The following is a 72,089-nucleotide window of genomic DNA, read 5'->3' on the forward strand; positions in this document are numbered from 1 at the left end:
TTTTCTGGCTCTTTGTTTATTGTTCATCTACAAATGAAATAGAAGACTGGGATAATAATTTATGGTCTTAATTATTTGAGTAAGTTTCTGAGAATGGCTTATTAGTCCTATGTTAATTTGCATATTCATTTATTTTATTTATATAGTTCCCCATCCTTATATACATGACTCTGGACAGGTCACACATCTACCAACCCAATGACATTACTATGAGTCTTTTCTCCTAAGGAAGTCCATTTAGCAGGACCAAGAAGGGCATTCCCGGTGGTATCTCTCTCCCTATCCATGTGGAAATAAACTAGTCCCCACTCTAACATTCTTTTTCAAGGCACTGGTTTGCCAATGGGCTTATGGACCCAAAGAGTGATGGAATCCATCAAGTGGCTTATTTGATTATTGTCATCAGGGAGTGGATGGGATCTTGATTTTTATTGCTTTTATATTGGATTTTCATTTTTATAAGCCACCTGGAGTCACTGAGAATTAGTTGGGCAGCCATATAATTTTTTATTAAAATACTAAATATTTTTACTAAAATGTTTTTTTTTTAAATTATGGGAAAGCAGTTTAAAAAAGTATTCAGATTTACATCATTCTAGTATGTTTCATAAAGATCAATAATATACTCAAATTATCCAAGGCACAATGCCAATCTGATGATCTAGGCCAGATGCTCTCTCTCTCTCTTTCTCAGTCCTAGAAAGCAGGCAAACCACTTCCAAAAATGTTGCCAAGAAAACTGCTGGAACTTGTCCAAACAATTGCCAGGAGTCAAGACGGACTCAAAGGCTCCCTATCCCAAATACATACTATGATGAAATTTTATTTCTATAACTGAAAATGCATTTTAATATTTCTGGAAAATTGTCCAATGATTAAGCCTCTAAATAGTCAAAATAGTCAAAATAGTAAATAAACAACAATGAGCACTGTTATCCTGCTTTTTAAAGCCAAGTCACTTGGAAAAATCATACCAGCTTTCACTTCAGTAACTAGCATATTTTGAACTTCACAGAACACAATTAATATAATTGCTGTTTACTCAATAGAAAATAACAACTTCATTTTCTCATTTAGCAACATTAGAAATAATGCTTTCTTTATTTCATCTTTAGGTTAGCCAGCAACAATATATATAGCAAATGATCTTTAAAGATTTTCATTGCTTTTTAGATGAACACGTCATTATTAAGTGCTATTAACTTAAATGATTGTTTTATTCATATGTTCCTAGCAGCCATTCTTCAAAGTAAGAATATAACCCAATTCCCATATGCTTCATCCCAACAGATCTTTCGTGGAAAGTTTGTATATCTGGGGATTGTAGCCATTGAAAAGAAGACTTGTTCAATATATCCTGGAGATAGAGTAACAACATATGTCAGCAGAAACACTGATCTCCATGATGATTTCATCAACCTGACAAGACAGTATTGTAACATCATGATACAACTATCACTGCTTCATGTGTATGCCAATTGCCCCTTGCTAATCTATAATAATAATTTAGCCAGCAAAGTAAAGCAGAAATATATTGTGCTGCATGAAACAGAAAATATATAATATTTTATAACAGAACAAGTCCTTTATATTTTCCTCTTTATAGAAATTATTAGTTTCTGTTTTCATCTAAAAACAAATTATTTCTTTTCACATAAACACAAAATTCACCTGTTTAAAGTTTAAAGTTTTTAAGATTATGCTTGTATCTCTTATTAGATATTTATTTTTTCTTTTCTATAAATATTTCTATACTAAGTATGTTTAAAGGGGCCCCACAAAAATCAGGGACCTAATCTTATCAAACTTACTTTGACTTATTTCAGTATATCTCTTCAAATCTAGACACAAATCTATTCATCATGCTTTTAATAGGAAATACTTATATTACTGACTATGAAAAGATGCAAAAATTAAGTGATATATTCACAACCAGTTTGCACTATGTATACACAAGTGGTTCATTGTTGACATATGTAGTTGATTAAGTCATAAATGTTACAGCTTAGATATGCTGATCTATTACCCTGATCAGTAGTAAGCTTTCATTTCCTTTCTATCTTTGCCCCAGGATAAGCTCAACTATTCCCAAGAAGAAGCATTGATCAAGTACATTTGTCATGCAGGCAACTATAATAAGGTAATTTATCATGATCTGTCAAGTGTTTTATTCCAGAAAGACTGTTGCATTTTTATCCTTACTTAAAAATTTGCTGTCACTCCAATTGAAAAATTTGGTAGACATTTTGGACATGTTTAAAACCCATTCCAAACTGATAGTGGCAGATAATTAAGTTATCTGCTATCAAAGTCATTTTTGCTCACTAAAATTGTATGATTATAAAATTCTAGGCTGTTCATTGGTTTAATCACTTGTTCTCTTTTTTTACCCCTTTTAATAAGAAAAACTAAGTACAATTCATAATGATGAATTAAGGCTTTCTGATAAATTTAGTAAAATTATTTTGTTATTTTTAGAAGATCATAAATCAATTGTATCTATACAATCTTCTCAATAGGCTGTGTTCTGAATTACTGATACCAAATAAATTATTATTAAATTGTACTTGTTGCATACTTAAAAATTATTCAAGGTAAGTTTTTAGAGAAACAAAACTTAGAAAAGAATCGTCAGAGACAACAAGTTCATGGAAAGTATCATCAAGTCATTTATTCATTTTTTATTTCAGATATATAAATGATATTAAGAATAAAAGTATACTCTTGTCTCATGTCATATGATTACATGTCATTGCTTGATAATTGGTCTGCATTTATGTAATTGAAGTCATGTGAGAAAAACTTTTCTCAATTTTCTGCAAACAAACAAACTCAATTGGGTTTTACTTTACTTACCAACCATACACATTACTTACCAACCATATAGTTCACTTAACAACTAAGTTGATTCACTTAATGGGCATTGGAAATGTTGTCCAATCACATAATGACCCACTTTACAACTGTACCAAGTTACAATGAAAATTCTGTTCCCAATTGTGAGCATAAGTTCAACCAAGTTCCATATTTGTACATGGAAATCCATGAAGTAGACTAAGCAGAGAGATGCCACCTAGAATCATTGAGTGTCTATAAATGTGAATAATATAAAATATGGATCATTCCAAACCTAGGTATGCACTATCCCACTGAATCTTGCAAGTGTAATTAAGAAATTTTTAACTGTTTTCACTTTTTTTTAGAATTGTATTGATATTAAGCATGCATCTTCCTGTACTTTTTGTATTTATAAAACTGAACAATCACCAATGTGTTTGCCATACTTTTTTTTGGTTCTGAACAATATATAAATGTTGTTTGATCTTGCACTTGGCTCCCAATTAAGAGTAAGTAAGTCTTTAGTTCTTATCCATAAAATGAAATATAGTTCATTTGTTTAGAAGCTCACTCTGTCTGTCTGTCTGTCTGTCTGTCTATATCTATCATCCATACATCTATCCATTCTTACCTCTGAAGATGGTATTAGTCTCCCTCAGGTCCTCTGCCAGAGGCCAAAGAGTTTGAGGGTTCTGTGTAAGCTCTTAACTGTTCCTAGCACTGAACTCTTCTGAATAAAATGTGCTGATGTTATTCCTGAGTCATTCCACTCTACTATCTTAAAAGTCATAGTCCTAAATACTAATACCACCCCTGAGACCACTTTGGCTTTTACATATTTTCTCACGTTTTCCATTCAGGCACTGGTGTATCTCCAACTTCCTTCTTCCTGATGTTGCTGTCACTTGGGACCACTTATTTATCACCAGTGTCTTCCATTCCTTGTCAACTAACACAGTGTCTGCTATTGTTATTCTCCATGCCACCCTGAAAACAGCAAAGGATTGATCCTTGGTGCCTCTGCCAGCAAAAATGGATCTCAGGAGGGCCACGCCCAGAGTCCTTCGGGAGTGGGCGGCATACAAAACCAATAAACTCAAACCCAATAAACTCAAACTCACGTAGGAGCCTGTTTTCACTGGCAGAGCGCTCAGTCCACCACAGGCATCCTGACATGAATGACATTGACCTGGCCACGCCTACCCTAGCCATGCCCACCCTGGCTCTCCAAAGTCAAACACAATCCTGTTGTGGCCCTCAATAAAATGAAGTTTGACACCCTGGCCTAGGATATGCAATGTTCAGATATTTCTGTATACAATGCTAACTATTTGGTTGTGCCATTCAGTTATTTGGTTGTGCTGTTTCTCCCTGCATTTTGCACCTTGCCACTATTGTATATATTGGTTCACATAAACCAGTGCACAGTGAGAAAATGTCTCACATGGTTTCCTCAAATAATGGGTAATTAAGCGACAGGCATTGTTCTGGCAAAGAGTTCTATGTAAGTTAAGAATACTGTAATACATTTTTTTTCCCTAAAGGATCATCCTTTATATCTTGGCTATATTTATAGTTCAAAATAAAATTCATTCATGATATCTATTCCAAAATATACATATCTTAATATCCTAGAACCTTAAATAGTGCTCAAGTATAAATTATATATATATATATATATATATATATATATATATATATATATATATATATATATAATATATATATATATATATTAATGTTAAATAACATTTCTCAATGGGAAAAAAAATCTCAGTATTCAGGGAACAATAAAAACTTGTCAATGTGAAACTCTAAGGGTTTGACCTCTTCATCATAAACTAATAAATCAGGGTGCTTAAAACATCATAATGTCATCAAGATGAAATGCAAACACCCAGGATACACATATCTAAGTTAAGAAAAAAGTAGTTTTCAGAGAGACTACTTCCATATTGGGTTTATAGAATTATTGCAATTTTCCACTATCTTTCATTTTAATTATGCCTGACATTTTATCTATCACATAAGCTCACTAGAGAGAAAAAGAAAATAACCTCACTGTATAAAAGAGGAAAGAACAAATGCAATAGAAGGACACAAACGTAATTATATCACAGTCTTCTGAACTTTAAACCCCAATCAGTAACATAGTATTAAAACTGCTACAATTACTGTTAGGAATACACAAATAGTTTAATAGCCTATGAAAACTCACTAATGCAATCATAACTGTGAAGGTTTGATTTGAATAATTGATACTCGCTGTAGAATTAATATCTCCTGCAATATTATCCTTGGATCCTTGGTATCCAATGAAAGCTGTGACTTGTTTTTGAGATTAAATCATTATTTGTCAGTAAAAAATTCCCCATGAAAAATATCAGTATGGTACAGGAGAGTATTCACAATTTTAGAAAGCATGTTCTATTCAGTTTAAAGTTTTACTTTTAAATGGGTTGTCTTGTACATCTTTCCTAGAGTTGAAAATAGGGACGCAAAGTGTCCCTTTTTATGAGAAGAGGCAACAGTATTCTGTTTTTTCTCCATGTTTCACAGTGTCAGAATGGCAACAAAAACTGTTACTCTAAATTTATAATCCATCAAAACTCCAATCCCAAAACTATTTTTTTACTTCCCTTATAAGGGCACACTACTTTAAACATCTTTGAAATAAGACAAAACTATAAAAGACAAAAGTGTCTGTCATCTGTCACATCTTTTCAAGCCAAATGACCATCTGAATATATGCAATTGTTTGTAGTTTATAACAACTAATAATGCATGCAATAGCGTTTACAGATTATGAATAAATAGCAGAGCAAATTGTTATAAGAGTTATTTCCTAATTTGCTTAGAGTAGTGCTTTTAATTTCCATACCTGTAAAAGAATTAAATTTCAAGAAGCAAGAAAAGTTACTCTTCTTCTACATTTGCTTGCAACTTACTGTAGCTGTATAGGTTCTGCACCTTTTTTTTCAACAACCATGACTCTTTTCTTGTACACTGTCTAATCTCAGCCAATTACAGTTTCCATCAAAAAAAATTGTCATGCTGAATGAAACAATGGTCCAGTCATACCTGGTGATTTGTCACAGCTTAATAGAAATTTCAAAATATCACCGTTTCACTTGAGTTTCATCTATTAGAAAACATCTTGTGCTTTTGATTTGCCACATTGCACCAGATGATTCAGTCTCAGCCAAAATGGCAAGGCAAGATTTTTGTTCTGATTAATATTATCTAATGAACTAATTTGCAGAAGATTGACTTGATATTGAATGAAAAGGAAGGCAGCAATCACACCTCGGCTATACCTCATTGGTTATATTACTACCATTGTCTAAAGTTTACCTTTTGCAGTTAAATTTTAATTTAACTTTAATGTAAATTTAATCTTTCTGTTATTTTAGTTCTCATCCACTATCCAACCATGTTTCTCAAGAACTAACTTCATCCAGCTGACTTTTGGATTCAGTCCACATTTACCTATCTTCTATTTATTCTTGCTGGGACTTTGTGTTTTTTTGTGTCATATTCAAAAATATACCATGCCTAGTGTATTCTATTTACTTAACTTCATTTTAAATTCACTTTACTTTAATTTTAGTTCATTACATTTGTATTCCATCACAATCTAACAACTCTTGGAGATCTTGTATAGCATGTTTCTCCTGATACATTAAATTCTCACTTCTATATAACAATGCAGACAAAAGCATTATATTTATTTATTGCCAACAAACTTTCTTTCATTTCTTAAAACAAATAATATTTACTACCTAGTTTCTACTGTCATTTACTTCTCTTTTTTCTTTTTCAAGAACAAAACTTTCCTAACAAAATAATTCAATGCATTTTAGAACTATTTTCAAAGTTAATTATATAATTTAAACAACCTTATATTCATTAATACTTTAGAAATTTCATTTAAAATTGATATAAACTTTTTCATCCTATTTAAAAGTTCAATATTTCTAATCATTAAGCATTAACTTCTAGTTTATATTGTATAAATACCACTGTATTCAGTATCATCCCTATTTTCTATAATGTGTTATTCATATTCATAATATAATAAAACAATTTATGTGGGGACTTCTCTTTCTATATTTAGTAAATATTTATCAATATAAATTAGCTAATCTACTTCCTCCAGTATAATTAATTGTCTTCTGACTTCCTTTAGATTTCATTAGTTTTAAGATCCATAGTCCATATCCATGCTGTATTCATTCAGTTTTTAGCCTACATGGGGTTATGCAAATAAATAGTGCATGCACATTTACTTCTGCAACTAATATAAGCTTTTACATTTACCAATAAATATATTAAATAAGAAAGGGAACAATACAGGGGTGAAATCCTCCCAGTTCAGTCAAACTGGTAGGGATGATTGTCCTTGGTCCAGTAATAATTTAAAAAAAGCTTCCGAAGATTACATGGCATAACTGTGAACCACGCAATCGTCGGAAGCTTTTTTTCCACTTCTTAAAGCATTTTTTTCCTGCCAGTTCGGAAAATAGGCAGAAAAAATGCTTTAAAAAGAAGTGGGGAGTGCTGCGAAAGAGAGGGAGGAAGGGAGGGAAGAAGGAGAGGGATCACAAACCTGGCACTGGATGCAAGTTCAGAAGATACCTTGACAGAGCACAGAACACAGAGCAATCCAGGGCTGGAAGGGACCTGGAGGTCATCTAGTCCAACCTCCTGCTCCAGCAGGACATTGTTAAAGTGAGATTCTATCTTTTGATCCCCAAGTCACATAACTAAATAGCCACACCAACCCAATCACATGACCACCACCAAGCCACACCCACATAACCGGTAGGAAAAAAATTTAGATTTCACCACTGGAACAATACGTATTTATCTCATGTAATAGTATGAGGAATGAACTTGGGAAACAGGAGGAAGAGCCACATACTGAACAACCAGGTTGAAAAGGCATTTCTGTCCAGGAGGAGGGAAGAGAAACATTTCAAAAGAGACTCTACTAATTTTAGACAGTAAAAGGAAAAAAGCGAGTGATACTTTCAGACTTTTAAGATTCTATTAATGTAGGCTTATAATAGAGTTAGAAGTCCTGGTTCTGATTTCTGTTTACCTCATAGGGCTAACATCTCAATCCCTGTTCAATGTTGAACAATTCAATTCCTATTCTTTTTATTGAGATACATATTTTATTTCTATCATACACTATTCCTAGTGTATTCATCAACTAACCTTGAACTCCAAAGTTCTCAAAGGATGACATAATTCAAACACACATACATTAGTATAACCTTTCTTTATATTAATAAGTATAGAGTATACTGCATTTTAGAATTCATAGGTTGACTCAGTCAACAATATTCTTCTGAAGAGCAAAATTGTGGCCATCACATTACCTTATACAATATAAAGCCACATTGTATTTCTTGTGTTTTGTCACATCTTTTACCCTTTCAGTCATAATTCCACAAAATACTTACCTAAGCAATTTTCATAAATCAATTATCTCATAGTTTATGTATTTATTGTTAATATTTTTCATTTGTATAGAGGAGCACTGATATATTTTTAATAGGCATATACTTAAAAACAGTGGGATAAAAATCATTTTAAAATCATTTCATAAACATCTCACATCATACCATATTTTATCTCCAATTAAATTGTATACATTTTATTTATATGCCTATGATTTTCAATGTCTATACACTATTATTTTATCATTTTTGTACATACATTTTCTTTAATTACATTCTTCAGTATACCTCTTACATTCTCATATAAATGTCTAGCTAGTTTTATCGCAAATAAAATGCTAACATGAGTTTCTTGTCCACATAAACTTATTCATGTTTAACAACTACTATAATCACTTAACAAATTTTAGTCACATTTATGAAATTTATGCACATCTAACAAACTGGATTGAAGTCAAATGTACCATTTGTTTGCAAATGTGACACACCACTTTCAAATACATTTGACAATTTCATCTCACAATTTTCTCATTTCTTTTACCTTTATGATTCATATGTTGTATCCAGATTCAGAATAGAAAATGTATTAATGCCTTACATTTTTCAATAACTCTCCATTGGAGCATTTTCTACTGTAGACCACTAGATTTATCAGAATTTATTTTCATTGGTTGTTTTTTTGGGGGGTGGGGTTGTTATTTAGAAAGTTGTTAAGACCTCTTGATAGACCAGCACAAAACAATTACTTTATTCCTCAGTGGGCACCATTACTCCTATTATTACTATGAATTGGTTATTATACCACCACTTGGTGGTTGCAGAACTTATTTTAATTAAGGCTTTAGCAGCATGTATGTGGCATAATTATTTCTAATGAAGAATAAGAAGTAATCCAGACTGTAAATCACAAGCAACTATGCAAACAAGTTGTCACCGATATTAATTTCTGTTATTTATTTCCTTATTTCTATTTGTATTATTTACCTTTGCTGATTTGACAATAATCATAAGAAAAAGTGCCTTATACATCTTATAAATGTCTTGACCCCTAGTTTTATACAAGGTAAGGACGATGTGTCTGTCAATTTTCAAGATACATTGCATTATTTTAATTTTATTTATCATCCATCCAACCAAAATTATGGCTGCATATTCTGTGACATGTTAACTTGTTTGCTCTTAAAGGCCACAGAACCTTAACAAATAGATTTGTAAGAGATCACACAATCAACCAGACTAAAACTACAAGGAAGTATTGTCACTGATCATTCCTAAACACAATTAGGAAGGTTTTTATTTATTTATTTAAAATGACACAAGCAATAACAAAATGCTACATGAGAACAAGAACCAAGGAAAAATTGACATGATCTCAGTGGAAATTAAACCTACTTTACTGAATAAGTATTTAGGAGGACCAGAATTGAACACTTCAGCTCAAATAATTATATATTATTGCCAATCCTTCATGGTAAGCAAAACCAAGGAATATATGTCTGTTGAAATCTTAGAATATACTTTAATCTAGTTCAGATATTGTAACATAATTTTGATTGCCAAATATGCCTCTTTTTACAGCTTATGTCTAACATAATCAATACCAAGTTATTTTGAGTTTCTCAAAATTCAGATGTCTCAGAGGTTTCTAGATCATAGTTTGAGGAAATTGTCATGGAATATCAAGTTTAGGCATGCAAGCAAAAGACATAGCATAATACTTTCCTGAGCTAAAAACATAAGGGTTTTTTTCATTACATCCAAGGCTTAGAAAAATTCCGAACCTTCTGTAAGTTCTCCTAATTCTTGTGATCTGCTTAAACTTAGGATGCTCTAAGAAAAGGCTATATTGCTAAACTATTGCTTTTATTGGCAGCAATTATTTATTGGAAAATTGCCACATATCTCTTCAGCCAAGAGAAGGAGTCTGAAGTAAAAGACACAAAGATAAGACATCCACAAGGTAAAGTGTTTAACAGCTGCTTGTTTCTTAGTAGACCAGTTAAATTGGAACCATTTTTAAGAAGTTGAGTGGTGGCCTGATGTCCTCTGAAAAAATCAAGGATGCATTTTCCATACAAATCGGCAAAGTCCAGAAAACACTGAATATTTTGGGTGTATGGTCCATAAATATGGAATGAGCATTTGTAGAATCCATCTATAGAATCAATGCACATATTTTGTAGGGATCATATGGTCAGTCACCCCAAAATTCAAAACCACTAAGAGATGGATTTCTTAATTCATAGTGGTACAAAGATTAATGAGAATTATAAAATTAAAAATGTAATTTCAGTGCATGATGCCTCAGAAGTTAAAGATGCTGAGCTTGTCAACTGGAAATCTGATAATCTGGGTTCAAGACCCGAGTCATGTGCGATGTAGTGAGCTCCTGCTATTTGCCCCAGCTCCTGCCACTTAGCAGTTCAAAATCATGCAAATTTGAGTAGATACAAGGGTACTACTTGACAGGAAGAAAAAAGCATTCCTTGGCATGCTATCAGGCTGGCCACATGAATATGGAAATGTCTTCAGACAATTCTGGCTCCATCAGCTAAGAAATGGAGTTGAGCACCACTCCCTAGAGTTGGACACGACTGGACAGGGGATACTTCTTACCTTTAAAATGCAATTGCTTATAATAGATATTGCCCTTCCCCACCCTCATCTCCCACAGAGTTCTTGGAAGTGTGAGTGGGGATTCCTAAATACAATGTTTTGTAATGGTCTTGGTTATTTACTAGCAAAATGATGTACATTATCACAGGTGTGATACTTTCCAGCCAATTATAAGAAGGAAGCTTACTGGAACAAGTGTTTACTATGTGTCTTAATGCATCAGAATTAAAACACAATATAAAGTTTTTATCTTCATTGTTTATTTCCTCTCTTCATTACTCCTATTTGCATGGCTCCCTATTGTTAAAAAAAGAGACAATGGATTTGGGGGTGGGAGGAAAGTGAATAAAAGCTTTGAAAACATCTTTCTCTGTTTATGCTTCCTTGCCTTTATTTCTCCAATCAGCAATTAATTACCTCATAACATTGCTTTGTGTTTTCAGACATCACTGAGGTCATCAAAAGCTTCTTACTAAAATTAATTGAGTGCCTTGCCTTAGCTTTTGAATCTCATAGTTTGCAATTGCTCTTCTGGACAAATTGTTAAATCAAGTTCTAAATTTTAGCATTAAATCTTATTATTCCATACCTTGTCCTTCAGTCAATTAGCAGATGTCTTCCTGAGAAGCTTCCAAATGTTATTTCATTCTGGACTTTAAAATGATTCATCTACATTTGTCTAGGTAACAGGTCATACATTTATCCAATTAAGTTACTTTCTTTACACTTTACAGATGTGGCTTTGGACACTTGTCAGATCACTTATCTGTGAGAAAGTAAATTTCTCCTCTCTCCTTAACTTTTCACAGAAAACTTTAAAAGATTATAATTCCTGCCTCTTCCATTTTTCCTATGAAAATAAGAAGTGCTAATTTGTCCCTTTTATTTTTGAATCCTTACATTTCTCTTCTACCTTTCTTAATCCTTGCAGCTAACAGAAGAAGAAGGAAATTGTAAATAAACTGTTATAGGATCATTTTAATTCTTAATATTTTTTTTACTAGATGATGATGATGATGGCTCTGGCTGTTTCAATGATTGGACTGCTTTGTAGCTGCTGTTGAACAATTATTACCAACTGGCGTTTAAATGCAGCCTTTTCCCGCTTTTTAGATATAACTACCACACAGAAAAGATGCTTTCTTCTGGATCTGCTCCACTGGATGTCTGCATCAGACTGTTACCTCAGGATCTACCCCTGTGTTGCTGACTCTTACTGGCCATCTTGGTACTCTGCCAGATGAATTCTCAGCTCCTGCTTCAAAGAGCTTCTCTATGAGGCCTTTGAATTTTTCATAGACCTGGAATCTAAAATATAATATCATTATATGTCTTCTATCTTCTTTCAAAGTTATTCCTGAAGTTTCTGGAATATCTCTCAACATTCCTCAGCCATTTTCCATAATGGATAAGGTAGAATATACCACCTGTTCAGGTATCCACTCAGAGCCCAAATGTTTTGTGCTAGTTTTATTGAAAAAGGTAAACTGGGAATATGGTGTAATTCTGTTTCTTATATCATAGATAGTATTTCCATAAAAAGAGAAATTGCAGGGTTGGCATTAACATTTAATCCTATAAATATGAGATGACCTCTGCAAAAGTGAACTAGGAAAAGTGAAAATTAGCTGGCAGACAAGATAAGCCCAGGCAATTTTGACTATTAAAAAGCTTTGATTTTAATATAAAAAATAAGAGCTGGCAAAGATGATTTGGAGAGAGTGGGTGTTACACTGCTGAAGTCTTGCTAGTGGGAGGTAGTTAAAAATCTACAATACATATGAATTCAAGTTTGGAAAACATTGCCAAAGACACATAGATGAGCCACACAAGGACAGCTGGTAAAAGTCAAAGGACCTTTCTACACAAGGCAGCTCGTGAAAGTCAAAGGTGATGAAAGTGCAAACGTTTTACCAACTAAAGTCAGTTGCCAGCTTGAGATAAAGATGGAAAATTTGCACTAATTTCTGGAAAACTGAAAATAACTTATTTGCTTCTTTTAAACTCAGTTGATTAAATAAAGGAAAATCAAATCTGAAATACTGTTTGAATCATGGAATCACAGGATTGGAAGGGAGAAGTTGCAGAATATCATAACCACAAGTTAACTGAGAAAATTTAAAGAACTTTTATCTTTAACAATCAAGGCTATGTAGAATCCACCAGAATATGAAATATATTAAGGGTATTTTCTTCTCCAAAATATGTTTATTCTTCTAATGACCCTTTACAATGAAAATTAAGCTATTACAATAACTTAATCTAGAGGTTACAAAGGTGGTTGAAAATAGAAAAGGGGGAAATATATTCATATTGCTCTCACATCTGCTCTACTGCTTTACTGAAACTATAAGAATGCCAGAACTGAACATTATGACAGCTGGAATAAAACTTGTGAATTTTACTATTTTAGGTATGCAAATGAGTTAAAACTTAAGAATCCTTCAAATATCTTATTATGAAATTAAAAGTGAAAAATAAAATTTCAACAAAGTTAAATGTGAATGTGAAAAAGATAAATCAATATATTTAATGAATAAGCAAGTAAATAAAGATTTCTTGTCTTGGATTAAAAAAATATAATAATGAAATAAATAAAATGCATAATATATTAGTCTATGTAGAAAAGTATTGACAGGCTTGCATAAGATAATGATAAGAATATTTGTATGGAAAGTATTAAAGATGAACATTAAAATGAGTAACAGGAGGCTTGTAAGCAAAAGAAAAGATATTAAAGATTTGGACATAAGAGTACCATGGACTCCAAAACCTAAGGTGATTGATGTAAGATATGTTTGAACAAGTAATGATTTTTTAAGAACTAAACACACATTATTTCAGAAATAACTTACCATTTTATAAAGAAAAAAAAGTTGGCTTATTTCTAACAGTATTCAGGGGCAGCTACTGGAATACTGTATATAATTAAGAAAGTTTAATCAGAGATTAAAATTAATAAATTAAATTGGCCATGATCACTGATCTATCTTTTTAACCTGGAATGTAGTGTTTGCAGTCTGTGGGTCATGTTGTTTTTTCCCAAAGGGAAAGTGATTTTATTTGTTTTACAGTATGTACTCCAAAATTGTATACGTTCTGGAAAGGATTCCTTTTCCTCCAAATCCTGAATTTCTTTAACTACACTGTGCTCATTAAATTTTAGGCTGAAGAAAAAGAAAGATGACAAGAGATATGCTGGCCGTAGCTTTGGCCATGGCCACTTATTAGCATATAAATGGAAGAGCCAGAGATCTGCATACTTTGAGGTGTGCTGGTCTCAAGTCATCTTCATATATTTTTTTTTTAATCTTGTCCTTTTTATCTTGTCCCTTTCCCAGACAGCGAAGGAATAACTGTGAGGCATTAAAAAGACAAATGCCACTTCTCATTGTTTTTGAAATTATTTGATTGAACTTTTAACAAGAACTAGCAGTCTTTTACAATTGTTATTTCCTTGCCATATCCTGCTCTTCCTTACCACTTCATCTTCTCCCAATTTTCTTTCAATTTTTCCACACACTGAATGACATAAATTTCATTTGAAAATCTATGATTCAGCCATCATCACCCTGTCACTGTCCTTGAAGTGTCTCTCAAACTCAAATGTGTATTTTGTTGGATTGGAATGACTATAGAAGCCCAGGAAAATTCACAGCATCTTTAAGAAGCTGCTAACACATAAAGCATATGTGACCATGATAGAGGCAGCGTGTTTCACACTTCAGATTACAATACTGCACATTTCTAAGGCTTTTCAAATATACAGAAACACAACTATTAAACAGGTCGAATACCCTTAAATATTTAAGGTGTCCTTAAATGCTATCTAATACACATGGAAATAAAAGTTGTAAATTTAACTTTGCGAAGCTTTTTTTTCTGGAAACATTGTATTGCTAATTACAGCTTATAAAACATATGCTAGACCAATCTTAGAGTATTGTTCAACTGTTTGGAATCCCCACCATATATATGACATCAGTGCAATGAAGTGGGTTCAAAAGTATTTCACAAGAAAAGTCTTGCTCTCTTCTGTCCACAAAATAATTGTGCTGTGGTTCTAGGCTCAAAATTCTTGGTTTGGATAACTTTATGTTATGATAAAGTATATTTTATGATATTCTGCTTATATGAAGCAAAACAAATTCTAATTACAGAATATTGAAAGTGGCAGTTAAATTTGATCAGAAATAAAAGTATTTTGAAACAAATCAGGAAAAAAAATTGTGTGTGGATTTCATGAAGTATGAAAGTTTGAAAGACCTACATACATTAGTCCTGGTATCTTGACTGGGAATGCTGACATCATCTTGGCCACTCCCACCCAGTCACATGGCCGGCAAGCTACTCTCACCCAGTCACATGGCCAGCAAGCAACTCCCACCCAGTCACATGGCCGGCAATCCACTCCCACAAAGCAGGCCACACCCACAGAGTAGGTTCCAAAAAATTTTGAAACCCACCACTGCAGCAAGATTAAAATAAAAGAGGGGAGAGATGGTGTTGGGATATTCTAGTTTAGGAAATTAGCAATAAATGAGAATTAGCAAACCAGCCAAATTAATCTGGGATGGCTCAGATAGGATTATGTAAAAAAAAAAATAAGACACATAAATAAGGCAATGTTTATTAACAGCAAAATACCTAATGTTAATGACTAAAGATAGAACAATACAATCCATAAAATATCAAAACAGAGTCATCATCATCATTATCATTCATTGCACAGTAAGCCAGATGTTCAGTCTGGGTTTGGCATTTTACCAAGGACCTGAGATAGGCAAATCTGGATATTTAATGGTGTTACAGATAGCTTCACAGAATGGAAGCAGTTCCAAGCAAAGGCAACTTCTGATGGCAAATTTGTCAATGCCTGTGGTATTCAAGTGGTGCGCCAGTTGTTTTGGGACTGTACCCAAGGTGCCTATTATTATTGGTACTACTTTTGCTTGCCTTTGCCATAGTCATTCTATTTCTATTTGTAAGTCTTTGTATTTTGTTATCTTCTCCATTTCTTTCTCTTCTATTCTTCTCTCTCCAGGCACTGTCACATCCACTATCCAGACTTTTTTGTCTTTCTTATCAACAACTGTTAAATCCATTATGTGGCATCTTAAGCCATACCTATGTCAAGTTGTTATTGTTGAATATGTTTGAAGGGAAATAAGCAGGAGCCATGGAATCAGAGAGTAGATGTTTATTGCGAGATGACAGCGATTCAGAATGTGTTACAACTGTCACAGTATTTATAGTCTCAGGTACCAACTGTCATTTAACTATCAATACAACCACCAATCACAGGCTGTGCTTCGCCCGACCAATTAGAACGCAGCACAGGCTGTTGCTGGGCTATAACACTCCTTCCCCCCAGTTATTTGCATAATAACCATTTATTTGTGTGTTATCCATTTACCTTTTTGTGTTGTCAATTTGCGTGTTATTTGTTTGCATTTTTTGTATTATCTATTTATTTATTGCATTTACAATTTATTTGCATTTTTGTATTCCTGTTCAACATTTACAATTTATTTGCATTTTTGTGTTCTTGTGTTCATGTTCAACACCTACAAATTTGTGTTCTCTCCTTCCCCCCAGTTAACCAGACACTCACCTTCTCATATTCCTATTTGCATATACACATTTGCATATATACACCATTTACATATACACATTTGCATTCCCCCCCACCAGTTCTGCGCATGCATTTATTTCTGCGGCCCTCAAAATGGTTCAGGACCTTCAATCAACTCTTTGGCTCGTTCCTGAGTTTGCCAGTGGGCCAGCAGCGACAGGGAGGCAGTATAACTTGTAAGTTTGTATATGAAGAGATTAGCGGCTTTGTGGATTGGCTTTGCTCGATCGGCATGCAGGCAGGGTTCGCTGTTGCTGGAAGGTTTAGCTGACAGGATTTCTGCTGACTTTTGCTGCAGAGAATGGTAGGCTTCTGAAACAGCTGTGGAGGCTTCTGTTAGCAGCAGGCAGGCTTCTTAGGCAACAGTAACCGTTTATTGCAGGCAGGCTTCTTAGGCAACAGTATCTGTTTATTGCAACAATACCGTTTGTAACAGTAGCAAACAGTAGACCGGATAGACTCTAAAGTTGTGTCTGGTAGATCGGCAGAGAGGCAGGCAGACAGGCAGCTTCAGCCACGGTTGAGCCAACTTGATTCGTAGCTCGTCCCTGAGCAGAGGCGACGGCTCCAGCCAAGGTTAAGCATAGGTTGCCCGTCCCTTTGACTGAAGGAGTCCGTGCCTGTGGATCTACTCAGGTTGGCTTGATCAAAGGCGAAATCTGAGGCAGTGGCAACTGCTGCTGCAGCTCTGACAGGTCTTCAAAGTATTTTCCGTTCGCGTTTGCTTGGTTGCGTTGCGACTGTCTTATTGTTTAGTTTTATTCTTAATCCAGGCTCTACGGGAATCGCTTATCCCATCCTCGTCGCCAGTGTTATATATGTTGTGAGGGAAAGACGCAGGAGCCATGGAATCAGAGAGTAGATGTTTATTACGAGATGACAGCGATTCAGAATGTGTTACAACTGTCACAGTATTTATACTCTCAGGTGCCAACTGTCATTTAACTGTCAATACAACCACCAATCACAGGCTGTGCTTCGCCCGACCAATTAGAACGCAGCACAGGCTGTTGCTGGGCTATAACAGTTATCACATTTTCCTTCAATGTTTTTCTAGTGCTGTCCATGCAAAGCTTTGGTTTTCCATTCATTTAATCTGTCATCCAACTGTTTTCCTTATATTCTGTCTTTGTTTCTGTTGTTTTTATAATGTTCTCCATTTTCATAGCCTGTAGCAATTTTTCTGTACTTCGATTCACATTCAAACTTCGTTTTTCTTCTTCTTCTATAGTTTGATAGATTTGTAGTAGTCCCTTATTCTTCTTGGCAGGTAGAACCTGTCAATGTCACTTTGTGGATGTAAAGGGTGCTACATATTCAAAATTATTATTATTACCATTAGTAGTAGTAGTAGTAGTAGTAGTAGTAGTAGTAGTACTTAGTATATTGTAAAATAAATTCAGCAGAAGAAAGGCTGCATTTTTTATGTATCATTCAAATACATCACTTAGCAAGTTTTAATATCCTCTTATAAAGACAAGAAAAGTTTGGGAAAAACAAAATTAAGCAGTCATATAAAGGAAATAGTTAAGCAGACCTTTCCCCCTATTCCATTATCCACTCAAGTCAATATGTGTTTGTTAATAAAAGTTTAATTCATATATTTCTCATGGATCATCTAGTTTAACCCTATGACTATCTGGCCTAGAGGGGACTTTAAAAACCATTTCTGATAAGTGAAGTACATAAAAGTACTTCAAATCTTTAAAAAGAATACAATTAACTATAAAAAATTGGGCTGATCCAGAGAGTTTGCTCCCACAGGGCCCTATTTCACATCTCTTGAAAATTTAATGAGACACAGAATAGTTAGAGAAGGAATGGTAAATGCAAATGTACAAAAATCCAAAGGGGCACGACAAAAAATAGGTCAGGTTGTGCTAGGTGGCAAGTTGGTTACCATTTCAAAGGCAGGTGTGTGTGTGTGTGTGTGTTTGTGTGTGCGTGCGTGTGTGTGTGTGTGTGTGTGTGTGTACATGAACAGTGTTATTTTCTTAGGCTTTTATTATTTCATCTGAAGAAAATTTCATGTAAAAATAATCATTTGATTTCCAAATTTTTGTATATTTAGCTACTAAACACACAACTAAGCTATTCTTAGCAATTCCCAAATACATAATTTGATCCTAACAGAAATTTAGAACAATATCTGGATTTTCTAAAATGTGAAAGGCACAATTCACTTGATAAAGAACGGTTTGATTAAATTGGATGTCTATAAAAAATATGCTAGGGTGGTATTTTTCCTAAGATCTCCTTACAATTTATTGTAGTTCTATGATAGAAAACTGACATTGCTACCAAAATCACTTACTTGAAAGTAAGTTTTCAGCTTTTAAGAACGTTGGAAAGCTCCTCCTATTGAATATCTGCATGGAAGCCTCCAGAAGACTGGCCTGAAATTACTTTATGATTACATTGACCTCTATAGCTAAAGTAACAATAATTTTAAGGTTGTTTATAAGACGGTACACAATACCCAGGAAAAAATACAAGCTCTTGACAAGCCACTTCAATGTATTTGCTTTTCAATGTAAAAAGTGAAAATAACTTACATTAGCATCTGAAATTGAAGGTATGCTCCCAAAGTCATGTATGACTATGATTAGAAGATAAAAATTTTACAAAAGTTATCTGGTCATTCACACTTACGAATGATCAGTTGGCTTCATAACTTTGCCGAGACACTGAAGCACGCACACCTAGCTCTTATCCACCTCCACCATAATTGTCCTTCCAGGTCCCAAAGTCTCTGGGTCTGCTATTTCCCACTGTTACACCCCTCACAATGCCTTACTTACCTTCCAGAGATCTGCATAATTCAGTGCCATAGGCTGTTGTTACGTACCGTATTTTTCGGAGTATAACACGCAACAGAGTATAAGACGCACCAAGGTTTTGAAGAGGCATTTTTTTAAAAAAAGTAGGTAGGTAGATAAAGGGATAGAGAGAGAGAAATATAGATAGATAGAGAAATACAGTAGGTAGGTAGGGAGAGAGAGTGTGTATAGGTAGGTAGATAGGTAGGTGGTAGAAGTATAGAGAGAGGGGGGAGAAATACAGTAGGTAGGTAAGTAGAGGGAGAGGGAGGGAGGGAGGGGGAGAGGGAGAGAGAGAGGGGGGGGAATACAGTAGTTAGGTAGGGAGAGAGGGGGGTAGGTAGGTAAGTAGATGTTTCCAGGTGTACTTATCCATGTGCTGGAGAAGGAAATCACTGACAATCTGAAACACCTAACTTTGTTCCTGTTGGCACAGCATTTGATCCATGTAATTCTCATCAATCAGTTAAAGAGCTTTCCAAAAGGAGAAAGCTTTGCAAATGTCCCCAAAATGCCCCATTTTTTGTGAAAATGGGCCCATTTTTTTCAAATAAAAGGCATAAATAGCTGTGGAGGGGGGGCTTGCAGAGTGCTCCTGAGGGCGGGCAAAAATGAGCAAAAAAAGGTCCATTTTTTGCTAAAATGAGCCCGTTTTTTGTAAAAAACATTTGTATGCATAGACTTATGGAGGCTTATAGTGCTGCTGAGGGCTGGGAGAGGGACAAAAAACGGCCCATTGTTTGCTCATTTCTGCCTTCCCCAACCCCCAGGAGGTCTCTGAAAGCCTTCATAAGGGTATAGCCGGTCATTTTGGTGAAGGGGGCGGGGGTTTGGGAGGCAAAGAAATGCTGTATTCGATATATAAGACGCATCCATATTCTCAGCCTTCTTTTAGAGGAAAAAAGGTACATCTTATACTCCAAAAAATACGGTACATGGAGCAGCCATTTGCAAAATGACCTCAGCAAAGCAGCATTTCCCCTGCCTTCTGTCTTTTTGCATGGCTTCTTTAACTTAAACCAGGATAAATACCCACAATTTGTGGTTTATAGTTTCTATATTTCTTTGTGAAAAAAGTTTGAAAAGGAAGGGGGGGAAGAGTTTGGTGCAATGAGACGCAGAACACACAATGAAGAGTTAATTGTTAACAGGGCAATGCAGAGGGGATTGCCTTCCAGATCAGGTTTCAAACAAGGCAAAGCAGATCCCTCTGCATTGCCTTTTTAACACTTCGCCCTTCATTGTCTGTTCTCTGTCTCACTGCACCATGCTCTTTCTTCTACCCCTTCCTTCTAAAACGTTTTTCATGAGGAAATACAGGAACTACAAATTACAAACTGTGGCTCGTTATCCTGCTTTGTATTAGAGGGCATGTAAAAAGGCAGAAGGTCAAGGTCAATTTGCAAACAGCTGCTTGCTCCACATGGCCAAGTATAGGTAGCCCACAATACTGAGTTCTGCAGATATCCAGAAGGTAAGCAAGGCATTATGAGGAGTGGAGATGCTGTGGCGATGCCAAGGAAAGGAAACAGAGCATAGAGGTATATCGGGGGTGGGGCTCCCGGGAAGCTCAAGGGAGGCATCCCTAAGGCATCCTATGCACATTTAATGACTTCTGTAATCACCACTACATTCATTTAACATATGGGTCATTGGGATGATCCAGGATGAGAGTTCTTTCACTTAATGAATTTCAATTAATGTCCTTCCACTTTACAACCAAAATAGGAAGGCTCCATTACTATTGTAAGTTGCAGATTACCTTTAATAGTTATTTCAGATAGTGTAAGTTGCAAGTAACTTATGAAAACACTATTATTATAAGGTTGTTCTTTTAGCAAGTAAGTGATTTAATGGATAAACTACAATGTTTCAAACTGTGAATTAAGAGTTGTACAAGACAGGGCGAATTTGGAGTGTAAGTAAATAAATGCAAGAAAAAACTGATCTGCCCAGTCTTCAAAATATGGTACATCTTTTTATTACTAGTAGATAATGATTAAAATACAAATTCATGGTTATATTTTTAATCTAAGCTTAAATAAATCAGTTTTAAATAACTACCATTAGTTAACCATTTGAGCTACAGAGAACGACTCCTTTATCAGCCAGCCAGGGTGGGAGGTATATACTTAAAGTCACAACCCCTGGTATGCCCAAGTATGGGAGGAAGGTTAACTCCCTGCCTGGGAGGCAATAGAGCACAGGTTCGATTCCCCAAAAAAAAACAAAAAAAAAACTTGGGTATGGCTAGCTGATGAGAGCTAAATAGCTTGAAATAGATCTATACTAGTCTCCCTTTATTTATTTATCAGCATAAATATAACAAATGTAACAAAAAAGGCAACAGTAAAAAATATTGGGTTTCTGTCTGGATGGACTCTTGTGACGAGCCTAATGACAGAGAGTGGAAGTGTGACCTTCCTCCCATACTTGGGCATACCAGGGGTTGTGACTTTAAGTATATACCTCCCACCCTGGCTGGCTGATAAAGGAGTCGTTCTCTGTAGCTCAAATGGTTAACTCCCTGCCTGGGAGGCAATAGAGCACAGGTTCGATTCCCAAAAAAAAAACAAAAAAAAAAACTTGGGTATGGCTAGCTGATGAGAGCTAAATAGCTTGAAATAGATCTATACTAGTCTCCCTTTATTTATTTATCAGCATAAATATAACAAATGTAACAAAAAAGGCAACAGTAAAAAATATTGGGTTTCTGTCTGGATGGACTCTTGTGACGAGCCTAATGACAGAGAGTGGAAGTGTGACCTTCCTCCCATACTTGGGCATACCAGGGGTTGTGACTTTAAGTATATACCTCCCACCCTGGCTGGCTGATAAAGGAGTCGTTCTCTGTAGCTCAAATGGTTAACTCCCTGCCTGGGAGGCAATAGAGCACAGGTTCGATTCCCCCCCCCCCCAAAAAAAAAAAACTTGGGTATGGCTAGCTGATGAGAGCTAAATAGCTTGAAATAGATCTATACTAGTCTCCCTTTATTTATTTATCAGCATAAATATAACATATATATATATATATATATATATATATATATATATATGTATATGTATATGTATATGTATATGTATATGTATATGTATATGTATATGTATATGTATATGTATATGTATATGTATATGTATATGTATATGTATATGTATATGTATATATATATATATATATATTGGTAATTGTTTTTCTTTGGAATTCATTGGAGATTAATACATTTGTGAGTGTGTGTAATTCAGTTTTCAGGTACTCTTTGTCGGCTAGGCATTTGGTTTTGGAGATGAGGGTCTTGGCTACAGAGTTGATCTGTGCAGGGTGGTGATGGGATTGTGCGTTTAATTAGTGGTTGGTGTGTGTTGCTTTCCGGTAGATGGTGTGTCCTAGGGAGCCATTGTGTTTTTTGTAGATTAGGACGTCCAGAAAGGAAAGTCGGTTGTTTGTTTCTATTTCCATGGCAAATTGTATTTTGAGGTATAGGCTGTTGAGATGTGTGAGAAAGTTGTCCAGTTTTTCTTTCCTGTGTGGCCAAATCACGAAAGTATCACCAACATATCTAAGCCAGAGTTTGGGTTTGCATTCAGATTTATCTAAGGCATTAGAAGGTATACAAGGAACATTTTGAAACTAATGCCTTAGATAAATCTGATTACCAACCTAATCAAAAGGGAGACTCCCTCCAAAAACCGAGACACAGAACAGGGCAATGGCATCGCCCTCCTCCCTTACATCAAAGGCACCACAGATAAAATCAGCAAAATTCTCCACAAACACAATATCAAGACAGCCTTCAACACTGACCAAAAAATAGTCAATATCTTAAGAAACCCCAAAGACAAAATCCAGCTAGAAAACCAAAGTGTCTACGAAATACCATGCAAAATCTTCCCTGCATCATACATAGGACAAACAAACAGGAGAATAAATGCACGCATCGCAGAACATAAGAACGCAATAAGAAAAAAAGAAAAAAACTTCCTCCCTTTTCCAGCACCTTAAAGCTACAGGAAATGAAATTAATTTTGAAGGAACCAGGTTAAGCTCCAAAACTGAATACTTCAACAAGAGAATAATTATGGAAGCTATCGAAATAGAGAAACACCTCCACAACATGAATAAACATGACGATACCTCCCGCCTACCAGACATCTGGAAACCAGCCCTAGTCAACAAACAAGACCCACCCACCACCCAGGCTGTTACAACACAAAACAAAAATAGACACACAGCCAGCACCAATCAGCACCAATCTACCAATCATGATACAACCACACAACCAATCATTCCACTTACTGAAACAAAGCCAGCACTCCACCCACCCTCAAGATATATATATATATATATATATATATATATGTATGTATGTATGTACGTACGTACGTACGTACGTACGTATGTATGTGTACGTATACGTATATGTGTGTGTGTGTGTGTGTATATATATATATACACACACATACACATACACACACACATACATAAATTGCATTCATTACACAAGTGAAGGTGAAGATATAAATTTGATGGTGCATATTAAATCATCTAAGACAAAGTTGTTATATATGCTAGTAGCTAAGCAACATATGTATCTACTGAAAAAGAGAAAATCATTTTGATGTATAGACACAAACAGAATTGGATTTAAACGTATCATAAAATTATTCTGGATATTGTACAATTGTTTGTCATTATTCTGATTCTGTTTTATTATTTACAGGAATAAAAACATTCCTAAGATTAAAAATTAATACATTAAATACAAATTATATTTACGGTATATTGGGAAAGAGAGTGAGTTTATTCAATATTTAATATACTTAGGTAAGTTTGTGAAGACTGATGAATGAAGCACACTAAGGAAGTACTCATTCAAACCTTTTGTCTATGTTAGTTATGACCTGTATAAGATAACATTAATAATCACTAAGAGGATCATGATTCTTCTAAGATGTCTTTTAAAGTCAATAATACATTAAAGTAATTATGTGAAATGGGTTGGTAAAGCATCATACAGCTAATAAGATAGAAGTAAAATTACTAAATCAATAAAAATATATCTAAAATGTCTAAAGAGATGAATTGCAAGGCATTCAATTTGTATTCTACTACAGTGTCAGTCTCTATCTTTAAAGCAGATACAGTTCCGGTGAAATATTAATGATGCTGAAAATATTCCTCCTAGCAAATCTTTATATTATTCAGTACATTTTTCAAAATGGATTCATTTTATATCCTTTTCTTCATCCCAGAAAGAATATCAGTATGAATTTGATTTGCTTACTCTTTTGCTAAGGGGAAAAACATTTTTTCCACACAAAGTTCATGTCCTACAGGATAGAGATTTATTGCCTCACATGATACACACTGACAAAAAGATTTACAGTTTTTGATCAGAGCCCTAGTAGACGCATAGACATCCTGTGGAATTACTTCAAAGTCATGGGACATTTTAAGATGAATTGGTCCTGAAGAAGACCTCTGGTGATCTACCAAGATCAAACTGTAAAGTCACGATTTGTTCTGACATTTTATTTCATTGCCTCAGCCTGACTTTCCATTTCATATAATATAATAGCACACTGATACACTTTTTTGCTTTTTTCATTAGACAAGACAGTATTTTCTTTAAAAAAATATTCTACTGTAGCCCATAAATACACAATATATATAATATATTGCACAATATGCAATATAAATTCAATGCACACATATATGAATACTTTGTAAAATAAAATATATACCAAATAATTACAAGTACTTTCTTAAATCTTCCCAAGAGTCCCAGAACTTTATTTTTATGTGAGATAAAAAATGTAAGTTTTCATAAAATAAGAAAATCATGAACACATCTGAAGGTTTTAGAAATAAAAATAATAAGGAAGAGTCATTTTTTCTATAGTAACACATAAGTATATTGTTTAGCTAGTAGCTTAAAATATTCATAGTATTTTTGTCACAAATTCATCCATTAAAATTTAATCACAATCATTTTCTCTATTTGCTTCTATAGAGGACAAATTAGGCTAGGCCAGTCTGCTCCCCCACCCAGTCTTTCAAAAGATTATTGAACATTTTTTGTAATGAATACAAATATCCATTACTAAATATATACAATAAGAATCTTTATTCTTATTGTAACAGCAGGGTTAAATAGAAATTTCTTTTGTAAGCCACACAATATATATTTAATAATTAAGGATTACATAAAATTATTTCTATTTTATTAAAATTCTTTTATATAAATTTAATGATAATTAATGTACATCCAAGAAATTTGGCATTCTATCTATAAAAGGTATAGTATTTTTTTTCTGTCAAGATTGCTTCCTGGTAATTTCAAATGCCATTTTCTGAATAAGTATCCAATTAGCATTTTACTTAAAGCTAAACTGGATTAAAGAAATGACTCTTTTAATGGGTTCACTGGTCAAGTATAAAGGACTCAGCAGAAAATGAAACATACCTAAATCCCACTGGGTACAATTGGATTACTATTTTTCTGAAATTTATCTGAACTTTGGTTTCATTGGTCTTAATAAAACAATTTAGTTGTGTATTTTAGGAAAGTGACAGCCTCTTAGACTACCCTGGATATCTTGATAGCCTTCAGCATTGGCCCCTATTCAACAAGATGCAGTTTAGTAGAGAGAGAAAAGTAAGGTCCTGCACTTTGGAAGGATAAATTAATTGCTCAAGTATAGGCAGCTTCTGACTCAACAGTAGTGACTGTGAGAGGAATCGAGATGTCTTGATGGATGCTGATTAAATATGAATCAGTAGTGTGTTGCAGCTGCCAAAAAATCTAATGCAGTGCTAGACTGCATCAACCGGTGAATAGAATCAACATCACAGGAAATGATAGTACCTTTCTATACTGCACTGGTGAGGCCACATTGGAATACTACATATCTAGTTCTTGTTATCATGATAATAAAAATACAGAGACGTAGAAAAAGTGCAAAGAAGAGCAACAAAGATGATAAGGTAAATCACACAATGAATGGCTAAAGGAATAAACTATGTTTAGTCTAACAAAGAGAAGGCTTAGGGGAGACATGATAGCAATCTTCCATTACTTGAAGTGTTGTCACAGACAAGTAGGCATCAACTCATATTCCATAGCAATTGAGGCAGGACAAGAAGCAATTTATTTATTTCTTTATTTCCCTTTATTTGTATGCCGCCCTTTCCCTGGGGGGACTCAGGGCGGCTCACAGTTCAAAAAAAAGGGGGGGGAGGACAAACAATTTCTAACATACAGACAATACATCATTATTAAAAACGCAACAGTCACACAATTCGAGTGGGGTTAGAATCTTAACCCCAGGCCAGCCGGGACAGCCAGATCTTTAGAGCGGCGCGGAAGGACTGGAGGGTGGTGAGGGTCTGAATCTCCACGGGGAGTTCGTTCCAGAGGGTCGGAGCAGCCACCGAGAAGGCTCTCCTCCGGGTAGTTGCCAGTCTACACTGGCTAGATGATGGAATTCGGAAGAGGCCTAATCTATGCGATCGTATCGGTCTAGTGGAGGTAATTGGCAGTAGGCGGTCTCTCAAGTACCCAGGTCCAATACCATGAAGGGCTTTATAGGTGATAAGTAGCACCTTGAATCACACCCGGAGATCAACAGGCAGCCAGTGCAGCTCGCGGAGGATAGGTGTTACGTGGGTGAAGCGAGGTGCACCCACAATCACTCGTGCGGCCGCATTCTGGACTAGCTGAAGTCGCCGAATGCTCTTCACGGGCAGCCCCATGTAGAGCACATTGCAGTATTCCAGCCTAGAGGTCACAAGGGCACGAGTGACTGTTGTGAGGGCCTCCCGGTTCAGGTAGGGACGCAACTGGTGCACCAGGCGAACCTGGGCAAATGCCCCCCTGGTCACAGCTGACAAGTGATGTTCAAAGGTCAGCTGTGGGTCCAGGAGGACTCCCAAGTTGCGAACCCTGTCTGAGGGGCGTACAGTTTGACCCCCCAGCCTGAGAGATGGAACACTTGGCCAATTTGTGGGAGGGAAACACAACAGCCACTCGGTCTTTTCTGGATTGAGCCCAAGTTTGTTGACCCCCATCCAGTCTTTAACAGTCTCAAGACCCTGGCTCATCACATCCATCGCTTCGTTGAGTTGGCACGGGGCGGACAGATACAACTGAGTATCGTCCGCATACTGGTGGTATTTTATCCCGTGCCGTCGAATGATCTCACCCAGCGGTTTCATGTAGATGTTGAAAAGAAGGGGGGACAGGACTGAACCCTGCGGCACCCCATATGTTAGGGGCCTAGGGGTCGATCTCTGCCCCCCAACTAACACCGACTGCGACCTGTCCGAGAGGTAAGAGGAGAACCACTGTAAAACAGCGCCTCCCACCCCCACCTCCCGCAGTCGTCGCAGAAGGATACCATGGTCGATGGTATCGAAAGCCGCCGAGATGTCAAGGAGCACCAGGATGGAGGCATGGCCTGCATCCCTGGCTCTCCAGAGATCATCGGTCAACGCGACCAAAGTGGTTTCTGTGTTGCAGCCAGGTCTGAAGCCTGACTGGAAAGGATCGAGATAGCTGGTTTCCTCCAAGGACCGCTGGAGCTGAAAGGCCACCACTTTCTCAACAACCTTCCCCACAAAGGGGAGGTTGGAGACCGGACGATAGTTATTTAAAACAGCTGGATCCAAGGATGGTTTCTTCAGGAGGGGTCTCACCACTACCGCCTTTAAAGCAGGGGGGAAGACTCCCTCCCGTAAAGAGGCAGTAACAACCGCCTGGATCCAGCCTCGTGTCACCTCTCTGCTGTTTACAACCAGCCAGGAGGGGCACGGGTCCAGCACACATGTGGAAGCTCCTACAGCTCTCATCGCCTTGTCCACATCCTCAGGGGTAACAGCTTGAAACTCAACCCAGCGATGGCTTACCAGATCATCCCCTAGTGCCTCGGCTGGTTCTGCAGAATTGGAGTCCAGGTCCGCCCGGAACCGAGCAACCTTGTCTGCGAGGAATTGGACGTAATCCTCAGCCCTGCCCTGCAGCGGATCGCCCGTATCCTTCCTATTTAGGAGGGAATGGGTTATCCTAAACAGGGCGGCTGGGCGTGACTCAGCAGGCGCAACCAGAGAGGCAATATGTGTTCTTTTAGCCGTCCTAATTGCTCGAATGTATTCTCTGGTGCAGGTTGTTAAACACGCTTGGTTCGATTCGGATTTACTGGACCTCCATAAGTGCTCTAGGCGTCTCCTTTGGCGCTTCCTCTCCCGGAGTTCCTCAGTGAACCAAGGAGCCCTCCGGGATCCACTGCCTCGGAGCGGCCGTAGAGGCACAATCCGGTTAAGAGATTTTGTTGCTGCCAAGTTCCAGGCAGCAACTAGGGTCTCCGCCGGTCTGCGGGCGAGAGTATCAGGAATAACCCCAAGCTCCGTCTGGAACCCCAAAGGGTCCATCAGTCGCCTGGGGCGGAACCACCTGGTCGGCTCCTCCTCCCTACAGTGGGGGTTTGGTCTCCAAAAATCAACCCTCAATAGGTAGTGGTCTGACCATGACAGGGGCAAGATCTCGCTACCCCTCAGACCAAGATCACAACTCCACTGCTCCGAGAGGAATACGAGGTCAAGCGTGTGACCCGCTGAGTGGGTTGGTCCTCGGATTACTTGGGTCAAGCCCATGGTTGTCATGGAAGCCATGAACTCCTGCGCTCATCAGAGCGTTCACCGAGCGAAGGCAAATTGAAATCCCCCAGAACCATAAGCCTGGGGAACTCAACTGCCAGCTCGGCTATCGACTCGAGGAGCAAGGGGAGGGCTGCTGCAACGCAGTTAGGAGGCAGGTACGTTAGCAGCAAACCCACTTGACCCTTGAGGTCCAACTTCACCAGCAGGGACTCACACCCGACAAGCTCCGGAGCAGGGATCCTACGAGGTGCTAGAGACTCTCGGATAACAATGGCCACACCCCCACCCCTTCCCTGAGCTCTCGGCTGATGGAACACCTGAAAACCCTCTGGGCACATCTCTACAAGGAGGACTCCTCCCTCCGGGCCCAGCCAGGTCTCAGTAATACATGCCAGGTCTGCCCTCTTGTCTAAAATTAAGTCCTGAACGAGAGGAGCTTTATGAACTACAGACCTGGCATTTAGCGCCAGCAGCCTGAGCCAGGGTCCTGATTACTCACACCACCTGGCGAGAGTGGGACTCGTAGGGCCGGAAGGAAGGATCTCTGTGACGTAGCGAACCCTCCTTCCCCGGTAATGGCCAGCCCTAAAGTCCCCGCCATATCTGCCCCTCCCTGTTAAGACCGTAATGCTCCGGCCCACTCCCGTGTCCGTAGTCCCTCCAACCACCCCTGTGGCCCCCGCATTTCCAGACAGGCCCTTCGAATCAGTCATCCTCTCACGCAAACACAGCCGTTCATCCATGCATTCCCCACACAGGTCAATTAAAAACACAGAAAATACAACAATAATAATGGGGTTAAAAAGTGGGTACAGTCATCCATCAAACATACCAGTCACACCTCATACATACATATGGGTAATGGGTTAACATGAAATCTAGTAACATTTTGTATAATAAAATTATTGCCTAGCTGACAGAAGAAAAATCATGAAAACTTTCTATGACTTAAAAACATAGCAATAAGCCTCTCAATTACACTGGTAATAGGGCAAATGTAAAATTGCATGTGCAATGGCCTCGCACCAGCAGATTTTTAAGTGTAGGAGGAAATTGAGCATTAAGAATAAGGAAGGGTAAAACATCAAGCCTGGCTTTGAAATCAACTTCTTCTTTGTTGGGCAGGAAAAATAAAGTACCTTTCTTGCCAAACCTAGAATATAAACTATGTGATCACCAATGAGGATAGAATATGTTGTCCTCTTTCTAGAATGAGGCTGTTTCTGTGATTATTCTTTCACACTGATCTAAGTCTGAAAGTAGCAGTTGCTAAACTGGCAAGCCATAAAAGATCAGTCTTTCCAGAATCCCTTTTTGCCTCACAACTATTCTGCTCCAAGGGTCTTTTGAATAATTGTTATAAAAGTTTCCAAAATTGAAAGATATATTTGATCTGTTTTTGCCAATTTAATTTTTTTCTACTCATTTCAAGCCTTTCTATCATATTTTGTAATAATAATAAATATTTCAGAAAATTGATTTTTAAACAAAAATATGATTACTGTATTAATAAAAAAATATTACATTTACCAAAGGCTTTTAAAAGAACTTAAGTAACTATGAAACATAGCATACAAAACAGCATAAAACCCTCCTTAAGGAAGCCAATAAGAAGTTCATCAATTATTGCTTATTGTTTATGTTAAACCAGAGTCATATTTTTACTGTATATAATGTATATAAATGGGGATACCATTCATATACATTAAAATAGTACCAGTAGTTTCAGCTGCAGCTGATGATGTAATTATTCTTTATGCTCAACTGTATGCATGAATTCTAAGAGACATTGTGTATATAAGTTTAGTCTGCAATACTAAATAAATGAAGAAATATATATGCAAAATTTGCTGATAAACAAAAAGTAGCCCTGGTTTTTTTTTCACAGAATAATAATACTTTAATTTTATTAGATTATATTAGTACTTCTCTGTATTAGTCTATATATAACAAACACGCAGACACACACAGAGCAGAGAATTACAAATTGCAAATCTAATCCATTTTGGTTGGCAAGGTAAAAGATAAAAAATATATAAATATTTTTTTCAGTCTGTCATTGATGATAAACAGCATTAACTATTTGGCAGGCATTAATGTTGCTATCTAGGGAACACAGGCATCACCAGAAAATTTTTACAGCTACACTAATCATACCCTTGTTTGTCAAAGAATACCAAACAAAATCTCAATAGGAAACACAATAAATATTAACATTTATTAACAAAGGAATGTCAATAGAAACATGAAGATCTGAAATTAAAAGATGCATCAATATATTAATAAGAACAACTTAAGATGAGATTGACTGCAAATAAGCTCTTTTCTCAATTTACACTTTCCAAACAATCAATCAATCTCTTTCTTTCTTTCTTTCTTTCTTTCTTTCTTTCTTTCTTTCTTTCTTTCTTTCTTTCTTTCTTTCTTTCTTTTCTTTTCTTTTCTTTTCTTTTCTTTTCTTTTCTTTTCTTTCTTTTCTTTATTTTCTTTATTTTCTTTCTTTCTTTCTTCTATAAACTTTAATATAAAATTAACAGCTCCTAAAGTAGCAGGCTCCTGTTGAACTCCCAGGCAAATGGCAGAGCCGATTTTCAGACTCTTCTGGAAGGCCAGGAGTAGGGAGGGCTGGATTGGGAGAGGAGAGAGACCACTACAGAAACAGCTCTCCTCCTGGACCACCCAGTTGAAACTCTTTGGCAAATAGCATTAAAAATATGCAATTTTATATACATGCTATAAAGGACTTTGAAGATGATATTAACACTTTGAGTTGGACCCAGAAAAAAACTGACAGCCAGTATAGACTCAGGTAGAGCACACTGCAATAATCCAACTGGGAGAAAACCAGGATATAATTAACTGTGTTCAGAGCCTCATGATCCAAACACACACACAAACAAACACACACACACACACACACACACTTTATTTTATTAGATTTGAGTGCCATCTCATACATATACTGTACGTATACACATACATATAAAGATACATATAAGAGTTCATTGGATTGTTTAAATAAACTCTTGTTTAAAAGCATACATTTTCACTTCTTCAGGCTTGAGTCTCTGTTAAATTATTTGCTGTAATCCTTGGAGATCTCTATGAAAATCAAATGTGAAATAGCTTTATATGCCTATCATTTAGAAAATAAACATCAGAATGGAAGATGAAATTTTTTAAAAAAAAAGAGGAAGAGGAGACCATAAGTCAGCAATCCCATAGAAAGTAAGGACTCAGAGAATGGTTCAGCATGAACCAACCCTTGAGGAAGATGGGCACTTCAGAAATGTGAAAGCAAACAAACAAGGACATTACACTTGGAAGCATGAATACTTCATAGGTTCAGGAAGCTAAATAAAACATAGATGAATGCTGTTACATCACCAGAAAAAAGGTACTATATTTTTTGGAATATAAGGCACTCCAAAGTATGAGATGCACATCACTTTTGGGGAGGAAAACAAGAAAAAAAATCTGCCCCTGCCTCCCAGTATTTTCCTTCTTGCAGCAAACAGGCTGTTTCAGTTTCAGTTTCAGCACAGCCTGATAAGCACAAGAAAACAAAAATCTGTCTCTGATTCCCAGCAATTTGCACAAGCAGCTGATTGTCAGGCTTCCCGACAAGCAGCTATTTCAAGCTGCAGGGATTGCCATTGCCTATTGCTGCCTCCACCCTATATTCGTTTTCCACATTCAAATTTCAGCCTCTGTATGTCCCATTTTCCACCCGTTCCAGGTGGAAGGAATAAGAATGGGCAGAAAATGGGGCAAAAAATGGGATGTGCCAGGCTGTGCTGAAACAGGCTGTTCACTGTTTGCTGCAAGGATGGAAATTGCTGAGAGGCAAAGGCCAAAGGGTGGAGGTCAGCAGGTGGATAGGGCTACATTCGGTGTATAAGATGCACCCACATTTTCACCCTCTTTTAGGAGGAAAAAAGTTTGCCTTATACTCCAAAAAATATGGTAACTGTTATCCCATTGCATTATGAGCACTGGTGGGATTCAGCCAGTTCTCACCACTTTGGGAGAACCAGTTATTATCCTTCTGAGTAGTTTGGAAAACTGGTTGTTGGAAGAAATCATTAGGGCAGATAACCGGTTGTTAAATTATTTGAATCCCACCTGATTATGAGCAATTGCTCTTAGACCAAGATTCTTGAAGAGATAAGCAAGAAAGTAAAAGGGATAAAAGTCTAGGAGCTAAATTATAAAATAATAAAATCTGAAAGAAATTCTGAATTCTAACTAAATTGAATTAGGATTAAATTGACGGGAAAATAACAAATTTTTAGAAAGTTAAAGATAATAGTTAAGTCACAGAACTAGGAAGTCACTTGTTTTAAAATGGAAAAATTCCAAGTATTTTGTATAATCTACAGTAAAGCCTTGAGGAATAAAAGACAATTTATCTAGTTGCCAATATTCCTTATTAAAATAAAAGCCAGGCAATGCCTTGTTCATTTTGGGGCCCAAATGATAAGATTGCCCTGACCACTGATTATGTATATTCTTAGAGTGCTTGCTTTTCCCTCAAGAAAGTTATAAATATAAAAATGTTTCTATTTTTATGAGATGCTGGCACAGTCAGCTCTGCATCACATCTGTCATTGTTTCTTGCTTCACACAAAAGCTTTTACTTTATTAAACATGTACAACCCTTGGATTTAAGGCTTTCCACTTCAAAGGTATTATTACACTATTATCTTTATTGCTCAATTTTCTTTGTGCAGTATGCGCTGCTGAACTGGTATAGAATAAGCACAAGTAATATACTCTATGCTACTATATTTGGTACTACCAAAGAATCAAATTAACACTTAGCTTTCCAAGGCCTGACTGCTTCATGAATAGCTCAGAGCAGCGATGGTGAACCTTTTTTGGCTTGCGTGTCATAAGTGAGGGAAGTGTGGGGGGGTCATGTGCGGGTGTGCCACACCCATAATGCAATGTGCGACCCCACCAGTGCACATGCACGCACTACAGGTGCTTCCCCCCATTTTTGCATGCTTTTTTCGCCCTCCCCAAGCTCCAGACGCTTTATAGGAGGGTCGTTTTAAGTGCTCCTAAGGTTTCAGGGAACTTCAGGAGGCTTCCCTGAAGCCTTCGGAGCAGTCAAAACAACCATCCTAACCCTAACCAGTCCGTTCTTGAAATTCCAGTTTGCCCATAGGGTCAGGTTTTTTTGCGCTCTAGAGGCTTCACGGAAGCTCATGAAATCTCCGGAGGGCCTCCAGGGGGGACGGGGGAGTCTCTTTTCACCCTCCCCAGGCTCCTATAAAGCCTGTGGAGCTTGGGGAGGACGAAAAATAGCTTTAAAAAAGGTTGAACTCAGCTGGCCAGCGCGCACATGCATGCCATAGGTTTGCGTTCACTGGCTCAGAGGGTTCCAAGAATATAATATATGTATCTATTAGAACTGCTTCTAAATAGTAAATTCTCTCTCTCCCTCTCTCCCTTCAATTTAAGGAATATGTTTATTAAATGACATTATAAAATTTTCTCAAGGTTCTGTTATGGTAATGAACCCTGACAGTTTCATTGCTTTGGCTAGTGGGATATTAACCATTAACAATCAACCATTAAAATGTTAAGAAAAAAACTTGGAATAAATTACCAGTTGCATTCATAAGCTGAATTAAAGAGAAAATCCTCCAGTATATATATTTAAAAAGTCATTACAACCCCAAATTGCAAAACTTTTAAAATGCAAGCTATTGGATTTGTCCGCCATCTCTATTGGTAAATTATTTATAAAATCAAAAGTACTACTTTGTTATTTGTGATGTGCTATTTTTTTTAAAAAAAAAACTTTACATCTTTCTAACCTATATGAAATAAATTATATCAAGTAACTATTCTAACAAACATTTTAAATAATACTGTCATGTGTATATAAAACATTCAGTTCAGTCCATTTCTGGCATTTTGTACAAATGATACTGACAGTGATTAACATACTGTGAGCTTCTGATTCCTCACCCAAGAGGGGAAAAAACACCAAAATCTCAGCAGGTGTGTAATGGGCCAGAGATTCACAATCTGTTCTGAAAAACAATCTGTTTCAAGACCACACACAACAAATAGCTAGAGAATTTCTTCTAGAATGAAGAAGAACAGCACTAGGTAATTAACTATCATGATCATGTATATGTGAATTAAGTTTTAAAATTAGACTACAACAAGGTTTTAAAACAAATGCCAGTGCTTGGTGATTTCAAATGTATTTAATTGAAATATTTTTGCTTTATCGGTACTACCTTATATATTGATTATTTTGAATCAAGTCATACTTTGTCTTCCAAATACAGATAATGTATTTTTTAAGTGAAAATTAGCTCCTTTCATGTATACATTTTTTCTTTGTATATAGTAAAATAAACATAATTTGTCACTTCTTTTGATACATTTGATGACTTCTCAATATAGCCACTCACCTTGGAAGTCCCTGTATATTTTCTATCCAAGTACTATACATGTGTATACAAAATTTACAATCCTAAAGTTAGGATTGTGTTGTGACTCAGCAGCAGTCTTCTATGAGTCTTTTCAGGATGCAAGATTAATTATGCAGCTGGGGCTCGTTAGGGGCATATTCTGGGGATAAAAGGATAGATGGTGCCACACCCTAGTTGCAGGAGTCAACATTCCTTGGTTCGTTCAACATGGTTTGATCATGGTTTGATCATCGGTCGTGGTTTATGTAAGATACACTTGGATAAGTGCTTCTTTTTCTGTAACCCTGATTCAAGGATACACTTGGAGAAGTGCATTGTGTTGTAAGAGTTTTTGTTTGGTATTCTGTTATCTGGTCAGAGACTGTATTTATGTTATTTTTGGGCTTGAAGCCAGTCTGAGCCGAGAACTGATAAAGAAAGTTCCTTTTAAGTTGTTTGCCTGTCGTCTGTTTAACAAATGGAGGAGGGGGGGACAGAACAGATTGACTCCTGCCTGACAAGCCTTCATTTCTGTAATTATGGAGCAGTTGATGGCTGAAAATAGACTAATGGCACAACAAATTGCGATGTTGTCGGATCAAATTCAACAGTTGCAGAGAGCTGCAAACCCACCCCCACCCCGCAGCCAAGGAGGAAGTGCCCAGTAGCCATGCCAGATAAATATGATGGAAGTCTGGCTATGTTTGCCGCATTTCTGGGACAATGCCAGCTGTTCCTGAGTTTGAGAGCGGAGGACTTTCCCACTGACTGGACGAAGGTGGGATTCATTATCAGTTTGCTCTCAGGCACAGCTGCCCGGTGGGCCACACCCTTGCTCAGTCAGTCTAGCCCCTTGTTGGATGACTTCCAAGGTTTCTGTCAACATTTTCGGATGATGTTTGAGGATCCCATCAAGGGGAAAACGGCAACTAGGCGACTGAAGGCATTAAGGCAGGGTCGTGGATCTTTGCAGGAGTACTTAAGCGAATTCCGGCTGCTGAGTCAGGACTGGTTCATGGAATGAACCAGCGCTTATGGACACCTTCCAGGATGGCCTGTCCGATGAGTTACAAGATGAACTTGCGAGGGTGGACAGGCCACTGATGTTCGACGCGTTGGTCCAACTGTGCCTCCAGATAGATGCCCGGCTACAGAGGTGAAGGCCTCGCCATGCATTCCAGGAGACCACCAGTATGCCGGTTCAGCAAGGGACTGCAGTGGACTGGGAGGAGCCCATGGAGTTGGGTGCAGTCAGACCTCGAGTGTCACGGACAGAGATGGACAGACGACGTGCTGAGGGATTGTGCTTCTACTGTGGTGATCTTGGACACCTGGCAGGGAACTGTCCCAAGAAGAACAGAAGGGTTGCACGGACTGCAGCCATCCCTCAGCAACGCACTATCATGTCAGACAACCAGCACGTTGGTGCGGCCGTGATACCCTGTTCGCACAAGATAGCATGCGTTCAGGGGGTGTGGAGTTGCAAGGCGGATGCCCTGCCAAGTAAAGTAGAGAACTCTGACCCTGCAAACTCGCTTCCACCTCGGACTGTTCTATCCGTGAGCATGCAGTCTCTGATACGGGATGCGCAGTGGGGTGATGACTGGGTGGAGCAACAAAAGGCAGAAGTGGGGCCGGCGTCCCCATGGACTTTGGAAGGCGATCTTTTGAAGTGTAGGGGCTGGTTCTATGTTCCCGCAGGGCACATCCGTCGACGGGTGCTCGCGCAGATTCATTGCGTGTCTGCGTCAAGACATTGGGGGTTTGTTCGGGTGTTGCGCCTGGCCTCCCATGAATTTTGGTGGCCCCATCTGAAAAACGACATCCGGAGGTGCGTGAAGTCATGTGCCCAGTGTCATTGGGCCAGGTCTACAAAAAGAACTCCGCCGAGATTCCAGCCTTTGTCGACTCTGGTCCCTGCAGCACTGGACTTTGTTTCTAGGTTCCAGGCGGGGTACCAGTGTCTTGGACCGTGTTCCATGGAGGCCGTCACTAAACCTTCTGGACCGCACCCCGATTGTCGGAACCAGGGGAAGAGCTCTGCGGGAGGGGCTTGTGGGGTGGCTCGACAGGAGTCGGTGGAGCTGCCGCCGGACTCCAATGGCACGGGGGCATATGAGTTGGCCTTGGAGGAGGTGGAGGACCCTGGACAGGGTGTTAAGGCTTGGCCAAAGCAGGTAGAGCTGCCGTCAACCTCCGACAGTAGGGGGGCTGGTGGGTCAGCCTTGCAGAGGGTGAAGGACCCTGTACAGGGTGTTAAGGCTCGGCCGAAGCTGGTAGAGCTGCCATCAACCTCTGACAGTAGGGGGGCTGGTGGGTCGGCCTTGCGGAGGGTGAATGACCCTGGACGGGGTGTCGACGCCATGAAGGGCGGAAGGAAACATGGTGGCCACCAGATACCTAAGGAGTTCCGATTCAAGGGGGCTATGCCTCCAGAGGTTTGGGATTCATGAAAAAGGCACCAAGGGAAATGGGTGTGGGTCATCTTGTGGACATGTCATTCCGACCGCATCCCGACCATTGGAACCTGGGGAAAGGGCCCTGCGGTGGGGGATAGTGTTGTGACTTAGCAGCAGTCTTCTGTGAGTCTTTTCGGGATGCAAGATTAATTATGCAGCTGGGGCTCGTTAGGGGCATATTCTGGGGATAAAAGGACAGATGGTGCCATGCCCTAGTTGCAGGAGTCAACGTTCCTTGGTTCGTTCAACATGGTTTGATCATCGGTCGTGGTTTATGTAAGATACACTTGGATAAGTGCTTTTTTTTTCTGTAACCCTGATTCAAGGATACACTTGGAGAAGTGCATTGTGTTGTAAGAGTTTTTGTTTGGTATTCTATTATCTGGTCAGAGACTGTATTTATGTTATTTTTGGGCTCGAAGCCAGTCTGAGCCGAGAACTGATAAAGAAAGTTCCTTTTAAGTTGTTTGCCTGTCGTCTGTTTAACGAGCGGAGGAGGGAGGGACAGAACAGGATTGTATGGGCCACTATAAATCAAAATAGGAAAACCAGCACATTTCTAAAGTATTGTATAAATCAAATTATTGCATGATGATCTTCTCCAGTAGTCATATATAGCATACTTTTTCAGTAGCACGAGGTCAGCTGTAGACCAAGAATAATTGTGGAATGCTTATCTAATTAACCATCAGGGGGAATTAAAACTCCAGGCTCAGTTTTGTTTTTAGGTATAGAAATAAGCTCACAATATCTTGCACTTTTGCGTCAAACTATATTCCTATTCCACAGATAAATGAGACTACTTGCCTGAATAAGTAGGACATCAGAAGTGACAAGGGAATCTCTTATATAAATTGTTCTTGGAAATTAGCATTTATGTTTAGGTTTCTGTGCCAGAATTATAAGTAGGATTTATATTACAAAAGATCAATGAAGAACACAATCTAATACAGGCTACAACTCTACCATGGAGGAATTTTAGTAGCTTTTATCACGATCATGTTTATGTTATTTCAAATGAATCCCTTCTGCATAGACTGTACAAGGAGAACTGTTTGTATGATATGAGCCAATTAAACAATTGGCATTCATGTCATTTAAACAAAGTAGTTTTATCAGTTGCATGTGGCTAACAAGACTAGTTACGAAACCAAAGGATGACAGTGCAATTCAAAGAACCATATGTCTAAACTTAGTTAACAGAAACTACTTGTTGAACACCTGTAGGAAGTATTGCCTAAATCCTTTTGCAAATTGAGAATTATACTTTCCCCGTTACTGTAAAATTCTGACTTACAACATGTTAACAAGTGCAATACATTGCTGGTTGTCTTATTGAAAGTCCTTCATGGCAAGGGGCTGGATTATTTTTGGAAATGTCTCTTCCATGTTGTTTCTATGTATTACATCAGAAACATTCTATCACAGCACCTACCGTTTGTAACAAACTCTGAGATTAGATTGGTCCCAACATTGCTAGATGTCTGAAAAGTCATAAACACCAGGATATATTCCCAGGCATGGGGTCTAAGATGTTACTGGAGTCCCTAGCGCCGTGATGGCGAACCTATGGCATACGTGCCAGAAGTGGCATGCAGAGCCCTATCTGTGGGCAGGTGTGCCATGCAGGGGTGGGTTTCAAAACTTTTTACTATCTATTCTGTGGGTGTGGCCAATTTTGTGGGCATGGCTTGGTGGCCATGTGACTGGGTAGACATGGCCAACTTGATGTCACTCACCAGGATACGTCATGGATTGAGTAAAATGTGATGAAGCTCACTTAACAATGCTCTCATTTACCAACCAAAATTTTGGGCTCAATTGTAGCCATAGGTCAAGGACTATCTCTGCTTTCCTCTGCATGGCAGTCTTGCCTAGTAAACTCCTTCTCCTTTCTGGCAATTTTCCTCTTTGTTAGAGGGACCAAAATAATCCAGACAATGCAAAGTTTCCTGCTGCAGCAGGGGGTTGGACTAGATGACCTCTGAGTAGCCTTCTAGCCCTAAATTGCTGTGCTGTTTTTCTTTCCTTCCTCCTTTTCTTTCTTCTTTTTTCTTTCTTTCTTTCTTCCTTCCTTCCTTCCTTTTTTCTCCCTTCCATCTGTGGGAAGCAACCCCCCAAAAAAAAACAAATAACTGCTAAATGTCACTTTGCAAACTTGAGCAGATTTTCAATTTAAGGCAGGACTCCAGGGTTTGCAGCTTTAAGACTTGTTGATTTCAGAATTCCACAGCCAAGCATGCTCGGTTCCGATTTAAAGCAACAGCATTTGTTTTTCTCCTTTGCTGAATCTCCCAGGTGAAAGGTGAGTTTCTTCCTTGTTTCTTTTTTCCCTTCCCCCCTCCCTATCTCTCTTACTTTTTTTAAAAATTTCCCTTGCCTGAACTGGCAGGGGGAAAAAACTTTTTTTTAAAAAGCTTCTGACGGGAGAACAGGTTCAGGGGCATGGCCAAGCCACCATTTTTTACTACTGGTCCTATCTGGTATGCCAGATTTTCACAACCTCCTCTGGCGTACCAGACCGTATAGGGAGGAACCCACCTCTGGTGCAATTGCCAGCTGTTCTTCCAGGTTCTGTCACACGGGAATCCAGAAGAAAGCAGCTGGTCAGTACGCACACACACCAGACCAGTTGTCTAGCATGCATGCACATGACAGAACCTGGAAGAGCAACTGGCTGCCACATGCATGTGCACAGGCCAGTTTGCTTTCTTACGGGCTCCAGTGCTTTGGCATGCATGCTCCAGTTTCAGACTCGGTGCCGAAAAGGGTTAACCATCACTGCCTCTATTTTTAATTTAGTTTGTTAGTGTTATTTTGTATGGTGCTATAGTCATTAGCTGCCTATGATGGCAATGTTAAGTTGGGCAGCTATATAAATCTAATTAATTAATATAATTCAATTTTAACTTAAATAGAAATTAAGTACATACAAACCTCTTGTATTTATTTCAGCTAGCTTTAGTTTTATCTATGAAATTGGAAACCAAATGAACCCCAAAATTTATCATAGCATTGAAACTTCTCACTGTGAATCTAATATATAAAATCAAAGTAGTTATAGAGAAGATCTGAGGTTGGATAAAATAAGAAAAACAAAAAGATAAAACATGTCTCCATTAAATTAAAGATTGTTGACCAAACAAGAATACATATTTTTCCAACTCACTTATAATTCATATGACTACTACCTCCTTTCCAATACAGATTCTAGAAATGTCTGTATAAAGCACTTATGACAGAAATATTGTATTTTGTATTTCAACTACAAGATGGAGTGAACCCCCCCCCCAATTTTCTTCCCCCCTTAATGACGAATCCTTTTTTGCAGGTGTGAATAATTTTATGGTTGAACATTCCTATTTAAGTGTTTGTGTCTGTGCGTGTAGGTGTCATTTATTTTATGTGCCACTTAATGTCTAAAAATTCCGGAAATTGTTGATTACATTAATCACTATCAAGAATTATAATCAGATGAAGTGGGGTGTATGTAGGCCACTGACCATACTATCACTAGCTCTGAATTCTGAATGAAAATCATTCTGGTAATCAATGTCCTACCACTATTTCAGTGATTGAATTAGTTTCCTAAATTTATTCATTTTTGGAGATTATCCAAATAATTAAATTAAATATAATTAAACTATATATTATATAGTTTAAAAAATGTATGATACAAAAGAAAAAAAGGAATGGGGAGAATAAAGAATGTGTAATGAATTACTACACCTGTAAGCATATATAAAGACAATGTTTAATTGTATTGCTTTAAAATAATCTTTTATTTAATTACATTAAATTACTAGTTATTTATTCAACGAATGATTATTTATTTATTTATTTATTTATTTGCACTGCCTATGTAGTTTTGGGAGGGTGGTTTGTGTCTTCAGTATATTGTTCTAACCCAGCTTCCCAAACATGACAAATCTTCTGATGCAAGAGCTGGTTCCAGATCCCGTTGCAACTGTACCGGTTGCAACAGGGCCCGGCATCTACTACATGAATGAGCACATGCGTGCAGCACCTGCATGCATCCTTACCTCTTGCAAGGCCTACACAAGCCTTCTCCACACTCTAGCTGTGCGGAAGCACCAAATAGCTCAAGTACAGGTAAGGAGCTTGGGCAGGTGGGTGGACCCTCCAGAGCACCATACTGGGACGGTACCCAATACTCCGGGCAGGCACCGGTACACCCGTAAAGAGGCATACTGCCTGTAACCCACCACTGTTCTGATGTGAACTCAAAAGATTCCTTTATTAGAAGTGTCGGTAGCCCGGCAAAAAGTTTATCTCACAGACTAACAACTCCATCTGGTCAAAAGATGAATAGTTGTCTGCCACTCCTATTTATCTCTGCCCCCTGCCTTTTATCCCCAGAGCTAAGGTGGGGCCTCACTAGCAGCGGTGGCTCTTGCTTCCCCAGCATCAGCCCACAGCTTCCCACTGCTCTCCTCTTCTCTGACTTCTGCACAGCCATATGTCAGGACTACACCCAGCTTTTTCTCCTCTTCTTCATCAACCATCTCCAGACCTGGGGACTGTTGACTTTCCAACTGAGGGCTAACTGATGGCCCAGACTCCACTTCTGTCTCTGTCTCTGTCTCTGTCTCTGTCTCTCTCTCTCTCTCTCTCTCTCTCTCTCTCTGCCAGCTCCATTCCCTTTCGCTCCTCAGAGCTCCCATGTTGCCTTGATTCTGACCCTGACTCCCATGCTTCCTCTGATTCAGTTGCTGGAGAGGCTTGCGGTTAAGAGGCCACAACATATATTTGTTCATTCAGGTATAATTTAATATGTTATTAAAATTTAGTCATTTTATTAGATTATAGATATTGGAATTATATTAAACAAGTAGAAAATTTTGGTTCCACTGTAAGATTTATATTTTTAAATAAAGTTTTCAATGAGCTACCTCTAAGCTGCATATTACTCTCTCTTTTCACATTTGTTAAATAAGTATACTTCGAAAACAACTCTTAACTGTAGAAGTAAATTCCTTATACCTTAAAAGATAACAGAGTAGGAAGGATTTACAGAGAAAAAAAAATGAAGACTACAGGAGCACGAGTAAGGAGACCTTAAAGACACAGATCAACCTCCAAGTGTTTCAGTGACCCTCTAAAAGGGTGCAAATGGCCAACTGTCTGCAAGGAATATAAATCCTTCTATTCCCCACAATCCTGCCAGAACTGAAGAAGCTTCTTGGATGACAAGTGAAATGTCTTCAAGGAAGAACAAGAAAGTCCCACTGACTCCTGAAAAAGCACCTTTGAGACAAACTGTGACATGGGTGACTGAGAATCTCTACAGACTGTTAAAAGCTAATAATTCGGACCATTTATTGTATTACATCATTCATTTTTCCACTTAAAAAAAAACACATAATATATTCTTATGTCAAGGTAAATTCCAGAAAAACTACATATCAGGAGAAACTATTCTTTCATGTTTTTTAAAAATTATTGTGCAAAGATAATAGTGATTGGGAAGGAGAAGATTCTGAGCGATTCAAGTATTATTTATTTTCTTAGCCATTTGGGGAAAAAAATGCAAATGTTTTATTTTACTATCTGATAAAATGACTGCACAAGGTATGGTTACCTGTCACAGCCTATCTAAGTAGAAGAGCAGTTATGCAGAAAATATATCTAAGAAAATATGCTATTGAAGATATGAGGGTTAGAGATAATAGAAAATTCAATTCTTTTTTTAAGTGGGCAATCTGACAGAATACATTATGTAAAAGATTTGAGATATGGTCAGTTATAAATTCTGTGCTGACTCCAGTTTGCTAAGAAGTTGTAATCTGTTTTAATGTCTATTTTTCCTGGAATGCAGTCAACATGTACTGTTAGCTATGTTCATCATAATGTCTGTGAAAGTCTTCCACATAGAAAAGTCAAAATCAAAAAGAGTTCAAGGACAAGGGACAAACAAGCCCTTGAATGAAGTCAGAAAATATTTTGAGCTAAAAGAAATGATAAACATAACTTCATCCACTTGAATCAGGCTGACCAGAAACAAGATGCTCTACAGATATGGACCATGTGCCTTATGAGTCTGGCAGCCTTTAAAACACTTTTTTTTCAGGATTGTGTCCTTTCTGGATGAAGAATGTTAATTTTTCATCCCATGTCTTTATTTGCTATTGTTTAAAATTTCAGTTACTACCAGGAAAATTAATTCTGATAAAGTGAATTCAAATAATTTCTTGTTCATTTGGGTTCAATTATAGGAAATAGAAAGAACCGTCTTCCTCATCCCAAAATTAGAAAAAAAGCCCAATCATTGTGGTGATAACAAGCATTTTCAAGTCTTTTTAAGATTTATTCATTCAATCAACATGAAAAGTTTTTTTTTTACTATAAATGCATAGTTTAATATTAACTATAATGTACCATATTTAGGAAAAACTTTGCCTGAAGCTTCTTTTCATATTCTTATACAATATTATGTTGGGAGTCTACTTATTAGTTAATCTCTGCAAAAATTATTTGTGTGGTATTTATTTTAATTTATCATGAACTACCATGCTCAGATTCAGTGTATAATTTGGGGTGTTCCTGGACTCTCAGCTTCTTCTCAAAAAACTGAAGGTCCATTATCACAGTTTTATTTTGTGCTTGTTCCTGGATCAAAAGGACCCTCATCATGGCAAAACGAGATGGTCCATTATTGCAAAATGGGACTGTCCTTGAAAATCATCCAGGAGTGCAACTGACCTAGAAAACAACAGGTGGGTAATTATAGGCATGCCTTAAGGATATGTAACACTTCTGCTATAAGCTATTTGAGATCCCTACAGGCTTTTGATTAGCAATTAAAGCTAGTCACCATTTTTTACTTCAAGTTTCCCAATGGTGCACTCATCACTAGCATAACTGAATCCATACATAGTTGCTGGTTGTCTTCTTCTGTTTTCTTCTATCTTTCTACCTTTCCTAAATTTTTTCATAATATGTCCAAAGCAGGATAATTTGAACCTGGTCATTTGTGCCTTTAGTAACATCTGTAGATTAATTTGTTCAATGATCCATCAGTTTGGGGGATTTTTTTGGCTGTTCATGGTACTCTCAGGAGTGTTCTCCAACACCAAAGTTTAAATGAACCAAAACATGCAGCATATTTAATTGGTATTTAATTATTTTATATTTTTCTAGTAAGATTGTAAGTTTTTTTCGGCATTCCATTTAATAATGTTTGTAAATCATTTATGGTCACATTAGTCATTCATGTACATTATTCACTCATAATCACTATTTGAATTAGTCACTAATATTTATTTTATAAATAAATAAAAGAAATAACAGAACCAATTTTCATCAAATTTGGAAGGTCCTACTGATAACCAGAGGAGTGTTGAAAAGAATTTCAATAATCTAGTAATTCACAAAAAGAGAAAACTGGTGACTTTTTGGTAGGAAAAGTTTTGTCAAAAGCTTCAGTCTTTATAGTCTTAACAGGCTTTTTAATATCAAATGCCCTACTTTAGAATTGTTTGAATCAATACCTACAAACCAAGCTGATATATGGCTCTGTTGTTTTCCTCACCTTATGAATGTATCAGCAATAAAAACTCCAACTTTGTAAGAATGCTGATGAATACCAATGAATCAATCATGAAACACCAGTTTTACTTAACTTACCATGTAGGCTTTCCTTAGCTAAGGCCAGAATCATAATTTTTCCTTGTTGCATTTCCAGCTTAAGCCATTTTTCATTCCTTGAATAAAAGAAGTCAATGATGTTTCCCTACACTTCTAGCCTAGAAAAAATGCCACCATGTTCTGAGGCTGAATTAAAAGAATTGTTTTTTATCCTAATATATTTTAAGCTCTTCCAAGGGAATAATCTATTATATATCCTTACAATCTACCAGTAGCCCAAGGGCCAAGTAGCTCAAACATCTGAAATCCCACCTCCCCTTTAGTCACTAGTCACTGCCATATTACAGCCATGACTTTTGGAAAGTTATGTTCTCAGGTGATCAACAGTTTGTTTTTTTCCTTCCAATTGTTCTAATAGTGGCATATAATATCCACTTAGCTCAGTACAATGTCCTGGCTACCACCCCTTCTGTTAGCATAGCCTCGTTTCATCCTTGTATCTCTTTTATGAGTTTGAACCATCAAGTCTTTCTTGGTACAAAGCATCTTCAGCAGGACAAACAATAAAGGAACAATCTATTTTCTTTTCTTTTTCTTTGATGACTATACAAACAGAATAATGTTAGTACAATAAGAAAAGAAAAGAACTGGTATGCCCTGGTGCCAAAGGAAAGAATTGGAAATGGTGTAACCAGGTATGCAAATATTGGTAAAATAGAAATCAAAAACTAATAAGAAAGAGACAGTTCCCAAAACGCAGGAACTGATATACATTGCACACCTGTCGGAGTCCCAGAAAAAACTGATAAATAAATTCAAAGATGCATGCATGTCTTTAGTTTGTTTGAAATCTTGATCTTTGACAAGATGAGATGGTGACTCTAAATATTTTATAGAAGCTCTTGTACTCATTTGTGAGCTTCAGATGGTACTAAAAAATACAAGTGGTTTTAAGTTTCATCCTGTCCAGAAAGAGGAGCTGATGTTACAATGACACGATGTGCGATCTTGGAGCTCCAATATCACAGTCGATACTTTTGCTGCTGGACAGTCCTTTTGGACCTAAACCATCCCAAAGAGACGATGCAGGAAAGAGTATATCCTGCTGATCTCAAGGACACTGCAAAGTCCCTGATTGATCCAGGAGAATCTCTTTTTGCCGGTGACAGAAGCGAGCCATTGAAGCTGCTGAAGTTGGGACAGCTCCGGAACAGGAGAAAAATGGAAAGAGAAAGTGTGTCCATCTGGTGAGGAAATCTTATTATTATAAAAGAGACTATCCCCCCCAAAATTAAAGGTAAATTAAATTTGAAAACAGAGAATAAGCGGCGAAATTAAGCTATATTAGACAGTGTGTTATCCTTTTTTTTTCTTTTACAGATGGAACTTTTGCAAATGTTTTCTATTCTTTAAATTGAATGGATTAGTTTTTCTTCTACTTTTTATATTCTTTTTTAATACCTATGGATTAAAATATTTTTTCTTATTTTTATAATGCTGGATTGGATGGGTTTTTTTCCTCCATTTAAGAATTTTGTTTTCTTAAACCTGAAATATAAAGAAGATATAGAAGGAGGGCTGTAATTACAGAGGGAAAGGAAGTAACACTGCCACTTGGAGGCTGGAGTCTTGTGGGGCTTGGAAATATTGTCTTTCTTTTTTCTCTTTGATCATTTGACTTTGTATTTCAAGGTTCCTTGTTTACAGAGAGTGAAGTGAGAAGAGCAGGGGTTGTTTATACAGGTGCGCTTCGGGAGCTTTATTGGCAGCTGGAGTGGAGTGAAAACAAAGCCTTGTCTTGAAAGATTATAAATGAACTTGCTTTAAATTTAATTAAAAGTTTTGAATGCTAGAATGGCAGTGTTTACAAGTTGGAAGAATGGTGCAACATGAAAAAGAAACTTTAACATTACAAAAGATTATGTTTGAAATTCAAAAATTATTAGAAGTAACAGAGAAAATTGAGGAGAGATTGGAGAACATAGATTGTAGAACAGTAAAATTTGATGGAAAAATTGAGGAAGTTCATCAAAAGAAGTAAGTGGAGGTCAGAGTTCTAAAAACTAAAGTAAAAAATAAACAAAGAGACAAGAAAGTGTTGATACTGACAGCGAACTGAGCGTGGTTTGAAATGGAAAGAGTGAATATGGAAAGGGGAGATAGATGGACTGGAGCTCTATCCCAGATTTCAAAGTATAGAAGAAGAAAAGAGAGAAGAATTGATGGAACGAAAAGAGATAAATTTTGTCAGAAGCACTAGTGATAACCAAAGATAAGCTGATCGAAGAAGCAGATGGAGGGTTTCGAGCTTATAGAAGATATGCAGTAAGTAATAAGTTGTGATGAGAAGTCCATACAAAACTTGCTAAGGAAATAACCAGAATACTAATGCCACAAATGGCAAGAGACATAAGACTGCACTATTACTGGAAAGACACAGGTTGATATAATGAAAGCTTATAATAAAAAATTAAGTCAAATTTAGTTAAATTTAGAGCATTATGTATAAAATGAAGTGATAATGGATACAGTTAAATAATTGATTGATAATGATAATAATGCATATATATGTATTGGTTTGATAAGAGGAAATTTGATATAAATTGCAAATGGTAACTACGAAAGGATGTTTAGAAACTCTGTTATTAAATATAACAAATTCTTATTTAGAACATTTTATACAGATGTAATATTACTGGATGATATTGAGAAGAGCTAATGGAATGCTATTATGTGGTTTTGCTTTAAATCTGGAATATTTTATATAAAAGGACGTAAAAACAATTATAGTCAAATAAAGGTTGAGGTATGATGATAGTAATATATATAAATATATTTGATTTAAAAATATATGATTTGATATGAATTGTAGGTGGAAGGGATACACAGAAGTGTTTGTAACCAATGACACACTTTCTACAATTTGTAATTGAAGATGGTTTTGGGGGTTTGGGGCGTGTGTTTTGTCTATTTGTGTTTATTCAAAAAATTAAAAAAAAATCTTTATAAGGAAGTTTCATCATGTCCAAACATAGACAACTTAGAATATTGCAAAACTATGTACTATATCATATCTATTATTCTCTGCATGCTACTGGGCTTTCCTCTAAACTGAATCTGTTTCCTCAAATGTATCTACACTAAAATACATTTTTACTATATCCTCTTATTTGTTTTTATACAGTATAAAGAAATGGAATGCTGAAACTTGTGGTAGGGTGCTAGTTTGGAGATTAGTAAGCCTATGTTTGAGACTCGAGTGCTGCTGTGTGGTGGAGAGATCTCCCGTCATTTGCTCCAGCTCCTTGATGGGGGCATGAAAGGAGCCCCCATGAGCATTTCCCAGGCAACGGTGATGTCATTGCCTAATCCTTTCAACCTGGAAGTGTCTTAGATGATGCTACCAATATGAACGGAATAGGAATATAAAGGAAGTCTATTAGGAGATAATACTATTAGGTAAAAAACTGGCAATAACCATTCCCCTATTTACCAAATACCATTATAAGTGTGTGTCTGCAAATGAAATACAAGTTTTTATCAGTGTTTTTTCTTCTCTATGATGTTCAAACATGAGTTAATTAATACATACAGAAAATACTACATATTATTAAACCTGAATTCAATTCCACTGCCAGTATTAATTTATTATCATTATGATCATCAACATCATCAACATCTCTATCATATTTATTTTGAAGCTGATTTTGAAACTACCCCTCTGTCAGAAAATAGCTGCTGTGGATATTCAACTCATAAGCAATGTATATTTCTACTGAAAAGAATTTATTGTTGTAACACACCTAATAAGGGTTCCCGTGTATCCTTCTTATACCTTCCAACATATAAACATACTAGGCTGTGTGAGAAGCTTCATATTCAGTTGGCAGGTCTTCAAATAAGTGAACTCTTCAAAGCAGGCTCCTGAACTGAAGAAGGGACCTGCTTCAAAGCAACAGATGACATACTTTGGAGTTTTGATGATTGATTTGGAGATTTGATGATTGATTTGTGCTGGTTTTAGAAAAAATATTGAATACACATTATTAAATGTATATTTGGGGGACCAATGGGTTGAGGAGTATGACAGGCTCTCTGAAAAAAACATCAGTGGCTGAACAAAATAGGTTTATCACCCTATTAAATTCAGCCTACTGAATGTCTCTTTAAGTGGAAAGGTTGACATTGGTTTGGTTTCATTTACTTTTCTCTTTATGTTGGCAAGGTTAATATTACTTCAAGCTTCACTCAATTTCTTTCATATGACCAGGTCTATACTTTAGGCTTTTTTGAAGTTACATAATGTATGCTTCAGTGCTGGTTCTGTCAGCCCAGGAATCCAGCTCACTTATCAGTACTTGAATATGAGACAAATTTCAAACATTTTAACAAAGCAAATCCCACTTTCTCTCAGTCAATCTTATTTTATAGTGTAGTCCTGGTTCTGTTTCTTTTGCTAACTAACTCAAAGTCCAAATCATAATCTCTGATGCCACTGAGTATTGACAGGGATGAAGTGGTACTTTCCAGGAAAAGCAAAACTTGCAAACTAGCTCTTAACATTTTTTTTCATATCACAGAAAACAGAGACTATAAAGCTACACCATACTTAGAAGGAGATATTCAGGGTCTTTTTTTATGCCAGCTTCTGTTTGAATGTATCCATGATTTTTCCAAAGTGCCTTACCCAATCTGGCAATTCATCGACACTAATGATGAAAGGGTGCTTTTGTCAGAAGAGAACAAGCCTGTGATCCAGCTATGTCATTCTTCCTGGCATCCTAGAAAACTCAAACACACTAGAAAAATGTAGGAACACTCTCTAACACTCTCTCTCTCTCTCTCTCTCTCTCTCTCTTTCACACACATACACACACACACACACACACACACACACAGGGAGGGAAAGTGTGAGATTGAAGAGAGACAGAGACAGACACACAGAGAGAGACTTTTTTGAAATGTTGGTTTTCAAATTGGAACATAAAACTACACTCTTTCAGCCAACGTGTCTGTTCTTTTTTAAATATGAAACAACTGAAGGGTATTCCATTATCAATCATTAGCATCTCTATCTCTGTTCTAAAAGGCGTTCCCGTAAAGGGGAATACTGAAGGGAAAACCCAAAAGTAAAACTTGGCAGTGTTAATGTCTTTCAAAGGGTTTAATATTCCTATCATTTTCATTTCATTCCACCCCAGAATGAAGCAACTTCAGTTATTTTGAAATTTTGAAAGTTTTCAGGGCAGTTGGTTACATTTTTATAGTCAGGCTTTCTTATCAAACATGAAGCAGGGGAATGTTAGCAATGTGTTTCTTCATTGAAGGGTGTAGGCTTAACTCAACATATAGAGAGAAGAACAAAAATGGACTAGCTAAACAGCAATAACTATAAGAGGGATTGAGGAGTCCTTGTGGTCAGCCACTTAAATATGAGACAGCAATGTGTTGCAGAGAGGCAGAATCAAGATCACGTGAAATGTTATCACTTCTTTATAATGCCTGGGTAAGACCATTCTTGGAATATTGCAGTTTTGGTGACCACAATTAAAAAAATGTTGAGACTCTTTAAAAAATAAAGTGCAGAAAAGAGCAACAAAGTTGATTAGGAGACTGGAGACTATAGCAATAGCAATAGCAGCTAGACTTATATACCGCTTCATAGGGCTTTCAGCCCTCTCTAAGCGGTTTACAGAGTCAGCATATCGCCCCCACAGTCTGGGTCCTAATTTTACCCACCTCGGAAGGATGGAAGGCTGAGCCGGTGAGATTTGAACCGCTGAACTGCAGATAACAGTCAGCTGAAGTGGCTGCAGTACAGCACTCTAACCACTGCGCCACCTCGGCTCGACTAAAACATATGAAGAATGGTTGCAGGAATTGGGTAAGTCTAGTCTACCGAAAAGAAGGAGTAAGGGTGACATAATAGCAGTGTTCCAATATTTGAGGGACTGCTACAAAGGTGAGGGGATCCAACCTATTCTCCAAAGCACCTGAAGGCAGGACAAGAAGCAATGAATAAAATTAATCAAGGAGAGATCCAGCCTGCAAATAAGGATAAATATCCTGATAGTTAGAACAATCAAGTGGAATGGCTTGCTTTCAGAAGTTGGAGGTGGGGGGAAGAATTCGACTGGAAGACCTCCAAAGTCCCTTCCAACTCTATTGTTCAGTATATATTGAAAGTACTAGACTGAGAAGCCTAATTTAAGGTAATGGGAGAATGCATTATTTAATTTATTAGAAAATCACTATCAGCAATAACTGATTAGAATGTTCCAAGCAACAACTGGTATTGTTTTATGTAGCACTGAATAAAATTGAATGAAATAAATTAACTTAGTTTCTACTATGCTATTATTGTCTATGCTTCCAGGAAAGAACTTTGACCAAAACTCTACAGCAACATATATTGTAAATAGGTTTACTTATTGTAGGTATAGATATGTCACAAAATCCAAATATCCAAGGTCTTCCTATTAAATGCCAGTCTTCAGTCTATTAATTTACCAAACGCTCCTTTACTGCTTCCTAAAAGGCAAAAGCTTCACACCATTATCTTCACTATTAATCCAAAAGCTGACTGCTCTACTTCTTATTATTTTAGTCACTTTTATATTTAATTATAGCTCATTTTTTCATTGCACCATTTTCATTGTCCATTTCCAATTAGAGATTGCAGGTCATTTGCACTTTTTGTTATTAGAACTTTGTTTTTAGCATAGTGCTGAATTTATAATTCTCCTTATCTTATTACACTATAGCCTTTTTAAATAAATATATTTATCATCAAGGTGGAATAAATAAAGAGAAAGCATACAGGCTTATTTCATTCCATTGCTGACCTGAAACCAGTGTCTTTCTCAGAATTGCCTTCTAAGTTCTGAGCTCTTTGAGAAGACATTTAATTTTTTGTTGCCTTTAACTATCCTTGTAGCTGTTACATCTTCCTGGCTGTTATAGTAGTTTTAGGTTTATTAGATTTATATATAATATCGGTTCACATGAGAAGTAAGCAATAACTAACATCACACTAATAAAATGCTATGCTTGTGGATCATCCAGAACTGATTTCCCCAAAATGTTAAATAATAATAAAATCTCAATCAGATGTTTCATGATAAAAACAAATAGCCTTTCTACTTCTCAACTACTTGCTCAACTATTTGCTGTGAGAAAAGAAGTAGAGAGGAAGAGGAAAAGATATGAGTATAATTCTATAATAGGACACAATTATATTTACTTATGTAAGTGAATTCTGCTTGCATAAATGAGATTCTCTCCAATTACATAATCCAAATGTACAACATCCTAGCTGAACTAGTTCCCAATGTCAAGGCAGAAATGGAAATTGATAGCCCGCAATTCCTCAAAATAATCACCTTTATAGTTAGGTCATCTTAATGACCTAAAGCAGTGGTTGTCTTAGTGACTTGGAGAGCCTTTTATAAAATTTGGCAGATATGCCAACCACAACTGGGATCAAGATACCTTTGTGACATTTATCCTTGCTTTGATAATTTCCTTGCAGGATTATTGCAATGCATTATATATGGCACTGCCTTTGAAAATTGTCCAAAAACTTCAGCAATAATATTAACGATGACTGACAGTCACGATCAATGATTCATCGTATCTACTGCCTTCCAATCCATTTTGAAGCTCCATTCAAAGTGCTAAAACTAAGTGACTTAAGGAAATGTCCTGTCATAAATCATCATCTATCTAGCTTTTAAGCCCTAATATTATCAAAAGTGTTTCTTCAGGTTTCTTCATAAAATTAGAAAATGCATGTGAGCAGATCTGCCATCAGATCTGTAAAGTGAAGTAGTGATCTTATGTGACAGATATCACAACACAGAAATAGCAAGCAATGTGCCATGTGGTTTGACCTATGTTCCCTAAATTAAACTGCTCCTTTAGGTATGTGTCTTTTTAGTCACATTAAAGGAAGTTCAACTGTAGTCTTCAGAACATAAGGAACATCATTTTTTTCCCACTTCAGGCAGCAAAATCAGGCAGTGGTGATATATGAAACATGAAAAAAATAATCTAGTGTCCTTTTCTTGTAATTGTTCAGTATCATTGAGACATTGTATTCCACAATTTTACCCCATTTCCAAGTCGGTTGTTAACTTTTTAGTACATATAGTGTTACTACTTATTTTCTCATTTATTTATTTTGAACATAACTGTATTCTTAATTCATTCTGTATTGTTGCCCTTAACCAGTTTGGAGTAGTGATACGGCACCAGAATGTAAACCAAGAAATTGGTTTTTAGTGCTGCCTTAGGTATAAAGCCAACTGGGCAATATTGGGTCAGTCTTCTCTCTCAATCAGTCTCTCAATCTCAAACAAACAATTGCAAACCACTTCTGAAACCTTGCCAAGTAAACTGTAGAGACATGTCCAGACAGTTACCAGGAATCAACAATTATCTGAAAGCATGTAAACAAAAATTTTGTCCAAGTTCTAATGATTTTAGGATAATTTATGAGGTCAAACACCTTATTATTTTAAATTATGTTAGTTTATTTAAAGTTATTGGTTTATAAAATTTAAACCCACAAATTGCTTGCATAGTAGGTTTACCAGAATGTAATACTTAAATAAATAAAAATATTTTCAAATATAAACATAATGACAGTTAACTATGCTCAATTAGTTCAATAATTTTGCCCCACTTTTTAACATAGAACATATATAATTTTAATCTATTCTTCTGCTTCACCACCCCATTTACATAGGGAAAATGCATACATTCTCTACAATCTCTTCACATATGCACATATTGTTTTCTTCATCGAATCTTGGATATTTTTTGCTAGATTTTATCCAAGTTTAAGCAGATAGTTACACTATCTGCTTAAACTTCTATCTTGAATGCTTGTGTGTAATTTATACAGTGTTAGAATTATATAAACTGCTATGGTGCTTCCCTGCATAGGATTATAACTAGATCAAGTTGTTATTAGCAATTTGGAGATACTTTGATCCTGCAGTTGAAACTTAAATTAAATATTTTGACTATAGTTACAGTGATATGCCCAGTTTATAGACACTGCTGTGCAGCCATACATGCAATACACAATTATAATTTTATATTGAAAGTGTAATGATTATTGCACATGTTTATATACTTCCAGTTTTTATCAAATAGAAATACAAAGACAGCTGTTCCTAGTCATGCCTTATACTGAAATGTATCTGTTTAAGTTTATTGGATAAATATTCACAGCATATTGGTCCACATAGTAATTTGTTACACAATAATACTTAACTCATTAAATGAAAATGCCAATCTTTAATGTTAGTTTATGAATTGGAAATTATAGATTTTTTTTCAATGGAAAATATCAAATATTTTTCAAAAACTGAAGCCACTGGCAGAATTAGTCAGCTTTCTAGGATGCTCTTGTGATTGTCTAAAAACAACCATTATTAAATGAAATAGGTTCAAAAAGAAACTGCATCATAAAAATGCTGAATTATGCAATTTTATCTATAAGCCTATATCTGAGCTGAAGTAGGATTAGCTGTGTTTAATCACCCAAAGCTATAAAGATAACTAAGAGGCTGTAGTAGTCTTAATTACTGCTATTGGAAACGATCACTGTGTTACTTCTTCATATGTTAACTTTACAAGAACTTTATAGTAGTTGGGTGGCAGAAACACTCCACATACACTGTTCCCTCTAAGGTGCGCGGGTGCGCGGCCACGCAGGGGGCAACAAAACACAGCACAGCAGTTTCCAAGTGCCGCGCAGTGCTCTTTAGCATGATGGACTTTAGTCTGCAGGCAGCTAGGAGGCTTCTGTCAGCTGGGCCAGGATACTATAGTGCCTGGACACACCCAGAGGAGGGCTGGCCTTTGGCCAACAGAAATGTGGCCGCCTAGGGTTACGATTGGGCTCCCTCCGCCGGCGTGTGGCTGATTGACAGGGAGGCCGTTCCCTCCTGGATCAAAGTTACTGAGGAGGGAAATGGCGGCAGCAGCAATGGCAGCAGCCAACTCTCCGTGGGATGGGCAGAGCATGCTTCCATCGTGGTTTGTCAGCTAAGCTCCCATGGCTGGCTGGGCTTCCCACAGTTGGTTCCGTTTCCGAGATGCAGGTGTGTGGGAGGCGCTCGCCACGCAAGCAAGTGGAAACCCATGCCGGGTGTGCACATGTTGTCTGAGTCCAGCCTCTGCGTTCGGAGCATTGGGGCTCTAGGTTTTTTTCGCAGGAATGGGGAGCCGAGCTGGTGCTCCGCAGATTTTATTTGATTTTAGAAAAAGAAAATAAAGGCTTCTTGGTCCATCTGGACCGGAAAGTCAAAATCCGGAAAATTAACCTTGTTTAGGAAAGTTTTGCGATGATGGAAAAACAGTGTTTTCCAGTGAAAGTTTTTCCCTACTTTTCCTTGTTTGCTTTTTTGGCCTCTATTCCTTCTCTTCTCTCCTCTTTTCTTTCTTCCTTTTTTCTTTCCTTCCTTCCTTCTTTCTTCCTTTTCTCTTTCTCTCTCTTTCTTTTTTCTGCCTCTTTTTCTTATGCTCCCGCCTGCCTCCTCTCTTTTGTTTTCTCTTTCTCCTTTCCTTTTTTGTCTCTGTCTCTGTCTCTGTCTCTGTCTCTATCTCTGTCTCTCTCTCCCTTCCTTCCTTCCTTCCTCCTTCCCTCCCTCCCTCCCTCCCTCCAATCCTCTCCCCTTTTTGTTTGTTTCTTTAAGTGCCCCAATTGCTAATCAACATCAGTTGGTAATTTATTCATAATTTGCTAATATCACTGCAGACTGTTGGGTAGTAAGGGAGAAAGTATAGTCCTCAACTTACAACAGTTCACTTAATGACTAAAGCTACATCACCACTGAAAAAAGTGAATTATAGCTGTTCTTCACACTTATGACCATTGCAGCATCCCCATGGCCACATGATAAAAATTTGGAGCTTTGGCAACTGCCTCATATTTATGATGGTTGCAGTGTCCTGGGGTCACATTTTGCAACCTTCTGCCAAGCAAAGTCAGCAGGAAAGTCAGATTGACTTAACAACCAGGTTACTGATTTAACCGCAGTGATTCACTTAACTGTACCAAGAAAGGTTGTAAAATGGGGCAAAACTCACTTAACAAATGTCTCACTTAGCAATAGAAACTTTGGGCTCAATTATGTCCGTAGATTATGTCCGTAGTAATTCGGGGTTCGACTCATTCGGCGGGTCACATGCTTGACCTCGTATTCCTCTCGGAGCAGTGGAGACGTGATCTAGAGTTGAAGGGCATTAAGACCTTGCCCTTGTCATGGTCTCATCACTTCCTACTGAGGCTTGACTTTCGGAAACCAATCCCCCACTGTAGGGAGGAGGAACCGATTAGGTGGTTCCGCCCCAGGTGCCTGATGGACCCTATGGGATTTCAGACGGCGCTTGGAGAAATACCTGACACTCTCGTCCTCAGTCCGGCAGAGTCCTTAGTCGCTGCCTGGAATACAGCGGCGGCGGGGGCTCTAAACCGGATTGCCCCTTTGCGACCTCTCCGAGGCAGCGGATCCAGGAGGGCTCCTTGGTTTACTGAGGAACTCCGGGCGATGAAGCGCCAAAAGAGATGCCTAGAGCGCCGCTGGAGGGCCAGTAAATCTGAGTCAGACCGAGCACTGATGAGAGCCTTTATCAGAGCCTATCTCGTGGCAATACGGGTGGCGAAATGTTCGCATTTTGCTGCCCTTATTGCATCCGCTGAATCGCGCCCAGCCGCCTTGTTTAGAATAACCCGCTCCTTCTTGAAAGGGAGGGATGCGGATGACCCTTTACAAGGTAGAGCTGAGGAATTTGTTCAGTATTTAACAGATAAAGTCGCTCGGATTCGGACAGAGCTGGACTCCAATTGCACGGTACCAGCCGAGGTACCGGGGGAAGGTCTTGAGCATGCTTTATGGATTGAGTTTCAACTTGCTTCTCCTGAGGAAGTGGACAAGGCCATGGGAGCGGTGAGTGCCTCCACTTGTATATTGGACCCGTGCCCCTCCTGGCTGGTCTCGACCAGCAGGGAGGTGACACGCGGCTGGATCCGGACGATAGTCAACACCTCTCTTCGGGAGGGAACTTTCCCGCTCCTCCTAAAGGATGCGGTGGTGAGACCTCTCCTGAAGAAACCATCTCTGGACCCAGCCATTTTGAGCAACTATCGTCCAGTCTCCAACCTGCCCTTTGTTGGGAAGGTTGTTGAGAAAGTGGTGGCCTCCCAACTCCGACGGTCCTTGGATGAAACCGATTATCTCGACTCCTTTCAGTCGGGTTTCAGGCCTGGTTACAGCACGGAAACTGCTTTGGTCGCACTGATCGATGATCTCTGGCGAGCCAGGGATAGGGGTCACCCCTCTATCCTTGTGCTCCTTGACCTCTCAGCGGCCTTCGATACCATCGACCATGGTATCCTTCTGCGACGGTTGCGAGAGGTGGGAGTGGGAGGCACCGTTCTCCGGTGGTTCTCCTCCTACCTCTCGGACAGGTCGCAATCGATGTTGGTTGGAGGGCAGAGGTTGACCCCAAGGCCCCTCAATTATGGGGTGCCACAGGGCTCGGTCCTGTCCCCCCTCCTATTTAATATATACATGAAGCCGCTGGGTGAGATCATACGCCGGCACGGAATTAAGTATCACCAATATGCGGACGATACGCAGCTGTATCTGTCCGCCCCGTGCCAACTCAGCGAAGCAGTAGAAGTGATGTGCCAGTGCCTGGAGGCTGTTAGGGTCTGGATGGGAGTAAATAAGTTGGCACTCAATCCAGACAAGACCGAGTGGCTACTGAAGTTCCCTCCCAAAGATTGGCCAAATATTCCATCTCTCAGGCTGGGGGGTGAAATTATACGCCCCTCAGAGAGGGTTCGCAATTTGGGAGTCCTCCTGGATCCTCAGCTGACTTTTGAACACCATTTGTCAGCTGTGACCAGGGGGACCTTTGCCCATGTTCGCCTGGTGCACCAATTGCGACCCTACCTGGATCGGCAGGCCCTTCAGACAGTCACTCACGCCCTTGTGACCTCAAGACTGGATTATTGTAATGCACTCTACATGGGGCTGCCCTTGAAGAGTGTTTGAAGATTCCAGCTAGTCCAGAACGCAGCCGCGCGAGCAATCGTGGGTGCACCCAGGTACACCCACGTTACACCTATCCTCCGCGAGCTGCACTGGTTACCCATTAGTCTCCGGATCCGCTTCAAGGTGCTGGTCGTTACCTATAAAGCCCTTCATGGCATTGGACCTGGGTACCTGAGAGACCGCCTCCTGCCGATCACCTCCCATAGACCGATTCAATCATACAGGTTAGGTCTCCTCCGGATTCCATCTGCCAGCCAATGTCGGCTGGCGACTCCCCGGGGGAGAGCCTTCTCTGTTGCAGTGCCAGCCCTCTGGAACGATCTCCCCGTGGAGATTCGGACCCTTACTACCCTCCCGTCTTTCTGCAAAGCTGTTAAATCCTGGCTGCTCCAACAGGCGGGGGGCTCTCGAAATATCCAGCCCCCCGGAGATTGTGACTGTTGTATATTTTAATGTTGTTTGTGTATTATTCCCCCTCCCTTGTTTTATTGTAAGCCGCCCGGAGTCCTTCGGGAGGGGGCGGCATACAAATCAATAAAACTATAAACTATAACTATAAACTATAAACTAGATTGAGGACTACCTGTATAGGGAGATTTCTTTACTTAATGGATATTTACATGGTAGAATTGGGTTTCAAATAACACTGATTTCGTTTTCTTGGGTGACATCTATGAAAAAAATTCAGGTTCTCAGGCATGAAAATGTGCTGCTCAAACACTATACTTTTCCGCTCATACTGAAAAAAAATAGAGGGAACATTGTCCACATATCTAATAAAGTGGACTTCCAGGGCTTATTCATATTGTCTAATTGTTCACTTACCAGAACAGCAATATAGCAATAGCACTTAGACTTATATACCACTTTATAGTGCTTTACAGCCCTCTCTAAGTTGTTTACAGAATCATCATATTGCCCCCAACAATCTCATTTTACCCACCTTGGAAAGATGGAATACTGAATGGGGCAGTATCCATTTTCTGACAGCAGAAACTAATTACACCATATATAACTTTCCTCCTTCGTATCATAAATTTGACCTCTTGTGTGTTTTGCTGATGTAGTTTGAAATTATTATCTACTTTTTAGGTTTGTTGAGTGGTCTTAGCATTTCATCTGCAGCACTTCTTTAAAGGCCAAACTTAGCAATGCATTCACTACTGCATAGAAGAAGGCGCATCTTCACAGCTGAAACCATAATTTCCCTGTACTACCATCATTAAAAGGAATAGTGGTTGAATGGCTTTTTTGTATTTCTTATAGCTGCTAAACTACTAAAGGCCTTAAAAGGTACCACATTCCATCATTTAGCATCACCATTTAGCTTTTCATATTTAGCTGAGGGCTAAACTACTAGTACTACAACACTAAGTGCAAAGTTCTAGCCTTTCATCATTTCTCTATTAATCACTTGAGATAAAAGGTTTAGTTCAAGTGAATAGAAACAAATGAAATACTTAAACATGGCATTAAAAATAAAGCTCTCGGTGAGCTAGAGAAAACTAGCTATTTAGCTTGAAGGACTGAAATGTTTGTCATCATAATCATTACCGTGTTTCCCCGAAAATACGACCTGTCCTGAAACTAACACCTTGCCACATTTTTCCTGTGGGCAAAAATATAAGCCCACCCCCCCAAAAAATAAACCCCCTGTACAACCCCCCCTCCGGCCAGGCAGAGCACCACTCACCAACCTAGTGGTATCCCGAAGGCGCCAATCTGCAGGAGCCGAGAGGGGGGAAAGGCGCTCACATTGCTTGCTTGGGTGGCCAGAGAGGGGAGTTGCCAGGCGGCTGCTCCCTTGTGAGCAGATCCCAAAGAGCCAGGCACAGCCTCAGGGGTAGCCCTGAGGTAACCATGCTCACGAGCAGCTGCCCGGCAAATCCCCTCTCCAGCTGGGCAGAGTGCAATTCACTGACCTAGGGGGTATTACTAAGGTGCCAAGTCACGTGGCACTCTGCCCGCCCCCCAGAACCCATAGCTTGGTACATTTGGGACATCCCTAGGTCAGTTCATGGAGCTCTGCCCGGCTGGAGAGGGGGGTTGCGCAAGCGCCTGTTCCACCCCCAGCCTCACCAAGCCCTTGTGCAGCTCTCCCAGGGCACTGCCGCTGGCCGCTCCCACCCGCCGCCACCACGGTCCGAGCATAACTTCCAAACTCCAAAACTCGGGGCCAAGTCTTCCAGCATCGGCTGCTCTAGGAGTGCTCTCTATGGTGGGCTGGCTGCTGGAAGATTCTCTGTCCAGAAGACTCTCTGTCCAGCAGCCGGTCCACCATAGAGAGCACTCCTAGAGCAGCCGATGCTAGAAAACTCGGCCCCAAGTTTTGGAGAGGGGATTTGCCAGGTGGCTGATTGTGAGCATGGTTACCTCATGGCTGTTTCGCCCCTGAGGCTGTGCCAGGCTCTTCGGGAGTCCGCTCTCAAGGGAGCAGCCGCCTGGCAACCCCAAAACAATAAACCCTCCCTGATAATAAGCCCAACGCCAAATTTCATGGGGAAAAAGAAAATAAGACCCTGTCGTATTTTCGGGGAAACACGGTAGAAATTCCATGTACATCAAAGTGGAGTTATGTAGCACTTCATTAAAAAAACAGAAAGAAAACAGTTGCTAAAAACGTTGTTGATATTTCTTTGTTTTCCTTATCTAACACACACTTCAGAGATCCGAACTCCAATCTATTTCTTATGTCCCTTGGACTGAATCTCTAACCATGCTACAATTTTTATTGGAAATGCTTTTTTTCTGTTCCTGACTTTGGCTTATTAAGCTACATATTCTGTTTGCCTTCTTTAGGTTGGACATGGTTGCACATGGTGATAAGCAAACCACAGTTGCTTCCATTGTTTCTGTGGCGCATGAACTGACTTATTCTAATTATTCACTTGCTTACTGTGTAGAATTAGAACTAGTTTCAGGTAGAAATAAAAATATTTTTGGGGGTTGTGCTTTAGTTGCTTCTACAGACAAAAAAAACAAAATTAAAATGTAGCATTGAGTTCTGAAATACAAAATGGTGACTTTTTGCCTGACAGTCTATGTGGAAAGAAAGCTGTCTGTTCCAAACAGAAACTAAACCTGGACTTAAATATACTACATTTGTAATAACTACATAGCATTAAGGTTTTCCTTTTAGCTTTTTCTACTTAGTCCCTAACTATTAACGCTAGCCTTTATTGTATGAAAAAAACCTATACTATTGCTTCTTGCTAGAAATTATATTTCCCAAGGGAGAAAATAATAGAAATTAGATACCTCAGAATGTCACAACCTGTTTGTCCTTTTGTTAAATCAATTTTATTACTGTGAAAATGGGGAAAACATTACTAAGTCTTTTGCACTTTTACAACTCAAATTATGCTGCCATTAATTCACCAGAGTTTTTCTATATCTTGCATGCACAATATTCAAATCATATCACATCTAATTTTCATTAAAGCTTTTGGAATTATCATCATTTTTAAAAATTAACCTGTGTTCCAATTCATCTGACTAAGAATCTTTGTCCTTTGAAAATTTTGTTTTTATTTCTATTCCATTTTTAAATTAAATGCACAAACTATTGCAAGTTATTATATCAAGAAGTTACTTGACAAATAATTAGAATTAGAAAATACATTAATCAAATATTGCTAACTGGACACTGCAGGAGAATAAAAAAAATCAAGTAAAACAACAGTCTGAATGCCAATAATTACTAAGTTCACATTAGAAATCTGAAATACACAATAAATATGGAGTTGAGCTAAGAAATAATTTGACAAAGGCTAGCTAAAATACTTCTATGCAGAAGTACTATGCTTGTTATTAAATGCACTTTATAATTATTTCCTGCAACATTCAGTAATAATATTCTTGTTATTATTATTAATTTAAATTTATTAGCCACCCAAATCTAATGGTCCCTATGAAAATATTTAAACCTGTAAAGCTAATGTCAAAACAACAACAGCAGTACTTAATCAAGCAATCACAATTTTATTTAATGTGCACAATATGGTCATTTATTGTTTATCACAGAATATCCACAGTTAACATTTGAAAAATTTTATCATAATCTACACTATAGCATGCTCTTGAAGTTTGCTTCAGAGAAATGGTGCAAATATTTCATGTTAATATGATTTATTAAGCTCTCTAAAAAGAAGTCTCTAAGCAGCACACAACAATAAAGGTTATAAAAAATGAAAAAATTGAAGATCTTCATGTAAATATATAAAATTATTATTTTTTTTAAAAAAAGAACAACCTCTTTTTTATGTTTCACTGGTTTAAAACACCACATATGTTATTCAGGATGTGATCACCACCTTTGATTATTTGTTATTCCTTGCTTTTTATATATAAATTCTCAAATAGTCACAAAGAAAATGTTTTAAATGTATTTTCTAGGAAATAAATATCTTTAAACTTACTTCACTAAGTGTAATTTTTTTCTAAGCATTAATAGGACAATGTCATGAGAGCTTAATAGAAAATAATTTGCATATCTAAAATTATAGCACCCTATAGTGAGATTTCAATAGTTAAAGAATCTACTAAGATATCTAGACCATGCCAGAATGAGAGTGATAGCTCAATACACACATATCTCCCACACTGGATTAAATACTTTCATTCTCAACACCTTGGAGAAATAAGCTCTTTATTAATATATACTTAAATCCTGTGCACAGTTAGGCTACTTAATTCTCTGTGGGATCAATGGGATTTAAGCAACCAATGTGCAGGATTGCAGCCAAAATCAATATAATCTGGATGGCTGCTTGTTCTATTTGCTGACTCTAAAGGATTAAGCATTAACAATACTAAATTGTTAAAATTCTTGAATGCTAAATTTCAATTTGTTCAGGTATCCCAGTGTTCTATAATCATAAAGGTTTGCATAAAACATTCAACCAAGAGTAGCATTGGATTGTTGTAGGAAATACGTACATGGAAACATTCAAAAGTATATAATGACCTCACTCAGTTAACAGGAATAACAGACATATTTAAATGGATTATTTAACTAACAGCAAATATTTATTTTGTATGCCATTCATTTCCAGAACTTCTAGGCTACTAACAATATCAACAAGGAAACAGCCCACTGTTTTTAAATGTAAATGCAAGTACAGTTGTATTTATATTTCCTGGCATATAAGTATAAATACAGGCATTATTGTAAATACCTGATCATATAAGTATAAAAAACAAAAACTGAAATCTCCTACCAACAAAATAAAATATAATGTCCCTGAAATCCAAACTTCTCAAAGAACACTCTCCTCCTATGCAAAACTGTACATATATCACAGAGTTGTAAACACAACACCACTACACAATTGAAAGCAATATCTCTTGCAACAGTTTTCAAAATCAGCATTACCGATTAAATGGTGAATGTTAGTCAAACTAGTAGTTCAAACCTGGACCAGCATACAACTTACCAACCACTCATTTAACAACGGTTGAATGTTAAGACAGTACTGAAAAAAACTAACAAACCAATTTATATCTATTTAAGACACAAATGTACCTTGATTACCATTACAGTCAGTGTGCCTCATCCTGTCTCTGATCTGTGTTTATTTTCTTCAGTTTGACTGAAAGGAAGGGATAGAAAAAAATAATTTTCTCCAGACTTCGAAGCCTCTCAAAATGAAAAAGACAGAGGACTTAACTAGCACACTCTAAACCAGCTGGCCAATGACTATCATATACGTCGTAGTATATGATGGTGGAGCTGTGTGCAATTCAGGACATCAGGGCTGGAAACATGGGCCTTTGGCTCACTTTGGATCAGGGCTAGTCTAGAGTAGATGCATCTTTCCAAGGCAGATGTCTGGTCTTCCCCATGACCAAGCAGAAGTTAAGGATGCTGGACAGGAAATCAAACAATCACAGCTCCCAGCCATAGCATATTGCTATTACTCCCCATAACACGGGTGTCAAACTTGTGGCATCATGTTGCCATCACGTGATGTTTCGTGACATTTTTTCCTTCGTGGACCTGGGATGGGTGTGGCTTGTACATGACACATCTTGTCTGTGGGCAGCCAATTTGACACCCCTGTCCTATAACGAGTTTGCTTACTCTTATCTAATATCTTTGTCTCCAATGAATGTAAATACAAGCATTATCCCTTATTATTAATTATCCAGTGCTGTGATGATCATTCCAAAAAATAGGGAATGCTTTGCAGCTAAACAAACTGAAGGTGTGAAACTCTTGTCAGTTTTGAGTCAGAAGGCAGTCAGAGACATATGATTTCTCATTTAGTGACTGCTTCACATAGAAACTTAGTTCTGGCTACAATTGTGGTCACTAAAAAAGGACTAACTGTTTTGTTAGCTTGGATTACAGCTGTATTAAACTTCAGTGTTAACCATTGTTATTACTCTTCAAATACAAAGATATTTGACAATTAATCTGTGAGGATTACAGGATATTGAATTTTAAATCCATGCCTAAGAATTTTGGCTTTGCACCTAGAGTGGAAAGCTATACATAGCTATGGCTATATATACAATTAAATCAAGGATAGTCAATATGGAAAAGACCACATTTTTAACGCATCTTAATAAAAGTTCCTTCCAAGTACCTATAAACCCAGACAGGCTTTATATATGAAACACACTTTTTTTTTTTGCAGTAACAGAGGACAACACTAAAAGATCTCTTAGTCTTAAAAAAGTATGCTCTTGTAGAGAAGGAGAAATAGAATGTATGACACATGTACTTCTAAGCTGCCATCTTTAAGAGCAAACCAGAAGCATGACTATTACTATACACATCAAGAAACTGAAGCAGAAATCTATAAAGTCTTATTTCTATTTTCAACAGAAGAACAGCTGTCCTGATGATATAGTCCAGGTGGCAAAAATTTGCTCATAGACTACCCAAAAGAGAAATAACTTTATAATAATAGATATATCTACATAGCTAAAATGTTTGTATATTCAATATTTTTAAATGGCATAGCTTGCTTCAACTTTCTTAACTCTTTTATATTAGCTCTTGCTTTTATAGATTTTAGACAAGATTTTTAACTTTGCACTTATGAGCAACACATTGCCAGCATTCCAAATATCAGGCAGAATTAAATCAGAGTCCAAGGCAGAGCTATCCTTAAAGTTCCAATTTAATAAGACAGACATGTTGGCATCGTGCTATGGAATCCCAATTACATCAGAATTCCACCCAGTTAAAAGTTCATGATCTTGTGCCCACATCCACAAATCCATCACAGGGTCCAATCGTCTTCTTCCAAGCTGGCATCTCCACCCAGCTGCTTCCAGTCAGGTGCAAAGGTGTGGAGACAAAAGATGACCTTGGTCTTCTAGAAAAGAATGACAACAATACATTCCACAATCCTACTCCTTTCTATTTCCCCCTCCCAACTACTACACTAATGAAAAAGCATAATGAAATAAGAGAAAGTGTGGCAGGCCAAAGATCCTAACAAGAATATAATTGCAGGCCTGACACACATACTATTTATGGTGTTTTATAGTATTTTCTGTCTTTGGGTCTCTGGGAGTCAGAAAGCATAAAAAATTATAAATTATTATGGTTGCTTGCACAATCTGCCAACTGTTTATACTTAATCTGGCATCTTTTGTTAAGGTTTTAAGTCCTTCCTAAGGACCTGGGATAGACCGATGTTTAATGTTTTTAAAGGTTTTGCCACAATATGGAAGATGTTCCAAGTAAAGATACTTTTGCTGTTGATGATTCTATCAATGTCAATGGTATTCAAGCATTGCCTATTAGTATCTATACTTTACTTACTTACTTCCTTACCCACAGTCATTCTACTTCTATTTGCAGGTCTTTGTATTTTGCCATTTCCCCCCAGCTATTTCTCTTCTGCTGTCTTCAGGTATTGCAACATCCACTATCAATACATTTTTGTAATTCTTATTGACAATTGTTAAGTATGCAATGTTAGGTAGCAGGTGAGCCAAAGCAGTTTAGTTCCTTCATTTTCTATTATTTTGCGTATATTGGGGTCTCATTAGATCATGTTTGCACACAGAAAGCATTTCTTGCAGATATTGCAATGTACCATTGTTGCTACTTTGTCAAGCTTTGCTTGTAGTCAGTCTGTGAAATATTTACTGTCTTCTTAATTCTTGTTTTTTTCATTTGTTATTATTATAACATTTATGTATTGCATTGATCAGAAATTTTAAAAAGTAAAACTGAATATCTATCATTCTTTGACAAAGTGACAAAATTAGTGGACCAGAGGAACGCCGTCGATATAGTTTACTGGGACTTCAGTAAGGCATTTGATAAGGTAGACCATAACCTACTACTAGATAAAGTAGAAGAATGTGGGTTAGACAGCATCACCACCAGATGGATTTGTAACTGGCTGACCAATTGCACTCAACGTGTAGTCCTCAATGGAACTGCATCTACATGGAGGGAAGTATGCAGTGGAGTACCCCAAGGATTTGTTTTAGGCCCAATACTCTTCAACATCTTCATCAATGATTTGGATGAGGGAATAAATGGGGAACTCATCAAATTTGCAGATGACACCAAGCTGGCAGGAATAGCCAACACTCCAGAACATAGGCTTAAGATACAAAAGATCTTGATAAACTTGAACATTGGGTACTATCTAATGAAATGAAATTCAATGGTGAAAAGAGTAAGATTCTACATTTAGGCAAGAAAAACAAAATCTACAGTATAGGTGGTACCTTGCTCAATAGTAGTAACTGTGAGAGGGATCTTGGAGTCTAGTGGACAACCATTTAAATATGAACCAGCAGTGTGCAGCAGCTGCCAAAAAAGCCAACACAGTTCTAGGCGACATAAACAGAGGGATAGAATCAAAATCATGTGAAGTGTTAATACCACTTTATAATGCCTCGGTAAGGCCACATTTAGAATACTGCATTCAGTTTTGGTCACCACGATGTAGAAAAGATGTGGAGACTCTAGAAAGAGTGCAGAGAAGAGCAACAAAGATGATTAGGGGACTGGAGACTAAAACATATGAAGAACGGTTGCAGGAACTGGTTATGTCTAGTTTAACGAAAAGAAGGACTAGGGGAGACATAATAGCAGTGTTCCAATATGTCAGGGGTTGCCCCAAAGAAGAGGGAGTCAAACTATTCTCCAAAGCACCTGAGGGTAGAACAAGAAGCAATGGGTGGAAACTAATCAAGGAGAGAAGCAACTTAGAACTAAGGAGAAATTTCCTGACAGTTAGAACAATTAATCAGTGGAACAACTTGCCTCCAGAAGTTGTGAATGCCCAACACTGGAAGTTTTAAGAAGATGTTGGACAGCCATTTGTCTGAGGGTTTCCTGCCTAGGCAGGGGGTTGTACTCGAAGATCTCCAATGTCCCTCCCAACTTTGCTATTGTATTATTGTATTGTATGTATTTATAAATTAACAACATTGAACTTTAGACAACTATGTAAAAACATTGTGATGAAAATCCTTTTACAAATAATATAAATGTTTATAAATATTTTTACTCTTGACACCCTCCAGATCATTAGATCATAATTATTTTAATTTATATTTAGGTAAAGGAAACAAGACTGAAAACAGTTTGTAATCAACTAAAATATAGATTTGCTATTTTCATTTTCAATCTTAAATTACTACATCTTGATCAATGTGGTTCACTCACTGAACAACTTAGGGTTTTGTAGTAGTATAACTTATTGTGCATTGGAATAAATCAATTTTTATATAAAATATATCCCAAATTAGCTAAAGAAAAATAATTTCTCTTTTATATTTTTATATGTATGTAAATTTAATAGTTTCACAAAATACTTAACAGAATAGTCCATTCTTTCATTTATTCTGAACCATAGAAATGGCCTGTCACATAGTTCATAGTTCATGTATGTATTTCTTGAGACAAGATATTCTGAACAGGTCCTCTCTACATGACAATACTGGACATGGAAATTTAATTAAGCTGTTGATTTGAGCACCAAGCTTGGCAATTTGGTTGCAAACGTTTCATCACCAATCAAGCAGACATCATCCGTGCATTTTGAATTGTGCTCATCTGTCAGAACACAGGTCTTTAAATACCTTTTTATGAAATGCAAATTAATCTGAATGTTGTTTGTTCGGATATTTCTGAGTCACAATCTAATTTTGGACTGTTTAATTGGCTAGCTGTTGTTGCTGGACTGTAGTTAAGTACTGTCTTTGTGGTGCACACATTAGGATTAGAGTTGTTATGTGGGTGTTTCTCAGTCGTTGTCTAGCATTGACTTGTTTGATAGTTGTTGGCTGGCTGTTGTTACTGAAACGTGGTCCGATTTCTTGTGAGCTGGGGATTATAATTTTGTTGCTGCATAGTGGGGGGCCTGTTTGTTCATTTTAAATGCTACCTTCTGGACCATGGTTGAGTCAGTTCTTTCGTTCTCAGCGACTGGTAGACTGGATTGAAGTTAACACATCTATTTATTGACTTATTGATGGAAAATCAGGAAAACCAGGCTTCAAGGAATTCTCCTCTGCTTGATTTTGCCTAGGTTATAATTGTGGTCTGGTTAGATCAAATTTATCACCTTCTGGATTGACATGAAGGATAGTGGGTAGTGTCTTTTGATAGTTAGGAAGTGTTCATGCAGCCTGATTGAAGGCTTTCTCCATGTTTGCCCAACATAGTTGCAGTGCAGTTGCTGCACTGGATTCCATATATGATGCCTGATTTTTTTTATTTATTTCTGTCTGTCCTTTCCGTTTTGACAGGATTCATCTGAGAGTTGAGGTTGGTTTGTGGGCTACTATGAGGTCATGTTGGCGTAGTAGTCTTACTGTCATTTTAGAGACATTCTGTATGTAGAGGATTGTGATTTGTCTGATCATTGTCATTCCTGTTGTAGTTATTGTATTGCTTTGAGTGTTTGTATTGTTGGCATGTAGGCATCTCTGGATGAAATTTCATGGGTATCAGTTTCTCTTGAAAACTTTGTATAGGTGTTTGTTCTACTGATCTGGCCTCTGTGGTGTTACAAAGAGATTCCTGTCTCCCAAACAGGATTCAGCAGTGCCAGCTGAAGAAGCCATGTCTCACATGGGCACAGGTCTACCTCTTGTTTAATAAGAAGTTAAGAGTCCCCAAATCCCCAAAAATTGCATGACAGTAACTACTTGGACAAATGCTTTTCAATTAGCACTTTAACTGAACTTGTTACTTCCTATAAAGATAAGTCTTTCTTAACCTTTACTGTGGAGAAAGAGAGAAGAGGGAGGGAGAGAGGGATCTGCTTTCTCTAGGAACCCCTGTACCTGATTTGCCACCTTTTTCACAATCTTTCCCAAAAGGGGAAGAATGTAAAACAGATGAGCATTTATTAGAGATGGATGCAGGACAATATTTTCAAGAAATGACATATTTCTATGCCCTTTAATACCAGCAGCATTCCATCCTCTACTGATGATCTTCAAGAGCCAACCTTTCATGCCCCATCCAGCTACTCAAGGTTAAAGATACCAGTTACAGATAATGCTGTTTTCCTATTCTCCAAATTCAACATTATCCAAAACCATTATACAATTTCAGCCCTCAACATCATGGGCTCAGCTCAAATGACAGCCATTGCAGAGTAGGTATCAACAATTTTGCCATTAGTGCTAAAACTCCAGTTTTTTTTCCAGTTTGCCTAGAGGTGTTTTATCAGGTTTTTATTTCTTTGATAATTGTGATATGTGATAAACAAAAAGCTTGGCACTTTATCATTAGGTGAAATTCACTTTTCTCCAAATGTCTTTGGTGTGCAGAGTTTCAGAGGATAAATCAGAAAAGTGAACATTCAGGTCCCTGGGGGTATGCACATTCATGTTTTGTTTGTTTTTCTTTTCCTTTTGGGATCAGTGTCAATCAGTTTCAATATGATTCAAAATGCAGATTTTAGAATCAAGAAAAACATGATTCATGTTAAGATGTTAGTCAAGTTTCAAGGGCAACCTAATTTGATTAAACCAGCTTTGAGATTTGCTTTCGGGGGTGACAGAATCACACAATAAAAAAAGAACACTTCAGTATGCCAAAAGCTGTTCCATTTGGAGCAGAAAGGAGTGAAAAGACTATACAAGGCCAGACCTGTTAGGGGACATGATGTTTTCAAAGTTTTTACTGAGATAAATATTTGAAATATCCTTCCATGTCTTTTAAGGCTGAAATAGCAAGCATAATAAAAAAGAGACTATAACAGATGCAAAAATGTCCACAACGAAGCTACAGTTATATAACAAGTGCATTAGTCAAATTAAAAATGCAAATAAAAAGAAAACTACTTTTTTTTTAAACAAAGAAAGTTCCTATTCTTTTACTTGCTTTTTATGGATTCCAGGATTGGAATGATACCAAAAGAATGAACATTGCCTCTCTTTTTTTAGGGATAGGGTTACTTTGCTTCTTCTGATCTTTCTGATTACTCCAGAAAGTTATTTATATAAATTTAAAAATACAAATGTTAAACAAAAGTTAAAAATAATCTCTCACTGTTTCGCTTGCTTTTTAGAATTGCCTATCCTTTTATGTGGTGGTGTAAATCTTCTGCCTCTTATTACTGGCTTTCTTAGGGTACTATGAGGCTTGGCACAGCTGATTGACAAGCTTGACTGTCCCTGGAAAGGGGCATCTTCATTACTGTTAGGTTTTGGTTATATCAGAGTTGCTATTCATTGGTAAAATACTCAGATGCCGAATACTACAGTGAGTAGTGGCATTTGTAGCTTTATTCATTCACCCTATTTTCACCATAGTATAGATTTCATTAGTACCTGTCAACCATTGGATTGGCACCCATAAAACCACTTATTTCTAAATAAGAGCAGTTTTGAGACCATATTTAAAATAGTAAGAACTTTAGCTCAACCCCACCCCCTACCACCACCATCTGTATCGACAAGACCAGTACAGAAATATGTTACATTTCTCCACTGCAGAGCTAAATTAAAATTTGTGACAGGGCACGTGAAACAAACTGGGAGATGACAAAGCTAATGAATATTTGTAGTATTAATATTACTGAACCCAAAAAATTGTCACTTGTTTAATTTAAAGTGTTATGAAAGTGTTATGGTCATTTATGCTATTTTTCCATAGTCAAATTCATCTTTCTTGAAAACTAATAGCAAATTTTGATAATACCTCAGGTTATTCAAGACTGACCAACTGTGTAACATTTTCAGATGCATAGAGCTTTTCAGCATATAGGATTCAATGTTGCAAAGATTAATGCAACTACCAATAGGAATGATAAGGGGGAATTAGATATAAAACATAGATCAGCATGCTCAAGAAGGTAAATAAAATTGAAGGGCTGGGATTACTTATGCTCATTGCATTATATAATAGTACAATTCAGGATATATTTTTTTAAAAGGCAAACATTTTAAATTAATAAAGTTGATTGTAATGTATATTTATGTCAGGCATGAAAGACCAGAACCATATGTGCAGTTTTAATTAAAATGATTTATTACCA

Source organism: Thamnophis elegans, chromosome 6 (genome assembly GCF_009769535.1).
Source record: "Thamnophis elegans isolate rThaEle1 chromosome 6, rThaEle1.pri, whole genome shotgun sequence".
Classification (NCBI taxonomy): domain Eukaryota; kingdom Metazoa; phylum Chordata; class Lepidosauria; order Squamata; family Colubridae; genus Thamnophis; species Thamnophis elegans.